Genomic DNA, 72,089 nt, shown 5'->3' with positions numbered 1-72,089 from the left:
GTATTTTAAACCAATTTCAATGGTTGCTAGAAGATAGCGCAGCATGTAGAATCATACTAACATAATCATTAGACTTTAAACAAACAAAAAATACCTATTTTGGGGGGGCAATGCCGTGAATCATCTTTGGTACAGCACGGGTGCTGAAGGTTGTGGTGAAGTTTCATCTAAATTGTGTGTGTAGTTTCAGAGGAAAAAGCAAATTCCTATTTTGGGGGGTCAAACCCAGACCCACTTTGCCCCCCGTAAATCCCCTTAGACTTCGATTTTCTCAGTGCCGTAAACAAACTTTGGTATAGCACGGGTGATGAAGGTTGTGGTCAAGTTTATCAAAATATTGTGTGTAGTTTCAGAGGAAAAAGCAAATTCCTATTTTGGGAGTCAAACCTGGATCCATTTTGACCCCCTGTCGACCCCCTTAGACCCCGAATTTTTTGAATGGCATTAACAAACGTTAGTCACAACACAACAAATATAATTTGTGCCAAATTTGGTCGCAATCCCATCAGCGGTTTCGGAGAAGAAGTTGCAAGTGTTTATGGACAGACTGACGGACGGACAACGCGCCATCGCATAAGCTCACCTGAACTTCGTTCCAGGTGAGCTAATGATAACTGCTTGGCAATACATGTCCATTTACGATGTGATATTTACGAAGTCCAAAAAGGACACAACTGTGAAAAATTGATGAAACGAACCTGAAACTCGAATTTGTTCTGTAACTTATCATAATAAAGCCATGCACCAAGTTTCAGTTGAATAAATTCAGTTGTCAGAAAACTAAATAAATAATCTTCTCCACTACATCTATCACATTGCCTCATTATCTCAAAAAGCCTGGTGTGGGTTAAACGGTTAAAGGGGCTGACTTGAGATCTTCGTGTCCTGAGTTTGAGCCACCTGTCATGCCGTTGATTTAACACCAGGTGGGGTGACTCAGCTTGTTATCCTTCCGAGGTCGGCAAAATAAGAACCAGTTTACTGGAAAAGGGGCACTGCATCCCAGCATTGATGGACTTGTGGTCCATCAATGTGTATAGTTTCAGAAAGCCACAGGCAACATGACATCAGCAGACATGACATCAACATCAGCCACTGTGACATCAGCAGCCACAGGCAACATGCGAAACAACATTATCCCAAAGCCTTTCGTTGGACCATCTAATGTTCCCATCTAATCTGCTCTGGCTCCCGACGGGGAAAACCGCGGTCCAAATCACACGTTTGTCCATTGGCTATTGTCCTTGCAATTCGTGTCTAAAAGTTGTCTTCGACTGCACGTGATATATGTTGAACAAGCTCGTCCATGAGCCTTGAATCAATGCTAAAAAGAAAACTCTTCCATTGACCTTCAAATTCATTTGGCAGCGAATGGGTGAGACCGACTGGAAGCGTGCACAGCAAACGTGGTTAAAATGATATCCAGGGGGAAAGGAAGGTGAAGAACACCCCCGACAATGCCTTGACCTGGACAAACGCCAGACATGAGTGTTAGTTACCGTGGACGTTTGGGCTTTTATATTGTGTGTGTATATATATATACTATTACATACAGTATATCTGCAAAATATTATATGTATATATATATATATATATATATATATATATATATATATATATATATATATATATATATATATATATATATATATATACATACAGTCGTGGCCAAAAATATTGGCACCCTTACACTTTTTTCAAATAACTCACAATTTTCTCTAAAAATAAGTTGAAATTGACAAAAGGGTCCCCATAATTCTAAATTTCACTGTTGATATTACAGAACCTTTGTTTTTGATTCAAAACATAATATAACCTTTTAAATCAGAAAATAAAAAGAAATGGCATTGACAAAATTATTGACACCCTAGACTTAATATTTGGTAGCACACCTTTGGACAAAATAACTGCAGTCAAGCGCTTCCTATAGCCATGAATGAGCTTCCTATAGCCATGAACGAGCTTCCTAGAGCCATGAATGAGCTTCCTATAGCCATGAATGAGCTTCCTATAGCCATGAATGAGCTTCCTCGAGCCATGAATGAGCTTCCTATAGCCATGAATGAGCTTCCTATAGCCATGAATGAGCTTCCTTTGGCCATGAATGAGCTTCCTATAGCCATGAATGAGCTTCCTATAGCCATGAATGAGCTTCCTATAGCCATGAACGAGCTTCCTATAGCCATGAATGAGCTTCCTATAGCCATGAATGAGTTTCCTATAGCCATGAATGAGCTTCCTATAGCCATGAATGAGCTTCCTATAGCCATGAATGAGCTTCCTATAGCCATGAATGAGCTTCCTATAGCCATGAATGAGCTTCCTATAGCCATGAATGAGCTTCCTTTGGCCATGAATGAGCTTCTTATAGCCATGAATGAGCTTCCTATAGCCATGAATGAGCTTCCTATAGCCATGAACGAGCTTCCTATAGCCATGAATGAGCTTCCTATAGCCATGAATGAGTTTCCTATAGCCATGAATGAGCTTTCTATAGCCATGAATGAGCTTCCTATAGCCATGAATGAGCTTCCTCGAGCCATGAATGAGCTTCCTATAGCCATGAATGAGCTTCCTTTGGCCATGAATGAGCTTCCTATAGCCATGAATGAGCTTCCTATAGCCATGAATGAGCTTCCTATAGCCATGAACGAGCTTCCTATAGCCATGAATGAGCTTCCTATAGCCATGAATGAGTTTCCTATAGCCATGAATGAGCTTCCTATAGCCATGAATGAGCTTCCTATAGCCATGAATGAGCTTCCTATAGCCATGAATGAGCTTCCTACAGCCATGAATGAGCTTCCTATAGCCATGAATGAGCTTCCTTTAGCCATGAATGAGCTTCCTATAGTCATGAATGAGCTTCCTTCACCTCTCTACTGGCAGTTTATCCCACTCTTCTTGTGCAAACTGCTCCAGTTCTCCCAGATTTGAAGGGTACCTTCTCCCAAGAGCTGTTTCATGTGTTCAATGGGAAGTAGATCTGGACTCATTGCTGGCCGCTTCAGAACAGTCCAGCGTTTTGTCTTGAACCATTCTTGTGTGCTTTTTGAAGTGTGTTTGGGGTCATTGTCCTGCTGCAAGACCCATGACCTTCGACGGAGACCCAGCTTTCTGACACTGGGTTGAACATTGCGCTCTAAAATCCCTTGGAAATCTCCTGATTTCATGATGCCATGCACACATTCCAGGCACTCAGTACCAGAGGCAGCACAGCAACCCCAAAACATCACTGAACCTCCTCCATGTTTGACTGCAGGGAAGATGTTCTTTTCTTTAAAAGCTTCATTTTGTTTTCTGTAAACATAGAGATGATGTGCTTTACGAAAAAGCTCTAATTTGGTGTCATCTGTCCACAGGACATTCTCCCAGAAGTATTTTGGCTTGTTCAAATGTGTTTTGGCAAACTCCAGTCGGGTTTTCTTATTCTCTCTGTTACGGAGTCCTCTACAATCTGGTGGTTGCGGTAACCTCCGAACCCCGAGAGGAATCCCGGCAGAAAAATATGTTACCCTGTGGTGAAAATCAATAGTGAAACCACACCAATGATTATAAATGAACAAACTTGTATTATAAATCACACACAGGTATAACGGTACAACAAATGGCCATTAAGAGTGCACTCTATATATCTCTTATATAAAGTCAGGTCACTCACGGCGCAGCCAGCGAGTGCAACGACACTCCTCAATGTCTCTCTAACTTTTCCCAAGGCGAATGGGATTCGCTCCAGCGGTCGATGGAACGAAATCCGGTCGAAGCCCGAATCTCGCTCTCCAGTCGATATCCGAAGCGTGTACAGTGGGCAAGGGTGCTCTTTCCGCCAAACTGTACAACGGCGCCCTCCAGAGGCGCACCTTCACCGCTCCCTCAGCAAACCGCAACGTAATTGGAGACGAAGCGGTCGCACACACACATCCCCGACAGACGGTAGGATGTTGGGGGTGAAGATGACACGAAGCAAACCTTCACAGGTGTCCGAAGCACGGGGTTCAAGATGGCCGACGGCTCTGGCTTGAGCCGATGCGACGAGGCGAGGATTCGTCAGAATCTCAGCGCCCCAAATCTGTCTATGCAGATTTCTCCACTCCAGCGAATATTCTTATCGCCGGATGTCCCTTCCAGGAACTCAAAATCCCCTCGCGGCTGTCGGTAAACCTTGCTCGTTATGGAGCGCTGACGTCACGCGTTCTCTCCGACTTTGCTCGCGCTGCTTCTCCCTCTTCACCTTCTCGTCTTTCCAGTTCGGTGTCCTGTATCATTTAAAGTTAGCCTTTTAAACTTTAAATAACCGTTCCTGAATAATAAGCCTTTTGAAGATAACAATAGTACATAATATCAGAACTATGTCAAGTGGGTGAAAACCACAATAACGGAAGTTACGAATCCGTAACATCTCTCTCAGTAGTGGGGTCCTCCTGGATCTCCTATCACAGAACCCCCTTTCATTGAGTTGGTGAAGGATGGTTCAAGTTGAAACTTTCGTACCTTGTGTCTGAAGGTCAGCTTGAATCTATTTGGCAGTTGATTGAGGTGCTTTCTCCACCATTCGAACAATCCTTCGCTGCAATCTTCGATCAAGTTTTCTCTTGCGGACACATCCAGGGAGGTTGGCTACAGTGCTATGGGCCTTAAACTTCCTGATAACATTGCGTACAGTGGACGCAGGAACATCAAGATCTCTGGAGATGGACTTGTAGCCTCGAGATTGTCCATGCTTGGCTACAATCTTGTGTCTGACCTCCTCAGACAATTCTCTGGGTTTTTTCCTTTTCTCCATGCTCATTGCCGGACACACGGTGACACAAAACAGCAGAATGACTCATTTTCTCTGTTCAAACTGGTTGAATGAGTGATTTTTATATTGCAGGCACCTGCAACTCACCACAGGTGAGTTCAATTCCAAAGTAAAGGAGAATCACCTGCTTGAAATATAATTATGAAAATTTTTTTAGGTGGTAATGGTGGCAAAAAAACAACTTTTAAAAGGTGGCGATATTTTCTGGGCCATTTTAGGATTTTTGTGTGTAATAAGCTAAGATTTAGTATTGTTTTCAGCTTTTTTTTTTGTTGCACTGCAAACCAAAGAAATACATGTGTGGATACCAAAATATTCTTTTATTTCAACAATTTTCTGGAAGAAATGGTGCATTATTTGAAAAAGTACAAGGGTGCCAATATTTTTGGCTACGACTGTATATATATATATGTGGATATTAAAGTTATCCTCTGTAAAGGATCAAAAAGCGCTGACATTTCAGGCCTCGTCCTTCATCGGGGCAAAGCAAGAAACATCAGCACTTTGTGATCTTTTACAAAGGATAGCTTTAAGCATTTTACTCTCTTGTGCCACCAACGCAGACCTCTCGTTCTTTGCTGAAATTAGCAATTATATTATTTTATTGCAGGTGGGTAAACCATGAGCCCTCTCAACCTCGTCGATACAGCAATCAGTGACACTGCCCCTGATTTGCTCTGCGAGGTCATAGATTGCATTCTCCTGCGAGGAAGGTGAAAAGGTAAACCGGACCCCCCCCCCCCCCCCCACCCTCCCAAACACAAGGGCACAATGTCTGCCTCTGCCTGGATCTCATGTAAAACGCACATCAGACATAAACTTTCACTCATGCTATTTCACATGCCTGGTGTTGGCTTAAACGGTTAAGGTGGCTGCCTTAACATCTTCGGGTCTTGAGTTTGAGCCCCCTGTTGTTACACAACACCAGATGGGTTAAGACTCAGTCTGTCATCCTTCCCAAGTCAGCACAATGACGACAACCTTACTGCATGGTAATAGGGGGCACCACATCAGCGGCACAGCTGTGCTCCCAGCAATGATGCAACCAGTAGCCACAGGCTGCATACAAAATAATAAAAGCAATCCTATTTAATGCCACAAGCCTGTTTTACACACAACTTAAGAAATTAGGTTAGGAGGGCTTGGGGGAGTCACGACGCTCTGTCCGCTCCTTTCTATGCAGGTAAATGGAGGCGCTCCAAAGGTTATTGCCGAGGAATGAACAGGTGTAGAAATGTGACACAAACAAGCGGCTCTCATAACTACACAGTCCATGCTCCTTCTGCTCCATCTTCATCCTCTCCTTGACATTGTTCACTTTCTATTTGAATCTGTATGTTGGGTGGAATAATCTGTTGCTCTTTGTACGACAGCACAACCACCCTCCCCCCCCCCCCCCCCCTTGATAAGGGGAGCGCCGACCCCCGAGATCCGTAACATTATACCACTTCATTTCGTCTCCTTAATTCACATTATTTATATGCAAAGGACAATTGAAATACCTGCAGTTTTGAAACACCAGTATATTGTTACGGTTTTTAGAACCTTCACTAGTAAATTTTAGTAAACGTTTCCCTTATAAATGTTCCCCTGTAAATATCCCCATCAATTTGTTTGTTAAAAGATCGCACCCTAGTTAGTCCATCAACAACACGTAGCGAACCATAGGACCTCTTCGTAGTTATTTCATTATTGTGTTTCAATTAAGGATCTGTTCCCAGTAGTTGAATCTGCGTTGCATTAATCAAATAAGATAGGCCCCAGTACTTCGTTTGCCAGCAGCGTTCGCTGCTCCTTGCCTCGATTCGGGTTGGCACCACGCCGCCATTAGCCATGCGGTCAAGCCGAGAAAGAAGGGGGCGGAGCCGCCAGATCACGGACGTGGCACGCCCACGCACCACCCGAGGCGGAGTCAGCAAGCTCCTACCGACCAATCAGGGCTGGCGAGGTACCATCGCGGGCGTGGCTCCATGAAGCGCGCATTGATTGGAACACGCGTAATATAAGGACGAGCGTGAAGCCTTTTTGGAGAAGGCAGAGAGAGTTGGAAGAAGAAGGCAGAGAGAGACGTGATCCAGAGTCGGAGAGAAGGCATGGTTGGGAGATGAACGAGGAATGAACAAGGGAGAGACGCGTAAGAAGATGGAGCATTCCAATCCCATCACTGTATGCAACGTCCGCTCGCGGTGAACGATACGCGCTCGCTGCCTGCCAGGGTTTCCCGCCACGACGCGAGTCGACTCCTGGAGCCGGACCTCGACGCCCACCGTCTGCCTGGGCCTTCTCATCCCTTCTTCCAGTCATTCCTGCCTGCTATTCCCTTTCGTGTAAGTCTGTTCGTCTGTCCTGTTTGTTGTCCTGGGGTAATATAAGACTGCTTAAGGCTGCCCTGCGTCTTCTTCTTCTGTATATTGCTTTCGTTTCTTATTTGGTTTTGTAAATAATTAATAAATGCCTGTTATTTCTTACCTTTGGTTCCCCCGATCGCTTTCGTCCCGTCTCCAATTGAGTACCTGTGGCACGATTTGGCCAACGCTCGGAATCGGCTTAGTCAATTGCTAACGGCTCGAGCCGCGGATTGCTAAATCGCTCGGCAAATACCATCTTGTCCCTGGTTTGAGCGGTACTTGTCTCCCTGTTTTGCGGAGGGATTGGTAAAGGTATTCGGGAAAAAACCTTGACCAATAACCCTGATCAATCCCACCCCGCAAAAGAGCGTGACAAGTACCAGCACCGGTCGGACGGCCAGCTTAACAGGCCAAGGGGATTAACCCCCCCCCCCCCCCTTGCTAAGGGGAGTGCCGTCTCTGAGATCCGTAACAATATATTTGTGGAGCATGAGCTTGAGTGGGTGGGAATACACATGGAAAAAGACTACGAGCAACACCATAGTGAGTTTTAACTGAGTGGTCTTTTCTTTTCTGACCTTTCTTTCTTTAATGAACACATGCACACCCCACAGGTTGTGCTTTCACACCTGGCTTTAGTGAATACAAAGGACTAGATGGTAAAAGCACTGAGCTTAGTTAATACACAAATAACCTTAAAGGTTAATCTTATTGATTACTAGCTGAATGCACCTGGCGTTTCCCAGGTTCTTTTTGAATGAATTTAATCTTCTGCACATAGGTCTGACGCGAGCCCAGTATCAGTTAGTGCTCAACGATTCTTTGTTCCTTCTTCTGTCGGGCCCCACCAGAGATAATTTTGAAAGCATGTGTTGCAATCAGTCAGATATTCCCATGAAGTGCATAAGTTGTACTGCAAGAGAATTTTGAAAGAGGAAGATTTATTGCGAAATGGGCCCAGCCCGGCCAAGGCTGCCTCACCACCTAGCCAATAACCTTCCCGGGGCCCGTCCCGACATTTTTTGTTTCAGAGGTTACCTCCTAACTTTCACCGTTCAGGATATTAGCGCATGCAGACAAACAAACAAACAAGCAAAAAAAAAAAAAAAAAAAATTTTTATTTTATATATATAGAAGACTAGCCGAAAGCAACCGGCGTTGCCCGGGTTCTTTTTGAATGAATTTACTACTATAATTCAGCTTTTACACGCGGCCGTAGAAGATTGACTACTATAATTCAGCTCAGCTTTCAATAGCGAAATAGGCCCATTCCGGCCGAGGTGGCCTCGACCGGCCTCGCCTATAACCTTCCTGGGACCCATCCCGACATTTTTAGTTCTTTTTGAATGAATTTACTACTATAATTCAGCTTTTACTCGCAACCGTAGAGGATTGACTACTATAATTCAGCTCAGCTTTCAATTGCGAAATGGGCCAAGCCTGGCCGAGGCGGCCTCGACCGGCCTCGCCTATAGCCTTCCCAGGGCCCATCCCGACATTTTTTTTTTTTTTTTTTAAGAGGTTTCCTCCTATCTTTCACCGTTCAGGAGATTAGCATGTGAAGACAAACAAACAAACAAACAAAAACAAAAACGTTATTTTATATACAGTATATAGAAGATAAAGGGCCATTGTGCAAAAAGAATAAATCAGTGAATCGTTGATCAAACACAGACCTCAGGGTTCTTCAGCAACAAAAAATGACAAAACCGTTTATTCAAGAATATTGATGTCACTATCGATAGCAGTGCTTTATCCCACATCACGAGCCTGGAGGTCAATACACAGGGAGACTATTATTGCCCATTATTGCCCGAAATGCAAACTTTGACATCTTTCAAAGGTGAGATGGCAGGATGATCAAGTCAATCTTTGGTCTTATTCTTCTAGACCTTCTCAGGAAGGGCAGCACAATCACATATGCGACAAGCCAAATCCAACTACCTAATTTTTTTTATCGCCTGGAATGAAAATGCATTAAGTCGGACTTTTTCCACCTTTATTTATGCATAATAACCCACAACTTCCACTTGAAAAACAAATTCTACAAATTTCAGAAAACTAAAAATAGAAAACCAGAATATCTTGGTTGGATGTGTCCACACCCCTTATAATAGCAATTGTAAATTAGCTCAAGTGTAACCAATCTCCTTCAAAATCACACACCAAGCTAATTGGCCTAGAACCATGTTATCTTGCAGCGATTGATTATTTCAGAATAAAATAAGCCATTCCTGTGGGTTTCCTCTGCTGGGTAGTGCATTTCACAGCAAAGACTACCATGAACACCAAGGAGCTTGCAAAAGACCTTGGGGATAAAGTTATGGAAAGGTACAGATCAGGGGATGGGTATAAAAATATTCCAAAGGCCTTGAATATCCCTTGGAGCACAGTCAAGACAATCATTAAGAAGTAGGTGTATGGTACCACCAAGATCCTGCCGAGAGCAGGCCGTCCCTCCAAACTGGATGACCAAGCAAGGAGGAGACTGATCAGAGAGACCATCAAGAAAACAATAGCAACTTTGAAGAAGCTGCAGGCCTTTATGGCAAAGACTGGTTACTGTGGGCATGTGACAACAATATCCCAAGCACTCCACAAGTTTGGCCTGTACGGTAAGGTGGCAAGAAGGAAGCAATTACTCAAAAAAGCCCACCCTGAGTCCCGTTTGAGGTATGCAAAAAAACAAAACAAAACCAAAACTCCTGAGATTCTGAAGCCATGTGGCAAAAAGTTTTATTTGTCTGACGAAACCAGGACGCAAGTTTTTGGCCTACATGCAAAACGTTATATTTGGCGCAAACCCAACACAGTACATGACCCAAAGAACACCATCCACTGTAAAGCATGGTGGTGGCAACACCAAGCTATGGGGATGTTTCTCATTAGCAGGGACTGGGGCACTTGTCAGGGTAAAAGAGAAAATGGATGGAGCAAAATACAGAAAAATCCTAATGGAAAACCTGCTGCCCTCCGCAAGAAAGCTGAAATTGGGACGGAAGTTCACATTTCAGCATGACGATGACCCAAAATACACAGCCAAAGCTACACTGGAGTGGCTAAGGAACAAAAAGATAAATGTCCTTGAGTGGCCTAGCCAGAGCCCCGACCTGTATCGAATCGGAAATCTGTGGCATCACTTGAAGATTGCTGTCCATCAACACTCCCCACACAACTTCACTGATTTGAACAGTTTTGTAAAGAGGAATGGGCAAATATTGCCCAATCAAGGTGTGTTAAGTTGGTAGAGACCTATCCCAACAGACTCACAGCTGTAATTGCTGTCAAAGGTGCTTCCACCAACTATTAACTCAGGGGGGCGGACACTTATCCAACCAAGAAAAATCTAGTTATGTATTTTTAATATATTTTTTGAAATTTGTAGAAATAGTTTTTCACTTGCAAGTTGTGGGTTACGATGTGCAATTAAAGGTGGGGAAAAAAGCTTGTTCTTATCATCTAGCCAACTCATCCAACTAATTTTGTCATAATCCGTCAACAACTTTTTGAAATATCATGCCATATATCGTTTTTATCCGGCTAACCTAACGCCCTAACCGGCCGGCTAACCCCCGCTCTAGTAGGGAAAATGGCCTTAAAATGCATGTTGTTGTTGTATGTATATCGTTTTTATCCGCATGCCTCAATGGTGAAGAATCACTTAAAAAACTAAATGCATAAAATACTTACCCTGCACAGTCAACTTGGTGCGAGCCAACTCTGTTTTTGAAGCGTTTTTGTTTATTTGATCCAAAATGGCTGCCACACCACGTGAGCGATTACATCATAAATTTATATTCTCAAATATAATTGTTGTGTGGATCACGCTCAATAAATTTCACATTGATCAGACGAAACGTTTTTACTGTCGAATTATGACATCATAATTAAGGCACCAATGACGTCATCGTTAACACCTATTGTTCTTTACAATGAGCCACGTTTCAATTTTTTCCATGGAACGGTTTCGGAGATATAGAGGTACAACGTTTGTGTTTTTCCAAGATGGGACCTGTACCATGTGATCTACGACGTCATTTTCACTTTATCACTAAAATTCTACAGGCGGGAGGCACTCACATGGTGAAAATTTTGTGTCAATCAGACCAGCAATTGAAGAGAAAAAAAAATTCATACTGATCGAATCAAGCATTGTACTTGTCAAATTATGATGTCATAATTAAGGTACCGATAACTTGTTTGGGGAAGGTGGGCGCGGCCTCCAGCCCACCAGTGACGGCAACACAAGCCTCCTCACAGTCACCACACAAAAACTCTCTCAAACAAAATGTCCTCTCAAATAGTCAAAATGTCCTCAAAACAAAAAGCTTCCTCTCCGACGAGCTCGCCTCTGCCCACGTCATCCAGACGCGTCACTCGGGGGCACATCACTCAGCTTCAAAAAAACCACAACAAAACAATCCATTTTCATTTCCAAGTGCAAAGCAAACTGAATACGCTCAAGCAAGCGCTGGCCCTGTTTCCCGCCCATAGGACCACTGTAGCTCCGCATCTCCTGGGCGGGTCTTCACTGCATCGTGTTCATGGAGCGTGAATACCAGCCGGCTGATATCACACTTGGCCGGCTGATGCAAAAAATGTTAGGAATGGTCACAGAGGGTATCACGAACAGGGGAAAACTAACCTCAACTCCTATTACTAATTAACACGGCATCATCCCTCATTTGATGCACATTAAAACACAACCTCAAGCTACATTTTTCCTACTTGTTACATTGAAATGCTCCTACACATCACACAGTCCATACTATTTCCGATTCAATCCCACCTTTCCTATGGTATTCTCTTACCTACCCCCATAAACGCAATAATATATATGGCTATGGCAGAAAAATAAGCTTGGGGGTTACCACATGCATTTCAGCACGACAGACTGCTTGAGAATTACCATGAGCTAATGACTCGTTAAAGGCATGAGTTACTAGGAGCTCTTACCGTGCTAATCTGATGTCATTCAATCACACGTCATTCATCATATTGTTTCATAAAAGTTAGAAGTCATCCATTATGTTGAATTAAACACAATCTGAAATGGCTCTCTCCATAGAATGGCAAAACACTGCTTTTGAGTTCACTTAATTTCCAGTCCTGAGCTGCTGGAGTTCATTTTGGGGGTGTGGGTTATACATACAAGCTGGTATTTTCCTGAGAATGTTACCTGAAAAGTGCCCTGCGTATTATACAAGACAATGGATTATGCACGAGTGATTACAGTATTCATTCCCAGGGTGCATAACCCCTTTGTCAAGTGAGAGTAACACAGACATCAGATTAATATGAATACGCATTGCGTAGAGTGAGAGCTTCGTCGACAGTGGTCAGTCGATCGAGTACACAGCCCTCGCAAACATCTGTAGGCCTAGGCCGAGCTAGGCTAGGTTGTTTGATCTTGGGCTTAGAATTAAAATTCAAATTAATTTATTGAATGGATAGATTGAGATCGAATGCAGGACTTACCTACTGTAGGCTATAGGTATACTTGGTACGTGACAAAAAAATTCAAAAACAAGGAACTCCTTTGCAACTGGTACCATTGGAAAGAGCATGAATATACCATTAAAATGATACCCAGATCATTGTCCTAGGTCTAATATTAAGAGAGTTAAAGCATTTTGACATTTAACAATTACACGCAATTTTGGTCCTTTGTAATCAATGGAAACAAAGGAAAAATGTGTGACCTTTTTTCATTATGGTCAAACACAAGATTTCGGTGCTCAAATTAACTAAATATTAAAACTAGATGTGGATAAATATATTAACTAATACATTAAATTGGTTTCATAACGATATAAACTTGCCTTCAATTAACAAACAATTGTGGGAGGAGTGAGGTGTGGTTAGGCAGTGGGGGAGGGAAGTGAGGCGTGGTTAGGCAGTGGGGGGGGTGAGGAGTGGTTAGGCAGTGGGGTGGGGGGGGGAGTGAGGAGTGGGTGGGTGGGGGGAGTGAGGAGTGGGTGGGTGGGGGGAGGGAGGAGTGAGTGGGTGGGGGGGAGGGAGTGAGGGGTGGGAGAGGGGGGTGGGTGGGTGGGGGAGGAGTGAGCCTGGGGAGTGAGGGGTGGGTGGTTGGGGGAGGAGAGTGAGAGCCAATTAACAACACAAACGTGTGATTGCATGCATGTCATGACATGCATGAGCTGTGAGCACACGATGCACCGCGACGACATATTTTGGAATTTCCATCCACGACACGGTAATTATTATCGTCAAAAACAAGGTTTCGGTGCTCAAATTAACTAAATATTAAAACTAGATGTGGATAAACATATAAACTAACACAATAAATTGGTTTCATAACGATATAAACTTACCTTCGTCAAAATCAGTGAATGGTTTTGACAACCCAAACTTGCGGCAATAAATTCACCTACTTCTCGAAGTCGGAAAATAAAGGTTGGAAGACGAGGTCAAAGGGGAAAATCTGAACGACGTCATAAGTATTTCCGGTTCATCTAAGAAAAACAAATACGATCTCTGCAGCGATAGTAATGTAGGGCTGTGCAGACAGCCGAGATCGCTGGCACACCAGGTATTGGTGCCACAGCGACACGCTACTCAGCATCCGATAGTCACGTACCTACTATATTATATAGTCTAGACTTCTAGTCGACTGGACCAGGTACGCAGGTCCGACTGGCAGGGATGTACTGAAATCGGTGTAGCTGGCGGAAAACTGAAGTCGGTGTCGATGGCGGAAAACTGAAATCGGTGTACCTGGCTTAAATGAAGTCTGTGTACCTGGCGTAAATGAGCGGTTTCGAAATCAAAATCCGTTCTGTACAGTACTGGATTGTAATTTATTGATTTTAATCACCAGGTGAAAATAATTTATCAGTTGCACCAGACCAAAGCAAGATCATGTGAGCAAGATGGTGGATCATGGAAGGGACAAGATGGCGGATCATGGAAGGGACATTTCAAATGACAACATGAAATTTTGTTCCCAAGGGAATGGGGATTTATTATTATTATTTTTTGTGAAATTTGAAATGAAAGTGAAATTTTGAATGGATTTACATATACATGCAATTGGCATAGAAGTTCGCTTACGAAGCCCTCCATTACAAAACAGCAGGGCATACCCAGCATTGCCGCACTGTCCTGGGAGAGGGGGGAGTGGGTGATGGATACCTGGTGCTGCCAGCTGGGTGACATTTTCCTGGCGCTGGTTTTGGGACGTATTGGACATCGAAAAGCAATGGAGTTATTGGCCCCATGGTAGTTACGTTTTTCGTGTGGGCCGACAGCAGCACAGGCCGACTTCACATCCCAATATACGCATTATAGCGGCCTTTAGTGGCCCCAAAACGGACACCAAGGCCAACATGTGGTAGCTTAAAACCTTGCTCAGATTCTGTGAAGTGCCTACACCCAAAAGTTGAGGCCACGAGGTACTACAGTCCGACCGTGAAAGGATAACGTGCAAACGCACAAATACTTGAAAATATTTTCAAGATAAACAAAAACACCTCATTGTCCTGGATATTCAGTCACCCCATTGGTTCACTCCCTTGAGGCTCCAGAAAAAAAAAAAAAACCATAGGTCATCCAACAATGTTGAGAGAAAGAAAAAAAAATCTTTATTTTTAGATGGACAAATGTGAGACAAGAGCCACCAGCAAGACAGCAAGCTCAGAAGAAAAATGTCCTGGGGATTCTGCTGGCAAAACGGGGTGCATGTTGCTTCCGCAGAACACGGCAGGGCAGTGGGAATTTAATCTTGGAATTCTGCAGCAGGGGCAAGAAGAAAGACGAGCAAGTAAGAAAGCCATTCGATTCAACTGGTAATCACATTGAAAATGCCAAGTCAATTGATACGTTTGCCAATACAAATAACATTTTTATTTGGCGCTCCATCTTTGTTCCTGTAAGCATTGGTGAGGATACAACTCCAAAAAAAAAAAACCACATCAAAATAATCCATTTTCATTTCCAAATGAAAAGCAAACTGAATACGCTCAAGCAAGTGTTAAAGCTGGACAAACAATCGCTAAAAAGCAGCTACTTCCTACATTCAGATTCTGATGTACCAGACTCTGTCAAAGAGCGTCGGTGCTGCCGAAGCAGTTTATTGGCATGGGTTGTACTGGGTGGTTTGCCATTGCCTTCCCATTAGTAGTTTGGGCAGCAATTTGTAATGTGTTCAGGGTGCAGACAAAAGCTTGCCTTCACCTACTCTTCGCAAACAAAGTACACTGTGGGATATTTAATGTCCACCAACTAATACCGGCAGATGGGACGCCTCATGCATATTATTTAGCAATCTGACTTGATACGATCTGCCATTTCAACACGTCCTGCACTTCATCTGTATGCATCTTCACTCACCTTTGTTCCACTTAAGTCTTTCATACTTTTCCAAGACATAAAATTTAAACTCTGGGGAATTAAACATTTCTGTAAAAACCTGCACAACAGATAACCTGAAAAGTTTGTAAATGCACAGCACTGGCTTGTAAATTTGATTTGGCATGTGATGTAATTAAAGATAAACAGGCGTGATGAAGGCAGGAGGTGAACGGGTGGCGTTCAATGACCATTAAAAAGTAAAATGAGGCTCAGCCGCAAGGGCATCACACCTACAACGCACGGAAGCCCGTGCTGAACAGTGCCCGGAGCTGGCAGTGCAGGTATTAAATATTTATGGCAGCTTTTAGATGCAACGGCAATGGACTCCTACTTGGCAAGTACGTCTGCCAGCAGCTCAGCTCAAGCCTTTTTGAAAAATAAAATGCTGATCCGACAGAGGTGGACAAAGTGTAGAGCTTTTGCAAAGATATTAATACACATGGAGGTCACGTAACTTGCCCCTCATGCAGTTGAAATCAATATGGCAACATAATCCATGTTGTGCTTTTCTACAACTCAGCACTGAGCTCAACAGTACGTCTACAATGAAAGTTTTGGATTTGTCACAGGAAAGGTAATCTGACCAACCACCTCAATGATCTTTCTGCACGATTCTCAATGTTTCGGCAGGTAACCATGACCAAGCAAAGAGGGAAGTTGCAAGAATGACAAAATGACTTCCTCCCACCCCAAACTTTGTTGTAAAATTGCCACATTAGTCCCTCCACTTTCTCTCGCAAATGCAAGAATCAAAAAAGTTATTTAGTTATGGCATCACCGAGGCAAAACTATTCGGACGAAAACATTAATTTCCTCAAATAATAATTACTTTAGTGACAAAATAGATGCAACAAAACTAAGCATGAAACAACGTAGAGCGTTGTTGTGGTACATAAATGGCAGTCGATCTGAGAATGGTTAATTTATCTTAAAGTAGATCAGGCGGTTGCACGAGCACAAACATGGGCGGTGGTGCCAAATTATTGCTTTGTCATAAAGTAGTGTTGAAGTAAAGTAGGAGTACACAGTGTTATTTTTCTTCCATTCGCCAGTTCAATTTCTGCCGTGTCGATAGGTAATTTAACAGACTGCTCAACAGGTGGTATGTTGATGGGTAGATTGTAAAAAACACGAATGACTTACGTGGAACTGCTTGATTCCAAGACGACGACACTTCTTTGCTGGAATGGCCTGGACCTTCATGATCTGGATGGAGTGAGCACGTGCACGATGCTTTGAACCCATGTCCCTGTCTGCAAAACATAAACCATGCGTCAACCACTGAGCATATGCAAAATGTACCGAATGCAAAGCAAGTCTATGATACTGCAAGTCAGCAAAAACATAAATCATTAAACCAGGCAGTGAAAGGTAGTTATGGACCTTTATATTTCCAAGGCAACTTAGGCCATGTGCAGCAGGTGGAAAAGCAGCTAGAAATCGGTCTTCGTTCCACGACTGAAGTCCTACTAATTTCGCAAATGAATAGACAACTATATGGTGGACTCTGGGTAAAAAGTTCTCCATGAGACCAACACAGCGCTGTGGGGTGTTGAAGTTTGCTCCCAGGGTCCAAACAGTCGCTTTTTGGCAAATTGACTATTTCAAGCCACTTAATGGTGAAACTGATAAAGAAACACTGGTGGAAAACAGAGCTGTTATCCACAAGTCTTGTCATTTGAAGTACAATAACAGCAGGTAGCAACGGGCAAAATAGAGACACTCTGTGGAGACTCACAGTGACATTAAACCAAGCAGAAGATACACTCATCTGTCAACACCAACAGTGAAAGAGCCAAAACGAGTTTGTTTCATCTGTGGTAAAGGAGATGATGATGTTGACTCCTTACACGAAACACCTAGCTTTAAGTTGGATGCATGTGTCCGTCTGTGCTCAAAAACTTCAGGATGAACAACTGTTATCAAAGTTAAGGACACAAGACACAAAAGATACAAAATATCATTCAAAGTAGCACATGATACAAAATATCATGCAAAGTGTTTGGTGTCTCTTTTCAACCGAGCAGAGAGAAAACAGACCAAAGACTGTTTTGGGGTGATAAAGACAAGGTCATACATGGCATTGTATTAGCAGAACTTGTTGCCTATATCAAAGGACTGAGACAAAAGAGCGACAGTTCCCATCATGAAACTGTCTGAACTTTCCAAACTCCACACCAAATGTCTTGAGCAACATCAAATTACTACAATTGGCAATGTCCACAATACAAGACTAAAGGAACGAATATTAGATCATTTTCCTGACCAAGAGGCTCGATCTCAGGGCCGTGAGGTACGCCTCGCCTTCAATAACATTATCACGATGCTTAGGTTATTGAAGAAAACGCTGTTGACGATGGGATCCATTTGATAAAAGCTGCAAATGTGGCGAGGCGAAATGTTAAAATCAAAGTCCACATTTAGCGGCTCATTCACACACCGACGCTAGCAAGACTGTCACAGTCACTCTTGGCACTAGTGCAAATGATATTGGATGGCCCAAGTTTCATCGATCATTCTGAAAATGTAGAATCCAGCCAACCAGCATTATCTATCGCAGAGCTCTTGATTATCAAGTCATGCGTGAGCATTACTTCCTCGTTTTCAGTGATTGATTTTGCTTCATGTTTGCACGTTTTCTGGAACTGGGGCATTGAGACTTTTGCAGATATCCCAGTGGATTACTCGACATACTTTGTTGTGCCTTTGGGTGCACAGCTGCTCTGACGTGAGTTTTCTTTTTTACATCCTGATAGGAGCTGGCTCGTACTTTGTTTCTACCTTGCAATACGTACACTTTTCTGACTGACTCAATCCCACCATTTTCTTAAAGCCATTGGTGGTGTCCTTAGTCTTGGGCATTTATAATGATTTGTTCTCTATCCCTGTTGAGTTGACCTCTTCTTAGCCATTCCAAAGAACCTTCTTTGTTGTCTACTCCCAATCTCTCCAACTCTTTTTTTTTTATACCTTCCTGCTCTTTTATCGTTTTCCCAGTTGGTGGTGTATTTCTGTTGATACTTTGCTTTTTTATTTTTCTTTGCTCTTTTTTGCAATTGTTGGGGCTGTACTCGTTGTTAGGGTTTCTTGTTCCACATCTGCCATTAGCACCGGTCTTTGTGGAAATTTTCTGCTATTTGGGTTAGGGATACCTTCTCTGGTTTGTTGTCTTCATGTTTGCTTACAAATTGGATTTGGTAGTCTGTTGCACTTTTTACGTTTTAGGCCAATTCTACAGCGATGTGCTTGGTTGAGCTCCATCAGGCCACTACCTCCTCCTCATTTCAGCAGGTACATTCTCAGGATGCATCGATATTTGTAAAACATTTTGTGGATGGTGAGGAGTTTCCTTGTTTTGACATCCAGTTTATTATTCTGCAGCTGTATGAGCATACTGGTATTGTGAGTTGATTTATGGCTTTGATTTTGTTCCTTGGAGATAGGTATGTTTTCAGGATCAGCCTTATTCTACGCAGATATTCTTTCGAAATTGTTTTGCGCATTTGTTTGTGACATATCTGATGTCCCTCTTCGACGCCGAGATATTTGTATGATGCTTCGTTGTCTTGCTCCTGTCGTGTTGCATTTGTGTCACTTTTATTATTTATTTTTTTGTATACAAAGTCGAGGCCCGTGTGAGAGCTAACACATACAACATAACCAGAAAGAATAAAACATAATAAAGTGAGCGGGAGACATGGGGGGAGGGAGCGGGAGACAGGGGGAGGGAGGGAAAAAGGGGAGCACACAAGCAAAACAACAGTAGAAAACAGGGACATGGGTAGATCTGTGGAAGGAAGAAGACTGGGGGGAGGGGGAGGCGGAGGGTACACGGTATGAAATAAATGGGCACGACTAGGAATTTCAGGAATGAAGTCGGAGATTGAAAGAGGTGGATTTGGGATGTATTGACGGCGGTCGAAAAGGTCAAGGTTTTGAATGGGGGAAGAAAAGAGATTGTGGCGAACAGCTGTTTTAAAGACCTGGAGGGAGGAATGGGATTGAAGAGAGTGTGGGAGTTTGTTGCAAAGGTGGTCTTAGCGGTTAGGGTGCTTGTTGGCTTAGCGGTTAGGGTGCCGGCTTGGGATCCTAGGATCCTGGGTTCGAATCCCGGTCGATCGCTGAATTAACGCCAGGGGGGGGTGACTCAGCCTGTCATCCTTCCGGCAAATTGAGTACCAGCTTGCTGGGATGAATGATCATGGTGTGTACCCCGATTTAGAATAGGTATACCGTATCCCTGCGCATCGTAAGAGGCGACCAAGGGTGGGCGTCAGGAAGGGAAGTGGCGTTGATCACGGAATACAACAAATTACACACATGTGACAAAGAACAAAAACAGTATCTTTTGCGCGTCGTCGCCGATCACCGTCACCGATATCCAGACTGTAGTAGAAAGGCCCTCGCGCAATAATTCCTGTATGTATGTACTATGTATATTAGTTTACATCATGTACATGTAGTTTATTTACTGTCTTCTAAAGTTGTTATTGAATGTCAAATTTAGTCTCTGAATTTTAAACACAAGTATACAAAGTCGCACATTATACTTACAGTAATACTGACATGCAAGTAGTGATGCTTGAATTAAAGCGGTTTTGTCTTAAATATGACGTATTGTGTATAGACCAGTTAGTATAATTCGTAATACAGACACATGAGTTTATAGAGTATTATTAAACTGTATTTTTCCTGCAATATACCATGGCATAACACTAAATTGAAACGTTTTTTAATATTTTTTACTGTACCGTATCATATCATATCATATCTGTATCATATCCTCTCGACACGTTAAAATAGCGCCAAACGACAAAACTTTGAACCCCGGTAGCAACCTCTAAATATCAACCAATCTTTATGAAAATTCACATATGTCATTTTCTCATCACTGGTAACAATATTTTAGGGTGAGACATTAACATTTACAAAAAAAATTATTTTGGACCACCCTAGCATCCGGCCATAAAAACATTGCCTCAAACAGGGAACCATGATTGTCATGGGGCCCGCAAGGCTAACCCCCACTCTAGCGGGGAAAATGGCCTTAAAACGATCATCCATTCATTCATATACTGACTATATTCAAAATGACATGGAACTGAGATTTTGTGCATATACGCACATTTAACTGGCGGTGGTGGGATGGAAAGGTTATGAATGTGGGTAAATGAGCAACACTCACAGCAGGTGGTGACGGCGCCAGCTGTTGTAAGGTCACGGTATTCGCGGTACATGTTGTGTGTCCCACTGCGTGAGTCGTAGCGCAGCCAAATACCAAAGTTTTTCACTTTCTGTGGAGACTTCTCAGAAACCTGAAGGACAAGCAGCAGCCAAATCTGAATTATTATAACATAAAGAGAACAGCAATTCCGATGACTCAACTTGCGAGTCCATTACAATTCTATATGAAAATTCAGGTAAATTCTCCATTGAAGTACACATTCATTTATACCTTGTCCGCACCGCAAAGCAATCCATTCTATTCTATTCTATTTGAAGGGGCGCAACCCTTCGGCTGCATTTTGTGCTGTTAGACTGACTGATCATATTTACTTCCTCAACAACTGAGGCATGATTGTGTACCGTTTGACTGCATAACAAAAAGCACATCATTTGATATGCCCATACAATATGCTGTTGAGGGATATCAGTGAAGTTTTGTGAAAAACAAAGAAAATAATTTGACGTTTAAAGTACCACCCTACCAATTTTCCACTGATACTGACATCCCTCACCATTATTAATACACTACTTCTGCCATTTTGTTGGTTTAATAGCGGGCCGGATACATGATAATAGTGGGAGGGCTAAGAGTGTGATGACATTTGGTTAAAACTCGGTTAACTTTTTGTGGGAACACTTCGCTAACCTAGTTCAAGCTGGGGATTCCTTACGGAAGGTGGGATTTATGTGGAAAAGGCTGTGCTTAAGCTCTTCTGGGACGAGAATGCTATGCAATGTGAAGCATTTCAAATCCAACGTTGGGATTGACCTCAAGTCTGAAGGAGGCAAGGAGTTTGTCCCAGGTAGAGAAGTCGACGGAGCATAAAGATGGAGCACTACCAAAAAGGGGTAGTTTGTAATGGTCGCTTGAATTTTCCTAACCTTATCAAAAAAAAATCCAGGTATTCCAAGTATCTTGCACATAAAAAGGTTCAAAAACCTAATAATAGAGAGTGGATTATTAAATGCAGTCTACACTTTGACTTTTCAAATCTTCAAAATTTTAAAACAAGGTTACTACTGGTGAATAGGAGGAATACATAGTGCAGAAGCAAATATTACAATGGTACAAAAAGAAACTTTCAATAATTATGGAGATTTAGCCTTTGTCACAATCTTCCTCTTTACTCATATAGCGCACAAGGCTACATCATTGGCTGAAGGCATGGATGTACCCCTGATGCAATGCCCTCTGCTGGATTGGGCAGAAATTTTGAATTTGTTCATGGTGGGATCTTTAACGTCCACCAACAAATCCTGGCACACAAGATGCCCGTTCACGTCCATTCGTTGAACACACACACATTGACGACTCACCCTGCCCATGAAAAACCGGGATGACAGACTATAGGTGAGTTGGGATTCAAACCTGGGCTAGACAGATTAGAGGCAAGTGTGCGTACCTCTAGGCCATCCTGCTAGCCCACTCACAACAATAAGGTATCAGTAATGTAACCCTTCCAACTTTCCAATGAGCCGTTTGTTCATCATACTTATTCTGTTTGTGCTCTCGCATATTATAATGCTACAATTCCATTGCCTTTCCATGTCCTGCTAACAGCTTGGATTATTAAATCCAGTCTACACTTTGACTTCTCAAATCTGAGAAGAAAGGAAAAAGCATTACATGGGGATCAAAACTGAGAAGAAAGGAAAGATGAAGTAGTTTCTGAGAAGTCGTGTAGTGTCAAAGAAAGGAAAGACCTATTTGGGGGGTCAAACCTGGGCCCACTTTGACCCCCATAGACGCCATAGACCCTGATCTTCTTAATGCCATGAACAAACTTTGGTACATCACGGGTGATGAAGATTGTGAAGTTTCATCGAAAGTGTGTGCAGTTGTATTTTGGAGGGGTCAGACCTGGAACCACTTTAACCCCTGGTAGATCCCCTTAGACCCTGATTTCGGAGAAGAAACTGCAAATGTTTACAGACGGACTGACGACGCGCCATCCCATAAGCTCCCTTGAACTACGTCCCAGGTGAGCTAAAAATTAGGTGGGTAAACCTAAAATATGTGACAGCCAGTTGAGTCTGGGAAGCAGCCAAACTTGAATGCGAAGCCGTAGCAGCAAGTTTGCAGGCCGCACTTGCAGGGTCCATTTGCTGTTGCCGTTATGTGGACCAGTTTGTGCAGAACAAAAACATTATGGAAGACAGTGCTGTGAAGGATCTCTCTCGCTCCTGTGAGATCGATTTGTTGTGTTTTTTTTTTTTATACAAGATCGAGGCTCGTGTAAGAGCCAACATCAATCACAAAAACATAAACGGACACATAAAACGTATAATAAAGGGAGCAGGAGACAAGACGGGGAGAGTGAGAGAGGGAAGCACACAAGCACAACAACAGTAGTGAACAGGGACGTTGGGAGATCTGTGGGAGGGAGGGGGCAGGAGAACGGGGGAATGGGAGAGGTATAAAACAAATGGACACTGCTAGGACTTCCAGGAAAGAAGTCGGTATTTAAAAAAAAGGTGGATCTGGGGTGAATTAATGGAGGTAGAAAAGATCAACGTTTTGGATTGGGTAAGATAAGAGATGGTGGTGAACAGCTGTTTTAAAGACCTGGAGGGATGAATGGGATTGAAGTGTGGGAGTTTGTTCCAGAGGCAGGAGAAAAGAGGAACGAAAGTGTGAAGGTGAGCAGAGAGTCTCCATTTTGACAGTTTCACCAGAAGGGGGTTGCTGGCAGATCTTGTCCGACTTGAAGGAATATTTGAGGGACAGAGCACAGACACAGCTAGGGGAGCTAGGCCGGAGAGGACAGGCAGAGCTGGGCCGGAGAGGAGTGTGTAGAAGACAGAAAGACCACCAACCTGCCTGTGATGAGCGAGTGAAAGGACCTCAGAATCAGCTTCATCGCGGGAGATTGCAATGATTCTGAAAGCTTTGGTTTCAACAGCGTGAAGCCGAGCCAGGTGTGAGGCAGGAGCACCAGCCCAGAGGGGAGAACAGTATTCCATTGAGCTGCGGATGAAAGCCTGTATGTGGTGAGGAGCTCAGGTGTGCCAAGGAAGGACTTCGCACGACGGAGGATGCCCAGTCGGCGACTGGCTTTACATGCCAGCTTGGAAATGTGGTTTTCCCAGGAAAGATAATGGCAGATAGTGAGACCCAAAAGCTCAAGATCATTATCTTATGAGAATGCAAACTGCCCTCAGGGCATATGACAAACGAAGTCCCAATGAGCTACTGAGCAATAATAGACCTGAGGGAACTTCGTAAACTGATTAAATATTCCCAAATGCTGGTCGAGTTTATCGTGATCTACGGATTCAACACACACGCAGTGAACCAACATAGCTATTTCTGACAGACAACTAATTGATCAATCAGCGAAGCGAGAGGTCGGCTCTGCTGGTATTGTAGTAATAGATAACTACTTGAGGACTAGCTCTGAGCTTGGATCACATGGGCGTGGCTTCAAATCGGCAGGTAGCTCTCGCACATTAAATGTCGGTACAGCATCGTGTTTCAGGAATTTCCGAGGCTTGTTTCCCACGTGGTGAGCCTGTTGATCAAATACGAACGCTGGAGGATCGAGGTGATTTTTGCAAGCAAACGATATTTTGAATGGACATATGTTCACTCAAAATTTGAATTGCAAGCAACCGATCATGTTGAATTTGATTGTTCCAAGGTTTTTCAACCACAAAGCACACAATCGTTGACGATCTTTTAGTGGGTCAGGAATTTTAAAAAACGACTTCTGAGTTCTGTGGGAAAATTTCTGTGGCAAACTATTCGAACAGTTAAAAGCTTGGCACATCGGTATCTTGAACGCGAGAATAACCTGTGATGAAACGCAGATGTGACACGTCCGTCAATGAGCTGTGCTGCCATGATGTCACGCAAATCAATGGAAGTAACTCATTTGCATAACATAAGTGAAAATAGTCAGATTTAAAAACACAAATATCTTATTATTTATTATACACTTATTTTTCTCCCAATTTTTTTGCTAATGGGCTAGGGATATCATCCTCTACAACATATATCTTCAAAAAAATTTCATGATTATGTCACTTTAAATCTCATCAAAAAAAAGAAAAATGTGTGCATCATTCACTGCAATCAAAAGGAAGCACCCTCCACAGTAATCAAAGATTTCAGTAATACAGGGCTTTCAAAATGCATGATGGATGCTAAATGAGGCCTTTTGCACATAACCCGCCAGACGGGCAGATTTGGTTCGCGCAAAAGCACTGTAAAAGCGGGTCGCTGCCAAGCTCGCTCAGCTAATCTTGAGGGCAGATTTGCAGTGACCGTGTGTTCCGAGATGCCAATAACGGCCAAACTTACGGAGCGGACATGGAAATCTTTTCATTCCATACCCACCCCGGCTGAGTGACCGTCCTTGAAGACATGTGACCGTTACAATATAATGCATACAATACAGAATGATTACACAAGGAATGGAAATGTCCATTTACAGAAAATCCATTGTTGTTCGAGGGTGTATATGTGGCATCTTAACAATCCACTCTCGCAAACACATGGCGTCTGCGACAGGCGACAAGAAGTCTGCACTGTATGCACATTTGATAAAGGGCACAACGATGTGTTACGGATAGCCTTTTTGGGTTGTGTGCAAGTAGTACAATACCCAATACAAAGCAAAATATGAAAGTACCACCAAAATGCAACAAATATCCTTTTAATGACATCCATATGATAATCAGCCCACCTACATTCATTTTTCCCCTATTTTACCAAACGTGGAATCATCTCCCTGTGTGCGTTGCCTCGCCCTCCTCACTTGTCTTTGAAATACGCTGCCCATGATTACCTTGTGCACTTATCCATGCACCTCCATGTAATGATCCCTTTAACAAAAACGATTCTTTCCCATTCTGTTCCTCTCCGGGCCATTTTTGAATTTGCAACATTCCTTATTTTATATGCCGATTCCCTCCTCTAACCATCCAAATACCCCCAGGCAGCCTGTGGACCTGCTGCCCTTTGCCATAACAATCATTCATGAGCCCTTTATAGAAAATAAATAAATAAAAGACCCTCACATTTCTGCGGATACCACATCCCCCATCTCACTGTTACAGCAAAGTGGCCCTTTGCGACCGTACTTTTTCCCTGCCTTGTTTACAATACGGAACCTATTTTTATAGAATGTACAGGCCTTGTGGACCTTTCCATTTATACAAGGGGTTTGGGTAAATTTTAATGTTACTTTTATGAAGGTCACAACCTTATGGAAGCAACATAACTCTCATGAATAAATGGGTAATTTCTGGAATTTTACCTGTTATTTTGCGGATGGGTTTCATCAAAAGACAGCACATTGCACTCCACAAACATATTACATGTTTATCTGTGTCAATGACTGTCCATTAAAGTACCATTTTCTATCGCTGAGACCCACCTTCCCACAGTAGATGATCTCACCCGCAGACTTCTTGAGCTTCCGCAACTGGGAGACGAAGTACCAGAAACGCGACTTGGCCACGACATAGTTGGATGCAAAGATGCGCATGCGATACAGTGGTGGATGCGGCTGCTTTGGTGAAGGCAACCGTCGGCCAATCACCTTGAATTCTGTGAGCTGATGAGCACGAGGGTTATGGTCAGAAAGTGGCAAACAAAGCAAATCCACTCACCCATTGGTGGAGGGGGGGGGGGGGGGGGGGTAACGGGTAACATTTGATCACTTTGCACTTGCATCTAAATGCCAATGAACAATCCAATTAGCGACTCCGAGGGGGGCTTTATACATCTTTCCAGGTTGGTAAGCAACAATCATTGGTACCATATAATAGAATCCTAGGTCAATTCATTGTTTTTCGAGGGTGTATTTGTGACATCTTAAATTCCACTCTCGCAAACACATAGCGTCTGCAACAGGCGACAAGATGTGTCTCCTGTATGCACACATGAGAAGGACACACCGATGGGTCACGGTTAGCCCCTTTGGGTTGTGTGCAAGTACAAATCTTCACAATGGACGAAATATGAAAGTACCATCAAAAACGGGAAAAATCTTTTCAATTATCATTTTATATGCAGCCTGGTGATGCTGGTTGCATCGTTGCTGGAGTGCAGCTGTGCCGCTGATGCAGTTCCGCCTGCTTCCAGTAAGCTGGTACTCATTTTGCTGACCTCGGAAGGATTACAGGCCGAGTCAACCAAATTGATGTTATTTAACAAAACGACTGGGCTCAAACTCAAGATATAACTAGAACAATGCGACTGTGTCGCCAATATGCCTCCTCATAGTCCCACAACGGGAAGATGCCATCACTCTGCATATGTATGGGCAGGGGATCACGTTTGTGAAGTTAAGTGTTGATCGGACAAGGTTCGTTTTTCGTTACTATAAAAGTAACTTTAGTTTCGTTACTATAGTTTTATAGTTTATAGTTATAGTTTTTATAGACTTTAGTTTTATAGTTTCGTTACTATAAAACGACACAAAACAAGTCCGGTCGAGGGTATGAATCTTTGACTGCTCGTTCTTATTACCTCGGCCACCAAAGGTGGATGGAGGTTATGTTTTCACCCATGCTTGTCTGTCTGTCCGTTTGTGAATAAAATATCTCAAAAAGTTGTGTACGGATTCGGACGAAATTTGGCAGAGATGTAGCGTATGTGACAAGGACGAAATGATTAGATTTTGATGAAGATCCGGATTCGGATCCGGCTGCTATAATTTTTTTAAAGTGATTCTTCACCATTGCATTGGGAGATAGGGCCAAAAACGATACATAGCAGGATATCTCAAAAAGTTATGGACGGATTTGGACGAAACTTGGTGGACATGTTGTGTGCCTGACAAGGAAGAATCGATTCAATTTTGGTGAAGATCCGGATCCAACTAGTAGAATTTTAAAGTGATTCTTCTCCATTGAGTGATATGGCCAACCAGGTGGCGATGCCGTTGTCGTTTCTTTTGTATTGACGGTTAAATTTTGTTCGCATAATGAAGGCCACAAACCTTTGTAAGTTATATAATGAAGGCCACAAACATTTGTAAGTTATATAACTATCTTTATTATTTCTGCAATGAATAAATGTTCAATTTGTGAAATTCAACGAACGGAGAAACGTTTGTACCAAAATGCTGCAAATTAATTGTATTTTCTCCTGAACTTTGGACAAAACCTCTACTTTTGGAACTTATTTGAGAAATAGCGAGTCATACTCACTCATAGCCGGCGAAGCCGGTGTTGTGAATGAACGCGTACGTATTATGTTGAAAAGCCAGATTTTGCTGGATCCCTTGAGAATTTCGAAGCATTGACGCACCAAATCGCTCAATGGAGGCGGCCATCTTGCGGATGCGGAGGTATGCATAACAAATTGAAAAAAGTTCAACAGAGTTTGTTTCACCCGTCTTTGTTTGATTCACAATCTTATGCACCTCTAATTTGTAATTAAAATACTTTAAGACCAACCTCGTTCCCCAGGCCCTGGTTGTCTTCAACGAAAATCGTCACCAATTACCGGAACCAATGAGATTCGAGCATTTGAAAAAATATTTCAAAAAAGCTTTTTACCACATTTCGGACGCTGAAAACGGCGTCAAGTATTCTAAAATTGACGAAGAATTATTTTTTAGAAATCTCGCGGCCGTAGGGGATAGTTTTTCACGGTCGGAAATATCCGAAGTTGAGATGGAATTCACCGAATTAATCAAGAAGGAAAATTTATAAATTTTAATCTCATCCAGAATGCAAATGGTGTCATTTTGAACTAGGTACGGTACCTACTACACCTACCTACTACCAACTACCTAACCTACTGATGCCATAGTGATGGGTAAAATAGTGGCAAGAGGCTTTGGCTTCGCCGGCTCATTGTGGCTTTGCAGTCGGGTACTAGTAGTAAACATTTTTTAACGAATTCAACAGTTTTCTCCCTCAAAGTAAACTGTTCAATATTTATAAATAAAAACACTGAAATATAGAAAGCACACGTTCACTTATGACATTCCAAAAATGAAGTGAATTTTTTTTTAATAAAACCAATGCCCGGGCCCAGTGACCACATGGCATCCTACCACAGGACTTCATGCAAAGCGAGCGCAAATAACACCTCACACCCAAAACTCTCTTCTAACATCGAACCAGACCCTCTTTAACTCGTACAACAATCTGCGAATTCCACCTATTAATGATAAAAGCCGATTCAAATCAATAACTCATACGTACAACTCCCGACGCCTTCATGGCGTCGCCACAGCTCGCCTCAGAAAGAGAACGTCGAGCACTTCCGGATAGCTTTGTCTTCGTCGAATAAAAAGGTTAAAAATAAATTCATGCGTTTCAATGTAAGCCGTTTAGAGGGCTCTTCCATTTTATTGAACTTGTTGTTAAAAATAATCGTTGGTTGTAAAGCGCCGAACTGAACTTTCACCCGGATATGATCACGTGGTGACGTACTCATACATCGCCCAGTTTTTTGTGCGTGTTTCAATGAACAAGCTGCAACAAGCATTTAAATAACATTAATTATGGTCCACAAAATATGGGTGATGGATCTGTGAACAGCGACACACCCCAAATATCCTCGGACCAATGCTGTTTAACATTTATATTAATAATTATCGGCCGGAAGTTGTTCACTCGCCTCGAAGCTGTGCAGTCAGGGTTCGAATTCCGACACATGCTATGAACTGCCATCCTGGTGTTTCACAGGCAGGGTGCGTCATCAATGTGTGTGACGTCCCTTGCATTGATGTTAAAGGTGACCCTTTCCCAGGCCCTGCTGTGAGTGTGATGTTTGTGACTTGAACATGCACACTCACCTTGACTTGAGGAAAATGTATCACTCACTCCACCAGGATCAGGACATAGGGGAATGAACGCTGTCTGCGTCCATAACGTACCCCAAATATAACTAGATGGTATTCATAGAATACGTACCCTGCGCAATCAACTTGTTGCGAGCCAACTCTTCTGTTTTTGGACATTTTTTCCCTTTGATCCAATATGGCTGCCAGACCACGTGAGCGATGACATCATAAATATATATTCTCTAATTAGTCTAATGTAATTGTTGCATAGATCACGCTCAATACATTTCAAACTGATCAGACGAAGCGTTTTCCCTGTCGAATTATGACGTCATAATTATGGCACCAATGACGTCATCGTTAACAACACATATTCCCCATATGGAGTTTTCAATTTTTTCCATGCAACATTTTTCGTTTTTTCCAAGATGGCGCCTGTACCACGTGACCTATGACGTCATAATAATCATTAAAATATTCTAAAGGAGGAGGCGCTCCTATGGTGAAAATGTCATGTCAATCGGACCAACAGTTGCCGAGAAAAGGAGTTTTTAAAATGCAGACACGGCACGCACCCGTACGCACAGAATGCTTACCCCCGCTTTTCGCTTCGCGAGCGCAGGGTAAAAAGTCGAAGGTGGGGCAAAAGGAAGTTTGAATCTGGGAAGGATGACTCGCCACACTGTCGATCAAACCAGTGATGTGGGTTTTACAGGTATAAAAGGTCCTGGCAAAGTAAGACAGGGGGGAATGGAGCTGCAGACAAAATGGGCGCAAAGGGAACTGTATAGGACGAGGACAAACAGGTACACTGCAGTAGAAAAAGAAACATGGGCAATACACCTGGTGGTCACCTGGTAGAGTAAACAGTATACTGCACCGACTAAAGGTATTTTAAACCAATTTTAATGGTTGCTCGAAGACAGGGTAGCATGTAAAATCATACTAACATAATCATAAGACTTTAAACAAACAAACAAAAAAATACCTATTTTTGGGGGCAACCCCACCCCCACCCCTCCCACCCCATATACCTCCACAGACCCCAATTTTTCCAATGCCTTGAACAAACATTGGTACATCACAGATGATGAAGGTTGTGGTGACGTGTCATAAAAATTGTGTGTAGGTTCTGAGAAAAAACCAAATACCTATTTTGGGGGGCAAGCCCATAGACCACCTTGGACCCCGATTTTTTTAAATGCCAGGAACAAACTTTGGTACAACACAGGTGATTATGGTTGTGGTCGTTTCTGAGAAAACTTTCATCAGAATTGCAGGTTCAGTTTCTGAGGAAAAACCAAACACCTATTTTTGGGGGGAAACCCCGACGTAGACCCCTTTATATCCCCATTTTAAAAAAATACTGTGAACAAACCAAATATCATTTTAGCTGCTGAGGCGGTGGTGGGAGTGCTGCTGAGGCGGTGGTGGGAGTTCTGCTGAGGAGGTGGTGGGAGTGCTGCTGAGGAGGTGGTGGGAGTGCTGCTGAGGAGGTGGTGGGAGTGCTGCTGAGGCGGTGGTGGGAGTTCTGCTGAGGAGGTGGTGGGAGTGCTGCTGAGGAGGTGGTGGGAGTGCTGCTGAGGCGGTGGTGGGAGTGCTGCTGAGGAGGTGGTGGGAGTGCTGCTGAGGCGGTGGTGGGAGTGCTGCTGAGGCGGTGGAGGGAGTGCTGCTGAGGAGGTGGTGGGAGTGCTGCTGAGGCGGTGGTGGGAGTGCTGCTGAGGCGGTGGTGGGAGTGCTGCTGAGGCGGTGGTGGGAGTGCTGCTGAGGCGGTGGTGGGAGTGCTGCTGAGGCGGTGGTGGGAGTGCTGCTGAGGCGGTGGTGGGAGTGCTGCTGAGGCGGTGGTGGGAGTGCTGCTGAGGCGGTGGTGGGAGTGCTGCTGAGGCGGTGGTGGGAGTGCTGCTGAGGAGGTGGTGGGAGTGCTGCTGAGGCGGTGGTGGGAGTGCTGCTGAGGCGGTGGTGGGAGTGCTGCTGAGACGGTGGGAGCGAGTGCTGCTGAGACGGTGGTGGGAGTGCTGCTGAGATGGTGGAGCGAGTTCTGCTGAGGCGGTGGAGCGACTGCTGCTGAGCCGGTGGTGGGAGTGCTGCTGAGACGGTGGAGCGAGTCCTGCTGAGGTGGTGGTGGGAGTGCTGCTGAGACGGTGGTGGGAGTGCTGCTGAGGCGGTGGAGGGAGTCCTGCTGAGGCGGTGGTGGGAGTGCTGCTGAGACAGTGGAGGGAGTGCTGCTGAGGAGGTGGAGCGACTGTTGCTGAGACGGTGGAGGGAGTGCTGCTGAGGCGGTGGAGGCAGTCCTGCTGAGGCGGTGGTGGGAGTGCTGCTGAGACGGTGGAGGGAGTGCTGCTGAGGCGGTGGAGGGAGTCCTGCTGAGGCGGTGGTGGGAGTGCTGCTGAGACGGTGGAGGGAGTGCTGCTGAGACGGTGGAGGGAGTGCTGCTGAGACGGTGGAGGGAGTGCTGCTGAGACGGTGGAGGGAGTGCTGCTGAGACGGTGGTGCCTGCTGTTGACAGTTGTAGCAAGAAATTTGCAATTTGTTCAGGGTGACGGTACAAACTCACCTCCCCCACACAAGCCACAGCATGGGATCTTTGGCGCCCACCGACAAACTACATTGCGAGCCGATGCAGGTCCTCCAGTTTAACGTCTATCCGATGGATGATACACGCATTGATGCCTCTCTTTGCGTGCCAAACACCAGGGTGATAGTTTATCGCCAGGTTGAGATTCGAACCCAGGCTAAGCTGCTGGTTGCATCATTTATCTGGAAGCACGTTTGTGCCACTGATGCAGTGCCCCAATTACCAGTGAGCTGGTACTCAATTTGCCGACCTCAGAAGTATGACAAGCTGAGTCAACCCCCTTGGCGTTATAATTCAAAGATGGACTGGGATTACAAACTCAGGATCCTAGGCTCCCAAGCCGGCACCTTAACCGCTAAGCCAACACCAGGCTAATAAATAATTATAATAAATAAGTTATAATAAATAATTATAACTACGGGATATGAAATGGAATAAATGTGAATGGGCTTGAAAAGGGCTTGGAATCACACTGCGATGCACGTTCATTTTGCTGACACATCATGCTGCGCTACTCAAGAACCATCGCACAAGATGGCCACGGACAAATTGCCTCGGTGGATTGCTTGCTTTAAGCATCAGTCAGGAACATTTTTGTCTGCAGTCTTCAACGACAAGATAAATATGCAAAGCTTTTCAGCGACGTGTATATAATTTAACCCCAGATAAAATGAAGCCTTACAGGAAACAAAGCCTGACACAGCAGAGACATCACTCGCATCAAATTAGACCAACTACACAATGGCATCCATGATTCGGAGACGTCCCGGGAGAAGCTCCACTCACCCTCAGTCGACAGTCGTTACTTATTTTGTGAACATGCAGAAACATTTCCGTTGGTTTATCACAGTGACAAAGGTCAGAGGTTAAAACGAATTTTGAGACGGAGGCAATGGTAGGCCCATGAGCAACGACACGTCAGCAACAGGACATTACAATTGACACTTTAGAGAACAAAGATCTGCAATGGAAGGCAAAGTTTATGCTTTCTCCATGTACAAGTGATGAACCTTTATTTGAAGTGGATTCACTGGTTCACCTAAACCTGCACCAATAGCATCAGCGCCATTTGCATATGAATATATTTGACAGTTGTGAAAACAAACATCTTTTCATGGCCAGCATCCCACGGGAAATGCAAAATTTGCTTTTTAATACGTTTTCAATTGCTTCCTTCACCCTTTTTGATAATCCCATCTATTTATGAATTTATATTAAGCTCGTCTGCTTTGTCGCATTATTAAAACAAGTGTTTATCAGACATTTGCTGGACATAAGAACTGTAATGTTGGGTAGGCAAAGAGTAAATCACTCGACGTGTTCCTTGCCACAAGACGTATTCAGCAGCACCGACTCGACTCTACTCTACGAACCTGACTGGCAAAAGTCAATGAAGTTGCAAAATCCCCGGTTCTGGGTTGCAAGTGGGACCTTGGAGCCATTCGTGGCATAGTGCACAATTCATCCAGCAGCTATTTACAACAAGGTGAAGGTATATAATAATAAAAACAAGCAAAATGGGAAGGAAAAGGATGGTGGAGAAAGCAAAGGATGAGAGGAAGATGAATGAATAAGGAATGAAAAGCGCATTCAAGGAGGAAGGCAAAGGCAAAATTTTTCCATTTTTTGCACAAGTGCTACGACTCCCTATAAAACGTATAAGATGGAGGGAAGCACAAAAACAGTAGTTAATGTATGTTACCAATTAATGTATACAAGACTGTGTGTGTGTGTCTCTTTTTTTTTTTTTCTCTCTCTTTCTCTTTCTCTCTTTCTCTTTCTTTCTCTCTCTTTCTCTTTCTCTCTCTTTCTCTTTCTTTCTTTCTCTCTCTTTCTCTCTCTTTCTCTCTCTTTTTCTCTCTTTTTCTCATTCTCTCACTCTTTCTCTTTCTCTCTCTCTCTCTCGCCCCCTGCAGGCCGTTTGTGTTGGGCGTGGCATCATGGCGGCTGTGTGCGCTGAGCTGTGAGTACTGTGCTGTGTTGGCGTCTTTCCCATTCCCCTTTCACTCCATTTGTGTCCTTGTACGTGTTTGTGAAGTTTTCCCCGTGTTTCCTTTCTTTGTTGAGACAGGAGAGAGAAAGAGAGCGCGCACGGTAGGTGATTAGCAGGCCTGTTCAGGACCTCCTGGTTTGGGCCTGCTCTTCCATTTGCCGTGTTTATACGTTTAGCCTTTTCTTGGCTAAATACTTCATCCATATTATTACTTTTCCTTTTCCTCCACTTGCTAGTTTTGCTTGTGGCTGGTTTGTTTTTGATTTTTCAATTTACTTCATTTGTTAATTTTACACTGTGGCAAACATACGTTTGCACAATAGTGTGTACGAGGCACTTACTCCAAAGAACGGGGTCATAGTTTGTCCGCCGGACGGAGTTAGTGTTGATGACGTTGTAATGGGTTTCGGAGAACAAATTGGGCTCGAAAACATTCTCGCAGCGTCGAAAATGAATCAACGTGTCGTGCTCTTCCTGTCCGAAGAGCGATACGTTGCTCAGACAGTCGAAACTGGCTTGTCTGTCACGCCGGATCTTTTTCTTACTGTGTGTCCTTTGGACACACCTGCCGTTAAAATTATTATTTCGAATTTACCACCTTTTAGTGGGGGGGCCAATGTAGCAGATTGAAATGCCCGGTGAAATTGCTTGTTAATTTTTGGACACTGGTTGGGCTGTCTTTAGGGATGATATAAGTTCTAGAAAAAATATGTCTCCAATTGTTTCAAGTTCTTTATGGCGGCCATTTTGGATTTTCAAAATGGCGGATGGCGAAAACGTAAAATTCCATTATCTTGGCTTCTAAATGACCTAGAGTTTCGATTCTGGTGTCCAGTTGTACATTTTTGGGGATAGAGAATTGAATGAAACCTTCTTTAATAACCTACAAGGGATAAAAATAGGTTTTTATGGCACAGCCGAACCAGTGTCCAAAATCTAACTTAATGCACATCTATCTTAATTGTTATTTGTTATTTGTATGTTCCAGATTCGTGACCCTGAGCTATGATGGAGCCAAAAAGCAAGAAAATCAAGAAAGAAACTGATTTCACACTTTGCATTCAGTGCCAGGATCCCCAAGGTGCACTAGTGACTGAGCCAGCACTGGGCTCATATGCAAAGTTTCTCCAGTTCATCCAGGAGAGGGCACGATATGGTGATGCCGACTTCAAACAGATCAGCGAACGATTAAGCTGTTTCACTGCCACTGACTTGAGGAACAATAAAGCAAAGTGGCACCGGGCATGTTATGGATCTACATGCAACACTGCTCACCTGGAGCGTGCTAGAGTTCGCCACCAGAAAGCCTGCGAACATGGCGACACCCAGCATCTTCATAAGAGGTGTGGACGTCCTTCTTCTGCACCTGCCGCTGCAAGTACCTCAGGTTCTACGCAAGACGAGACTCTTCGCTTCACACGTTCATCATCAACTCCATTCAACAGAGACCTTTGTTTCTTCTGTCAAGAGGTCACTAAGGAAAGTGTACATGTTGTATGCACGTTCAACGCAGGTAAACAGCTGAAGAAAGCTGTTGAAGAAGGCAGCAACCACAAGTGGAAAGTTCAGCTGAGTGCTGCCATCAGTGCACATGATGCTCATGCGATCGACGTCAAGTATCATCTCCCATGCTGGGTGCAGAATGTCCAACGTGCTCCCAAGAGTGGGACATCAAGTGATGACAAAGAACACATACTGCAAGAAACTAATGTTATCAAAATAGCCGCAGACATTGAGTTTGTCAGCCTTGTTCGCTCTCTACTCCAAGCTGGTGAAATTCTCAACATGTCTGACCTGAAGTCGGTTTACTCCAGGATTCTTGACAATAATGGTGTGCACAATGTCCCATCACCTACTACCCAAGGCATGAAGGAGAAAATCAACTCTCACATTGATGACGTTCACTTCATGAAACCAAAACGTCGAAACGAGTCAGACTGTGTATTCTCCACTGCCGTGCGTGATGCAGCTGTCGAAGATGCAATGACGAAGACAAATGAAAAAAACATCGAACAACTGTTTGAGAGTGCCTCTGTTCTCCGCAGTGCCATTGCTTGTCAGAACAAGCACCCATGGCAATTTGAAGGAGAAATGAACACTGATGATGCTGAAAAGCATGTACCCAAAGTACTCTATGCTTTCCTCCGCTGGCTACTGGAAGGACCAGCCACGAGCATTGAGCCAGAGACTATGCGCTCAGCCACTATTCATCGAGATGTTATAACCATCAGTCAGAACATCATGTACGGCTACAAGTCAAAACGCCAAGTCACGTACAAGCCCAAAGAGCCAGATGCACCATTCCGCCATCGCTTAGAATGGCCACAGCAGCTTGCCGTTGCCATTGTAGTCCATCAGTCCACCAGAAACAAGAAGCTTCTGGATTTCCTGCATGGGTTCGGTCTGTCTGTTGATTATAGTCGGATCTTGCGGTTGGAGACACAGCTGGCCAACTCAGTCATAGAGTCTACGACAGAACAGGGTGTATACTTTCCAAGAACCATGCGCATAGGGACGTTTGTCTTCTTTGCAGTGGACAACAGTGACTTCAATGAAGACACACCTGATGGGAAGCGGACACTCCATGCTACAGCCTGGGCACTCTACCAACGACGGGAACATGCACCCTCCACAGATGAACATAGAACACTGACACTACATGACCGAAAGGCCAGACACCGCTCACTCAAGGTTCTGACTGCTCCAGACTTTGTTCCTTGCCAAGCACCAAACAAACAATCTGCCACAGGTACCACGTATAGCTTGAAGACACGGTCAAACCCAGATGTCACCAAGCCGTACTCTGCGACGGACACAGTGTGGCTACTTTCACGCACAATCATGCGAACAGCTGAAGCTGAGGACGTACAAGACGACATCATCCCACCAGATGACCAGCTGCAAGCTGCAGAACCCCAGCATGCTGACCCTGTTGGGTCACTCGTTCACGATCCAAAACAACCACCTGGCAGTAGGATCAAGCATCACGATATCCCAACTTGGACAGCCTACAACTCACTGCTCTCCTCTTCGAAGCCTCTGACAGAGGTCAACGCCCTGCCATTGGTAGCAGCACCAGCCCATGAATGGCAAACACTGATAACAGTCTTGAAACAGACACAGCAAATCAACTGCATGGTCATGGGTCCCGATAGGAAGACAGTGATCACCTTAGACATGGCCCTGTATGAGCGAGCCAAACAGCTGGAGATGACCAGAGATGACTGCAAAGGCAAGTGGGTACTGCGACTAGGGGAGATGCACACTGTGATGGCTGCACTGAGGGCTGCTGGGAATGCCATAGAGGACAGTGGTCTTGACGAGGCTTGGTCTGAGGCTGATATCTATGGCCCAACAACGACCAGACAAATACTGGAAGCCAAGCACATGAAGAGGGCTTTGGAGGCCCACATCACCACTGTCCAAGCCCTCTTCGACCTCTATGTGGACGAATTCTTCCAAGAGCATCCCCATCTGAGGGGCCCATGTACCCAGTCAGCACAACAGGTTGCCCAGAGCTGTCATCTACACAACCGAGAGGAGATGACAAGCGCGCAGAACAACATGCTAGCTGTCCTCGAGTCAAACGAAGTCCTGGAGGCCATGGCAAAGTTTGATGAGAGGAAAGAAGCCAAGAGTCCACTGTTCAAGTTTGTGCGACGCTACATGCGGATGATAATGCTGATATACACATTCATCCGTGCCACCCGTGATGGACAATTTGAGCTTCACCTGTCTTCACTGGATGAGATGTGCATATACTTCTTTGCACATGACAAACAGAAATATGCCAGGCTGACTCCCCGGTACCTTGCAGAGATGAAGGCCCTGAAGATGACAGATCCAGGGATCTACCAAGAGTTCATGGATGGGAACTTCAGTGTCCATAAGAATGAAATCCCCTTCTGTGCTGTAGGTGTGGACCATGCACTGGAGCACATCAACAGGATCATGAAGGTGACAGGGGGTATTGTGGGCATTACCCAGAATGCCAGTGCCCGCGAAAGGTTCTTTCTGACAGCACCAGAGCTGAGTAGGCTTGCTGAAGAAGCCCGTCAGATGGCTGGCTCACAATCAGCTACACGCAAGGAGCACCACGACCTATCAACCACAGTCTGGGCTCGGCAGGAAGACAGCATTCGTCGACTGAAGAATGTGATCAGAGAGTCCATGAATCCCATGACGCATGAGGGTGAAGACCTGACGACTATCATCACCAAGGTGGTGATGCCAGCTGAAGTACAGAAGGATGTGTTGGCATAAGTGCGTGAAAATCCAAGATGGCTGCCATAAGAACCCTTTTGATCATATGTAGGTGTATAAATGTGTGTTTATTGGATTAAGTATCCGCAAATATGTACATTTGGACACCAAAATTAACACTCTAGGTCATTTAGAAGCCAAGATAATGACAATTTCGGTTTTCAACAAACGCCATTTTGATAATCCAAAATGGCCGCTATAAAGAACTTGAAAAAAATGGAGACATATTTTTTCTACAACTTCTATCATCCCTAAAGACAACCCAACCAGTGTCCACAAATTAACATTTGAATTCAACGGGAAAACATTGGCCCCCCTACTATTTCTTTAAAAGCGAGGAGATTACCTGTGCTTTAAACCGTTTTGGGACGGTCGTGTCACGGATCTCAATGATCCCCTTACGTTTGCGTTCTGGCGCTTCGGTTAGACACATCATGTCTTTCCGGCGTCACTGTTATATTGTTTTAAAGAATAATGCACAATCGCTTAGTGCTGCTGTGACTTTGAAGCACAAAGATCGCAGCTACCAAATTTATATCGCTACTGAGGCAATGACGTGCTTTATTTGTGGCGAGCACGGACATTTAAAGAACGCTTGTCCGAAACCAAACATTCCCGGTGGCGAATCTCAACGTGTGGAACCTAACCGGGAATCTCAACACCTGGAGCCCAAACCAAGCACCAGTGGTACATCTAGAGCCGCGGAGCCCAAGCCAGGCACGAGTGGCACATCTAGAGCGGAGGAGTGTACAGACACCTCCCATAATCAGCCCCGCGGTGCGAGTGTGGAACTAAAGGGACCTCAAGCGGATGACGAGGGTTTTATCACCATTCAATCTCGGAGAAACAAGCGCCCAAACGTCAATGGTCATGATGTAACGGTGAGCGTTCCGAAAAAACTGGCGGCGTCAGGAAAATTAAATGGCTCCCATTTGGATGCAGCTGCCCCGTTTGCAGCCGTGGAAACGGAAAATAGATTTGCCGTGTTAGCTACGGAGGATAAAAATAACGCTCCTGATAACGAGCAAGACAAACACGAGCACGAACAAGGAGGTGGTGTCGTGCCCCAAGAGGAACAAGGAGGTGGTGTTGTGCCCCAAGAGGTACAAGGAGGTAGCGTCGTGTTCCAAGAGGTACAAGGAGGTAGCGTCGTGTTCCAAGAGGTAGCTGTGACTACCCCTGTGGTTTCCGATACTACAACCATGGACGTCAGTAATGAACCTGTTTTGGTCCCTCTCCCTGCTAAAGGTGAAGTGTCTGAGATGTCTGCGCCACAGACAACCCCGGACATGATGGAAGCAGAGCGTGTATGTTCTGCTTCGGAAATAGTTTTTCCCCTCCCAGCGGAAATGGAAATACCTGCTCCACTGGGGGAGCACGGTATTAATGTAGATCCCCAATCAAACTACGATTCTGATGGCGCGTCGTCGCTTGCCTCTGGTGGTAGCACCGAGGTCTGGAATGATCCAGGCTTATCCCAGGAACCGGAGAGTGGTCCGACTGTGCCCCTCCAGGAGATCCTAAAGTTTCTACATCACACTTTCCGTAAGAGAAATGTTAAAATTCAGGATTCCTTCCCTGATCTGCACAGTTTTATCATCTCCGCAAAGCGACTGCTCCTTCAGTCCGAGCAGTTTGCTATGACTGAACCACAAATGTTTCGTCTCAGGAAATGGGTTCTGAAAGCAAGGAAGCAGCTGCAGGCATATCATGACCCAATTGACAGATACCTTTCCCCAAATTCCACTCCATGGCTTTTTCTATAGCCACTTTAAACATAAACGGAGGACGCTCGTATTTACGAAAAGCTGAAGTTAAGGAGCTTGTTTTGAAGAACCACATTGATATCTTACTCTTACAAGAAACCAGATGTAGTTCCTCCTGTATGAGTGAATGGGAAAGAATAATGAAAGGAAGGTGGTTCTTCAGTAGCTTAGAGTGTCCTAGGGCTGGGGTAGCCATTTATTTACATCCTTCTCTCCGTAATCTCATTGTTGATTTTAATGAAATAATTAAAGGGTACTTAATCTCTCTCACTTTCACTCTTAATGGTTTTAAACACACGATACTGAACGTCTATGCAACCAGTGACAGCACGGATAGATTTGCTTTTTTCACACAGTTAGAAACATCTCTTGCACATTTTTATTTTAATGGATTTGTTTGTTTAGGAGGGGATTTTAACTGTACGATGGACTCTACCATTGATCGCAATGGGAATGAGCCTCATCCAGCAAGTATTGTGCCTCTGACTAGGACTTTGACAACCTTCTCCCTTGTTGACATCTGGAGAACTCGAAATCCATCCACACGCCAGTATACATGGTGTCGGTGTTTAAATGGCCGTCTGTCCCTCGCAAGGTTAGACCGGTTTTATATTAATAGTGATTTTTTAAAATATTGTGACCCATACTGGTATTGTCCCGAGTGGTTTCTCAGATCACCACATGGTTGTGCTTCGCACTTTCTCCCCGATTTGTAATCGTGGTGCTGTTTATTGGACATTCAATGTTAGTCTTCTGGAAGACAAATGTTTCATTGATGCTTTTAAAATCTTCTGGGAGACCTTACTCCTGCGGAAAGCTTCCTTCCCTCTCCTCGGACAGTGGTGGGGCAATTGCCAAAGTCCAGATTAAAATGTTTTGCCAGCAGTACGGATCCTTTCATACCAAGAATGATGTTGCTCTTCAATCCCTGCTTACAAAGGAGATTCTAACTTTACAATCCAACCTTTCAGCTTCTAATGCTGAACGGACTAACCATTTGTTGGCTAAGAAAAAGGCCGTTCTTGCTGAATTGTGTGTAAAGCGAGCTAGAGGAGCTTTGGTCCGGCTCCGAATGGAAAATTTGTGTTTTCTAGATACCTCCTCTAAGTTCTTCTTTGGATTGGAAACATGAACCAAACGAAGCCAGCAACTAACCTCGCTTCGGACAAAAGAAGGGGGAGTGACATACGATCAAAAATGTATCAGAGGTTCCGCCAAGGAATATTTCTCTGACTTGTACCGTGCCAAGAACATTGATCACGGAATGATTGACTCTCTGGTTGCCTCTTTGCCCACCTTGTCTGAAACGGCACGCCAACAGTTGGATGTGGAAGTTACTTTGGAAGAACTTTTTTCCGCATTGCAAACTTTACCTACTGGCAAGGCGTCAGTCTTAGATGGGATCCCAATGGAACTCTACCGGGCCTTTTGGAATCTTTTGGGTCCTGAACTACTTGGTCTTTTAAACGACAGCTTGCGATCTGGCTCGCTACCCCTCAGTTGTCGCAGGGCTGTACTTGCCCTCATTCCCAAGAAAGGAGACCTTCAGAACTTGAAACACTGGCGTCCAATCTCGTTACTTTGTACAGACTATAAAATATTTTCCAAAGCTCTTGCAAACCGCCTCAAGCCGGTGATTGGGGAGATTGTACACCCCGACCAATCCTACTGCATTCCCAAAAGGACGATACATGATAGTATTTTTATCGTTCGCGACATTATCGATATTTGAATCGCTGATTCAAATTCAATCGCTATTTGAATCGCTGAACAAAGGAATGTTGGTTTGGTTTTCCTCGACCAGGAAAAAGTTTTGATGCAATTGATCATTTTTATCTCTTTTCTGTTTTACGGGGCTTTGGTATCAGGGAAATTTTTTATCTCTTACACTAAATTATTGTACAATAATACTTTTAGTTTGTTAAAAGTAAATAATATTTTATGCCAGCCTTTCTCTGTTTGTAGAGGAATTCGCCAAAGGTGCCCCTTGTCTGGTCTTTTGTACTCCCTTTCAGTTGAGCCTTTGCTTATTCGATTGCGTGCGTGCCTTCTTGGTTTCGACCCCCTTCCAGCAGTAAACCCGGTCAAGACAATTGCCTACGCAGATGACCTGTGCGTAATTGTTCGCTCTGATGAAGATGTTTCTTCCTTGGTTCATTGTGTCCAGGAGTTTAGCTCAGCAAGCTCTGCAAAAATCAACTGGCTCAAGAGCAATGCTCTCTACTTGGGTCCGCAAAGTGACGCCCCTCCTCCAACCTTGCCCGGCCAGCTTGTGTGGGCACGAGACGGGATACACTATCTCGGAGTCTCTCTTGGCACTCCGGACTTCGTCTCGAAGAACTGGGAAACACTCATAACTAAAACTGAGCAGCGGCTTCTACAATGGAAAGGTTTACGAAATCAGCTCTCTTATCGGGGTCGCACCCTGATAATAAACAATCTTGCGGCATCAATGCTGTGGCATAAGCTTAAGGCACTACAAGCCCCAGCTTTTATTCTTTAAAAAACTCTCAAGTGTTTTTATTGACTTTTTTTGGGGGGGAAACACTGGCTCCGGTCAGGCGTGCTAAGCCTGCCCGTTGCTGAAGGTGGACAGGGGTTGGTCAATGTCAACAATAAGGTGATGGCTTTTCGCCTCTCACTACGCCGGCTTCTGTACACGGATGTCCCGTGGAAAGCTTTTGCTCACTGCCTACTTAGGCAAGCCGGGAAACTTGGTTTTGACCAGCAACTCTTCCTCATCAACATCAAGAGCGTTGACTTAACTTTGGTCCCCCTGTTCTACAGGAGCATGCTGGAAGCATGGCAGGCGATTCAGTTTCAGCGTGATACATGTGATTATTCCCTCCCAATGTTTTTAAATGAGCCAGTCTTTTTAAACCCAGTTTTTAAAGGGGTCTGTAGTGACCGATCCTTTATGCAAAAATTCATTGATATTGATTGCACTAAGGTCAAAAACTTTCGAGACCCTTTTCTCCATAAATGGAAGTCAGCAGCTGACGTTGCTGTGGCTACTGGTGTTCGTTCTATCAGAGTCATTGGGAGGTTCTTCTCTCTGATTTTACGTCTTTTAAAACAAACCGGGCTAAAATGGGACCCACTGGTGGAAGCTAACCGTCCTTTGTCCCAATGCCCCTTTCCAAAACTTTTAATTTCTTTCCAAGGTCTTATTCCTTTTAATACAATGGAGAAATCCTCTGTCTATTCCATGTGTGTTGGAATTCTTGTTCCCTGTAAACCGACAGAACCACAAACACACTGGAGACCTCTGCTCCAAATTGGCGCTGCCGCAACAATCAAATGGCTCACCATGTATAGGGCACCCATTGTCAAACGCACTGGGGACCTGCAATGGCGACTGGCACATTCTATTTTATCTTCAAACGTTTTATCTCACCGCATATGCCCTGACAACTCGGAAATGTGTCCCTTCTGTGATGTCCCTGAAACTGTTTTTCATGCTTTTATTGAATGTACGAGGTTGGGTCCTCTTTTTTCAGTTTTATCACGTGTGATTGAAGGGCTAGGCTTGGTTTTCACACATTGTGTTTATATATTTGGCTTTAATATTTCTTACCGGTGCAAAGAAGAATGTATTTTAGCCAACTATCTGTTTGTGGAGGCAAAACTTGCTATTTATTTATCAAGAAAGCACAAAATGCAAACCATTCGTGCACTACTTTTATCTGATGATGATGTTTTTATGATTTTCAAAGGTCTAGTTACGTCTCGTTTACATCTGGAGCTTGAATTCATTGAATGTACACTCTTCTCACAGCGATGGTGCGTGTAGGAATCCCTTTGCAGCTTGGTTGATGGTGTCCTCCAAGTTCATTTGTAAATTCTAGTCCTTGCTCTCATGTAACCCCAATCCTTATTTATATGAAATGTGTCATATGACTTTTCATCATGTACACTGACATCCCAGTAATAAAGAGGAACGAAATGTCTCTGTTTCTCTGTCTCTTTCTTTCTTTCTCTCTCTTTCTCTGTCTCTTTCTTTCTTTCTCTCTCTCTTTCACTCTCTCTCTCTTTCTTTCTCTTTCTCTCTCTTTCTCTCTCTCTCTTTCTCTTTCTTTCTCTTTCTCTCTCTTTCTCTCTCTCTCTTTCTTTCTCTTTCTCTCTCTTTCTCTTTCTTTCTTTCTTTCTTTCTCTCTTCTCTCTCTCTTTCTCTCTCTCTCTCTTCTCTCTTTCTTTCTCTTTCTCTCTCTTTCTTTCTTTCTCTTTCTCTCTCTTTCTCTGTCTCTTTCTTTCTTTCTCTCTTCTCTCTCTCTCTTTCACTCTCTCTCTCTCTCTTTCTTTCTCTTTCTCTCTCTCTTTCTCTCTTTCTTTCTCTCTCTCTCTCTCTCTTTCACTCTCTCTCTCTTTCTTTCACTCTCTCTCTCTTTCTCTCTCTGTCTTTCTCTTTCTTTCTCCCTCTCTCTCCTTCACTCTCTCTCTCTTTCTCATTCTCTCACTCTCTCTTTCTCTCTCTTTCTCTCTCTCTCTCTTTTCACAGAGTGGTGGTGCAGCCAAACCAGCGTCCTGAGCAAGGGCGATGCTGGGTGGTTTGCCATTGCCTTCTCAACAGTAGTTAGGGTAGGAATTTGGCCATGATTCCAGTAATAACTCACCCACACTTTGCGAAGGACACCGTGAATGCTGATAGACGGGACGTCCGTTTAATGTCCATTCGAGGGACGGCACACACTGATGAATCACTCTGCATGTGAAACATCGGGATTCGAACCCAGGCTAGACGGCTTAGAGCCAAGTGTGCGTACCTCTCGCACCTCTAGGCCATACTTCCTGTATACAAGACTACAGTGACCAATGCTTCCACATCCAGTACTGGAGCAGAGCAAGAATAAATTGAAAAGGAGCAAAACTGCATGCCAATTGCAGTCCTCGCTCCTCAAGCACTTATTTACGCCTCGTACCCTCAAACCACTTCTTTCCCCAGTCATACATGAGAAAATTGTTTGTACATTTTAAAGTTTCTCTCCCACCCATCCACTGAAAAAAAATGATCATGCCGACAATTCAAAAGTCGTTCCCAGCTTTATGGCTTCCAGCTCTTGTAAATATTTACAATAAAGACCACCTGCTACCACTCAACATCGCTCTTGTATGTCACTACTTTGCCAAATAAGCTGTGGTTTAAAAAGTGAAAGCATGCAGGCTGAAAAAATGTTTTTCAAGAGAAAACACCCACTGCATCAGGCCTAGATGACGCTAATAATGCTACCTCATTTGGCAGTAGGGATGAGCGACGGAAAGCAATGTTTGAGCATGTGTGTCCACGATGGGTCTTTTGGTGTCGACGCAAATGGTGCTTGAGGCGAAACGTGGCACCGCAATTGTCACATGTGAAAGGTTTTTCACCTGTGTGTGTGCGCCGATGCCGTGACAGGTCACTTGACTGTGCAAACCGTTTTCCACATTCGCTGCACGCAAAAGGTCTTCCCCCAGGTCGCCGGCGCCCCTGTCTGCCATTTCCACAACCACACTCGGAATGACTTCCACATATCGTGCATGTTCCAGTGATACCATCCATTTCCAAGCGCACACCACCAAATCCCTCCTCACTGTTGCCATATGGAAGACTCTGTGGAAACCACATAAGATGGTTGGGACCCGGCAGGCTTTCGGGAGAAGGTTCATCAGGGGGAGTGGATGGTGGTGGGTACATTGTATATGCACTCTGATCTCCAGTTATCTTCTTGAAGATTTCCTGAAACAAGCAAGGAGTTACAAAAAACAAGAATAGCACTCTGCAGAGCACATACCTCTGCCAGCCTAAAATGTTTACTTTTTGTATCCCACTGATAAGCCGGATCTGGATCCGGATCTTCTTCAAAATCGAATCAGTTTGCCGAATCAGAGGGGAAAGGAAGTGGGAGGGGAGAGGAGAGTGGGAGGGTGAGGGGAGGGGCAGGGGGAGGGAGAAAGTGATGGGGAGAGGGAGGAGGGAAGGGAAAAGAGAGATATACTGTATATAAATTATTTTGAGGGGAGGGAAGGGGCTTTGACAGGCACCTCCATTTTGGCAGGCCTTTGATAGGCAAAATCTGGTGGAGATTGGTCAAGGGGTGTGGAATTGTATAGAAATCGAGGAGGAAAAAAAAAACAAAAATCTCTCTTTTTCTTTCTTTCTCTCTTTCTTTCTTTCTCTCTCTCTTTCTTTCTCTCTCTCTTTCTTTCTCTCTCTCTTTCTTTCTCTCTCTTTCTTTCTTTCTTTCTCTCTCTCTCTCTCTCTCTCTCTCTCTCTCTCTCTCTCTCTCTCTCTCTCTCTCTGAGAAAACATTCAGACCAACTCTTGCGACGTCAACTTGAATTCAAACATAACAGTCTAGCATGGGCAGATGTGAATTTACTTTCTTATTATGAAATCTTACTATGGCCATTTTCACACCAAAATTGTCTGCAATTAAATACCGGCATTGCCCCAATGCATTGCAATTGCATGCAATGCCAGCATTGGTTTTAGCGGACCAAACACATCAAAGCAATGCCATCAAATTAGTGGAAAGATGCCAAAATTTTGCTCGAGGTTATTGCAATGTCAATGGGGCCTGTGTTTGACTGACTTCCACAAAATCCGTTAAGCAAAAACAAAATCACCATATACAGTGAGCTGCAAAAGTATTCACCCCCTACCAATACATTTACATGAATTACAAATTATGTAGAAACAATTTTTCCAAATAAACTTTTTTATTCCCAACTGAAGAAATCAAACCAAGCACCGTTATAGTTGGAGATTAGATGTCAGGAATACCTGCAAAAAACATGTACAAATAAAAATTCACTTGTTGAAAAAGTATTCAGCCCCTTAGGTCAGGTACTTGGTGAAGCACCTTTTGCAGCAATGACTGCAATGCATCTTTTTGGATAGGTCTCTATGAGCTTTGCACAGTGAGATGATGAAATCTTTGCCCATTCTTTCCGTGAAAATTGCTTTAGTTCTGCCAAGTTTGATGGGGATCGTTGATGGACAGAAATCTTCAAGTCTCACCATAAATGCTCAATTGGGTTCAAGTCAAGACTTTGACTGGGCCACTCAAGAACATTTATTTTCTTCTTATCCAGCCACTCAAGTGTGCCTTTAGCTTTCTGCTTCGGATCATTTTCCTGCTGAAATGTGAATCTCCTACCCTGTTTCAGATTCATGGCCGACTTGAGGAGGTTTTCATCAAGGATTCTCCTGTACTTTGCACCGTCCATTGTCCTTTCTATCCTGACAAGCTTTCCAGTCCCGGCTGATGATAAGCAGCTCCATAACATGATGCTGCCACCATCATGCCTGACGGTAGAGATGGTGTTGACTGTGTGATGTGCAGTGTAAGGCTTGCGCCAGACGGAATGCTTTGAATTTAGAGCAAAAAATTCAATTTTGGTCTCGTCTGATGACAAAATCCTTTCCCTACATGCGAAGATTTTTCGCAAACTCCACACGAGCCTTTAGATGTGTGTTTTTCAGTAATGGTTTCTTTCTTGCCACCTGCAGTATCATGAAGAAGATTTTTCGCAAACTCCACACGAGCCTTTAGATGCGTGTTTTTCAGTAATGGTTTCTTTTTTGCCACCTGTCCATAGAGGCCAGTTTTGTGAAGGGAACGGGATATTGTTGATTGATGAACACAGACCCCAATCTCGGATATAGAACCTTGCAGATCTTTCAAAGTCATTGTTGGATTTACAGTGACATCCAGAACCAGTTTCCTGCTTGCCCGACTGCTGAGTTTGGATGGGCGACCTGATCTGGGAAGAGTCTGGGTGGTATGATACGTCTTCTACTTCTTAATGATGGATTTCACCGTACTCAAAGGGATAATGAGTGACTTTGAAATCTTCTTATAACCCTCTCCTGAACGGTGCTTCTCCACCACTTTATGTCTGACTTCTTTGGAGAGCTCCTTGATCTGCATGTTTGCCTTGTTGGTTGACCAAGTGAATTGCACCTTAAAACTCCTCAGATAAGTGGGGAGTTTAATTTTTAAGATAAACCCCTGATACAGGTGGAACCTTTCACACTTATTTTTACACACCTATCAAACAAATAATAATTTGCTCCTGAAGTGATTTTGTGGTTAATTAGGCAAAGGGTTTGAATACTTATGCAAATGAGAATCATCTGATTTTCTCTATTAATCTAACTTATTCACATTTTATCTGCATTTTTTACCTTTATCACTTTGGAGTTATTTATGAAGACTCTATATATACATGCAAGTTTGATTTGAAAGCATCATGAAATAAGCCAGTTGGCATCGAAATGTAAAAACTTTGGAGGGGGGTGAATACTTTTGCAGGCCACTGTATATGAGACATGATATAGTCAAAGCATGCCATGCATATTTGCATGATCACATTTTCATCTCCTAATTGTCACGTTTCAAACTTTGTTTCAGGTCAATTATGATACACATCATTTTGGGTTGAGTTGGCCCACAGTGTAGAAAACACATGAATACATTCGTGGCCAAAAATGATGGCACCCTTGCACTTTTTTCAAATAACTCACAATTTTCTCTAAAAATAAGTTGAAATTGACAAAAGTATTTGGTCTCCACAATTCTTTACTTCACTGTTAATATTACAGAACCTTTGTTTTTGATTCAGAACTTAATATATCCTTTTAAATCAGAAAATAAAAAGAAATGGTATTGACAAAATTATTGACACCCTCGACTTAATATTTGGTCAAAGCCTTTGGACAAAATAACTGCAGTCAAGCGCTTCCTTTAGCCATGAATGAGCTTCCTACACCTCTATACTGGCTGTTTGGCCCTCTCTTCTTGTGCAAACTGCTCCAGTTCTCCCAGATTTGCAGGGTGCCAACTCCCAACTGCTGTTTTCAGATCTCCCCACAGGTGTTCAATGGAATTTCGATCTGCGCTCATTGCTGGCCACTTCAGAACAGTCCAGCATTTTGTCTTGAACCATTCTTGGGTGCTTTTTGAAGTGTGTTTGGGGACATTGTCCTGTTGCAAGACCCATGACCTTTGACGGAGACCCACCTTTCTCACACTGGGTTGAACATTGCGCTCCACAATGCCTTGGTAATCTACTGATTTCATGATACCATGCACACATTCAAGGCACCCAGTGCCAAAGGCAGCACAGGAACCCCAAAACATCACTGAACCTCCTCCATGTTTGACTGTAGGGAAGATGTGTTCTTTTCTTTGAAGGTTTCATTTTGTTTACTGGAAACATAGAGATGATGTGCTTTACCTAAAAGCTCTAATTTGGTATTATCTGTTCACAGAAGGATTTTGGCTTGTTCAGGTGTGTTTTGGCAAACTCCAGTCGGGCTTTCTTTTGTCTCTCTCTCTCAGCAGTGGGGTCCTCCTGGGTCTCCTACGATAGAACCCCCTTTCATCGAGTTGGTGATGGATGGTGCGAGTTGAAACTGTCAGACCTTGTGTCTGAAGGTCAGCTTGAATCTGTTTGGCAGTCGATCAAGGTGCTTTCTCCACCATTCGAACAATCCTTCGCTGCAATCTTCAATCACGTTTTCTCTTGCGGCCACATCCAGGGAGGTTGGCTGCAGTGCCATGGGCCTTAAACTTCCTGATAACATTGCATACGGTGGACACAGGAACATCAAGGTCTCTGGAGATGGACTTCTTGCCTTGAGATTGTCCGTGCATGGCTACAATCTTGTGTCTGACCTCCACAGACAATTCCCTTGTTATCTTTCTTTTCTCCATGCTCATTGCGGTACACATAGTGACGCAAAACAGCAGAATGACTCCTTTTCTCTATTCAAAATGGTTGAATGAGTGATTTTGATATTGCAGGCACCTGCAACTCACCAAAGGTGACTTCAACACCAAAGTAAAGGGGAATCACCTGCTTGAAATCTAATTATTTCTGACAACTTCTAAAAGGTGCCAATAATATTGTCCAGGCCATTTTAGGATTTCTGTGTGGAATAAGCTAAGTTTAGTATTTTTTCAGCTTTTTTTGTTTTGTTCCACTGCAACCTAAAGAAATACATATGTGGATACCAAAATATTTTTTAAATTTCAACAATTTTCTGGAATAAATGGTGCATTATTTGAAAAAAGTGCAAGGGTGCCAATACATTTGGCCACGACTGTATTCTCAAGTAATGGTCAACACATCAGCAAGAAATATCTCTACGTCCTTACGTTGGTCTTCTTGCTGAGGTTCTTGTTCTGCCGTCTGCCAGGCAACGCCTCTGTTTGTTTTATCGACACACGTGTCAGATCCTTCTGTTGGAGAACAACAAGGGAGTGTCGTTTAGTATCAATACCTTCTTTCCAAATTGGTACAAACACAAAAGCGAGATTTGACTGTCCCATTCTTAGGCACAATCCAGAACCTTAACTCTATCTCCCATCCAAATGAATAACACATGGTTTTACAATCAAATCATGAAAGGTACCCGACACAAAGTTACACGACCCTTCACTCCACAATGGCAATAAGACAAACAGACATTTTTTTTGCCACATATGTTCCTCACAAATCTAAAAGTGATAGCATCTACTCTGTCAATCCTTCTTAATTACTTGTATTTTATCACCAAGGAAACGCTTTTCCAATTCAAAAGCTAAATACAACAACAACAACAACATGCATTTTAAGGCCATTTTCCCTGCTAGAGCGGGGGTTACCTTGCGGTCCCAATGACAATCTTCTCCATTTTTCCCTATTTTCTGCATCTCTCCTTGTTAACCACCTTGCCCGCATTTCTTCTTCCACCATCTTTAGCCAAGTCTTTCTCGGTCTTCCCCGTCCTCTACTTCCTTCAACATTCATTTCCATCACTCTTCTCAACCAGTCACTTTCATCCTTCCTCAACACATGACCAAACCATCTCAACCTGTTCCTCTTCACAGCATCAATCACAGGCTCTATTCCCATCATCTTTCACAATTCATCATTTGTCTTCCTCTCTCTCAACGATACTCCACACATCCACCGAACCATTCGCATTTCCACCCTTTCCAGCCTTCGTTGCTGCTCTACGTTCATTACCCATGTCTCGCTCCCATAAATCATAACACTTCTCACACATGCAGCATACACCTTTCCCTTCAGCTTCAACGACACTCCCCTCCTCATCAGCACGCCACTCAGTTCCCGAAACTTCTTCCATGCACATCTCACTCTAGCAACCGTTACCAAGTCTGATCCACCTTCTCCATTCAGCATGTCCCCAAGGTAGCAAAATGTTTTCACACCTTCCAGCTTCACCCCGTCTCCAAGATCCAACTCAACATTTCCTCCATCTGCAGCTCCCTCTGTGCACACCTTACATTTGAATGTAGCTGCCACACTGGTTAATGACCCTCTCAGACCACAACATTTTTGATGAACCCAATCAGCGCACATTGTACATTGAATGGAGTTCATTCCGACACCCTTCCTGCACACAGCACATGGCCACTTCTCAGTTCTTTCCACCTCACCACATGCTTTACCACTTGCCATCACCTTCGTCTTTCCGATATTCACCTTCAGACCTTTTGCCTCCATACATTCCTTCCACTTGTTCATCTTTTCCTTCAGTCCATCCATACTTTCGGCAATCAACACCAGATCATCTGCATACAACAACTCACACGGTAAACCCTCCTTTACGTTCTGAGCCAGCACCTCCATCACAGCTACAAATAGTAGTGGACTTAGTACCGACCCCTGATGCACTCCCACCTTCACCTCAAACTCACCACTGTTCCCGTCGTTCGTCCTTACAGCTGTGCGCGCTCTTTTGTACATTGCCATCACTACTCCGATCAACCATTCCTCCACTCCTAACTTCCTCAATGCCCATGTCAATACTTTGCGTGGAACCCTATCGAATGCTTTCTCCAGATCAACAAACCCAAGAAACAACTTCTTCCTCTTCTCCATGTACTTCTCCTGCAACTGCCTCACAATAAAGAGCGCGTCTGTCGTTTCTCTTCCTGGCATCAATCCAAACTGCATTTCGTCGATCTTCACCTTCTTCCTTATCCTCCTCTCCAACACCCTTTCCAATACCTTCATTCCATGCTCCAATAACTTTATCGCTCGGTACGAGCCACACTCCAGAGGGTCACCTTTCCCCTTGTATAGAGGGACGAGGGTACTCAGTTCCCAATCCACTGGAATGCGGCCTTCTTTCACTACTAGATTACAGATCTCTGTCATTCTCTTCACACCCCAACTTCCTGCTGCCTTCAACATATCTCCCACAACTCCCGTCGGCCCTCCCGCTTTTCTACTCTTCATTGCTTTTATCGCTTCCTCAACTTCCTTCTCAGTTATCTTTTCTGCCGGTCCTAAAACTGGGTTACTCTCTATGTTGCCATCCCATTCATTCTCTGTATTCAACAGCATTTCCATATATCTTGATCTCCCTGTCATTGTCCCTACATTCCATGTCCCAAACCTCAGAAACCGATCTCCACTTCGGGCTGTACCCTACCCATATGTAGTTGTAATTGTCATGGTTCTCTTTTTGAGGCAATGTTTTTATGGCTGGATGCCCTTCCTGACGCCAACCCTCTTAGTCGCCTCCTACGACACGCAGCGATACGGTGTACCTATTCTAAACCAGGGTACACACCGGGATCAAAAATACGCAATAATACGCAATACGATCAAAAGCTAAATATGCAATACATATAACAAGGAGTTGATATTCCTGAGGTCCCTTGCCTTTTGGGTGGTATGAGGAATATATCTGTTTGATATGAAAGCCAAATCTGGAACGTTTTTGGAAATATCATGAACACAAGCCAAGTTACCGAGATGGTTGCCATGGCAACATAATTCGACCAATCACGGCCGTGATCTCATCAGGGTGAGACAGTGTCATGAGGATTACATTCAAGACCCATTACACCAGGTATCAATGCAGCTGCACTTATTTTAATTGTCTCTAATGTAGCAATATTCTTCACAAGCAAATACCACCCATCGCAAATACCACCAAATACCACAAGCAATACCACCAAATACCACAAGCAATACCACCAAATACCACAAGCAATACCACCAAATACCACAAGCAATACCACCAAATACCACAAGTAATATTAAAAGAAGAGGGGCAGGGGTGAGAGAAGAGGGGAGAGGAGAGAAGTGGAGAGTGGAGGGGGGGGGGGGGGGGGGGGGAGTAGATGAGATAAAATGGGAACAAATCAGAATTATAATGAGAGCAGATCGCACAAAAATGTGAAACAATGCAATCTCGTGTTTTAAAAAAAATTCACATTTTCAGCAGGCGGTCTGAATAACACCAAGGCATCGCATGACACCGCAAGGCCGCACCACAGGCATGTGCAGTCTGAAGGTTGTACTTTGATCCATCGACCAGTTATTACAAAGGAGAATGGGATGTAATTTTCGTTGTGTTTAGCAGAGTGACAGTGCATGCCGCCTACAGGTACACTTAACTGTGAATTAACATTGTACACAGTGCGGGGTAGAGCAGGTGACTGAGCTCTGTACATAATACCTCGTCTTTCACTTCACCTTACCACGTCGCTCATTTGACACTGCCGCGTCTTGTCGTAAAAAGACGTGTGTGAACACCGTGGGCTGCACTGCAGATCTCTCAAAATACCAACTGTCACCAGCAAATCCCGCCGGTCACTTCGCTGATGGGAATACCGGGAGAGCGGGAAGCGAGGAAGGAGGGCAGGGTGGAAGGGGAGGTGTTCTCGACTTGTGTTTGGTAGGAGAACTTGAAGGGGAAAGGGGGGAAGGGGATGCGGGTTCTACCACCTTACACCTCATGGAGGTATACAAGTGAGAGGGTGACTTGAGGGAGATGGGTTAGTTTACTCTCTTCGCCTCTCTGCATCAGCTGTGGTACCAACTGTGCCTCTCTGTGTCACCAACTGTAAACTGCATTTCAATGTGTGATAACTGTCGATATGGCCTTGTGCCAGGCTGTGCGAGCTCCATTAGTGAGGCTAATTCCGGCTTCCTCAATACAGATTCGCCACACCTACACATTCTCATGGCTTGAGCTGCCAAGCTGTCATGTGTGCTTTATAAAGACATGTAAACAGAGGAAAATAAGATTAAAAACGTACAGCCTTTGGTTTGAAGAGGGGAGGACAAAACAGTAGGGTAAGAAAAAAAAATCTCACTGTACATACACAACGCATATCTATTGCATAAATAGTATGCCACGCTTATATAAACAAATGCTAAGAAATAACAAGCATTCTAATAAACAGTTTTATTCACCTCTAAAGACCATTCCCACAACAATATTATCCATGCTGTGTAGGCATGCCCCATCCTTTTAATATCAGTGGTGTCTTTCACAAAGAATAATGTCTGTAGCATTTCCAAGTAACAAACAGCCTGGTGTTGGCTTAGCGGTTAGGGTGCCGGCTTGGGATCCTAGGATCCTGGGTTTGAATCCCGGTCGATCGCTGAATTAACGCCAGGGGGGTTGACTAAGCCTGTCATCCTTCCGAGGTCGGCAAATTGAGTACCAGCTTGCTGGGATGAATGATCACGGTGTGTACCCCGATTTAGAATAGGTACACCGTATCCCTGCGCATCGTAAGAGCGTGACCAAGGGTTGGCGTCAGGAAGGGCATCCGGCCATAAAAACATTGCCTCAAACAAGGAACCATGATTGTCATGGGGCCCGCAAGGCTAACCCCTGCTCTAGCGGGGAAAAATGGCCTTAAAACGATCATTCATTCATTCATTCAAACAAGAAGCACTCCATCAGTTCATGTTTGGAGATAGTGCACCAGATGACACCTGGACATAAAGCAGCATTTCACAGATCTCAAAGTTTTAAATTTCCCCAAATCTCATATTTAGATTCTTGACATTACTCACAATACATCAAGAACGGACATTGCTCACCATCCATCGATTCAAAATTCAGCCTCCATTTACTCAAAAAAAAAAATCTCTGACCGAAGATTCGTTGTTCACTTTACCAACAGCTGTTAATCACGATGTAACAAATGTATGGAAATGTGCTCAAGTCCTTATCCAAGTTTTTGATTTTGACACACATGCCTGCATTGACAGAAGATGCAAGTTATTTTGGGGACCTTAAATCATCCGACAGCGAATATCCCACATGTTTTCATTGGTGCGCAAAGGTCAGTTGGTGATGACGTTTGCTTCGTCCAAACACACCGACTGTCTTCCGAAATTGCTGAACAAACCGATGAATGGACTTGCCGTTTGGGGCCAATGGGAGATTGAACTACTTCCTGAACTTCCTTTGTAGTCACCAATGATTTTGTCTCAATGAACTCAACAAATTTGTTTTCTCCTGCACAGTCAGCCCCCCCCCCCCCCCCCCACGTCTTTCCCTTCCTCTCATTCCTCCCCATGACCCCCCTCCTGTCCCTCCAAGTATCTCTCTATTTTGTCCCGCCACCCTGCTCTGTTAGTGCATTCCCCTTCCACACCGACCTTTTCTTTCTTTTTTTCCACACGAAGTTGAGGCTCGTATAAGAGCTAACATAGACCATATCATAAAGGCAGCAAGAGACAAGAGGGATGAGAGAGGGAAGCACAACAACAGTAGGTAACAGGGACATCAGGATACCTGTGGAAGAGAGAGTGATGGGGAAAGGTACACGGGATAAACAAGATGGATACTCCAGGGACTTTCAAGAAAGAAAAACAGAGGATTTGAAAAAGGAGGGTTTGGGGTGGATTAACGGAGGTAGAAAGGATCATGGTTTTGGATGGTTGAAGATATGAGATGGTGGTGAACAGCTGTTTTAAAGACATGGAGGGAAGAGTGGGATTGCAGAGAGTGTGTGAGTTTGTTCCAGAGGTGGGGAAAAAAGAGGAATGAAAGATAGAAAGATAGAAAGACCTGGAGATAGAAAGATGGAGATAGAAAGACCACCAACCTGCCTGCGGTGAGAGAGTGAAAGGCCCTCAGAGTCAGCTTCATCATAGGACAGACCAATGATCCTAAAAGCCTTGGTTTTTAGGAAGGGAGAGCAGTATTCCATCAAGCTGCAGATGAAAGCTTTGTAAGTGGTTAGGAGGTCAGTTGTGCCAAGGAAGGACTTTGCACGACGGAGGATGCCCATTCGACGACTGGTTTTGGAGGCCCATTTACAGCTTACAGCTGCTTTCTACGGTTCTTTCACATCCGAGTCCGTTCTGTGTTCTAAGTCATCCACAAACCCATACGATGTATGCAAATAAAAATAAACAAAATTCATACATAACGTCTCCCCCATTATGAAAGTTATGCTGTTACCAATTATTCCTCCCAATGTCTATACTGGCCCAACCAGTCCAAAGGGTGTCACAATATTCACTTCATGCCTCGCCTCACTCATGCCGGTAATGAAAGGAGTCCATTCCTAGTGGTATGCGTGGCCTCGGTTCAACAACCAACCAATTATGAAAAATAGTGACAGAAAGCATGCTGTGCTGAAAAAAAGCTCGAAATAGGGAGACAGGTGGGCACTTGTATATCTATCTGGAGACATTCTGGAGTCATATCTGTCTATCTGTGTTATATAAAGTTATATCTGTGTTATATCTGTCTGGAGTCTGGAGACACTTGTCATTTTGACATTACTTATATCTGTCTGGAGGGAAGCATCCAAATCTATAACTAGAAAGGATCTGAAAATGCAAAGCCCGTCCGCATCAGTTTGTATTCAGACTTATTCTTATTCTTCCGTATGCTTAAAATAACGAAAACGGTTAAAAAAAAAAATACAAAATGAAAATAGATTTTATGCAGCCTTGACCGTTGAGCTTTAGATCGAAAAAAGAATTCGCTTCTAGCTTTTGATTCGTGAAGCAATTCAGTGACCCAATGTGCAAATTCTGAAAATTTCAGGTCATTCGGATGAAAATTGATGATTTTGTGACGCTGACCTTTGACTTTTTGACCAAATTATTAATTTGCCTTCTCCATATTCCCATAACAAAGCTTTGTTGAAAATTTGATGACAAAACTGAAATGGTAAATTGAAATTTCAGGTCAATTGGATGAAAATTGATGATTTTTTGTGACCTTGACCTTTGACAAATTTATTAATTTGCCTTCTGCGTACTATCATAATGTTACGTTTGTGGGGGTAGATGATGACATACCATAGTGGAGATAGAACTGTGTAGGGTAGCATGGACCGTGTGCGAGTAGGAAGCCAATCTCAATGTATGAGTATTTAAATAGAAAAACTGAGCTCAAGATCGTTTACGTGTCACCACATGGGGGTGGTGTTATTTTAACTAGGTAGGGTTAAGATTAGTTTCCCGGTATGTGATTGCCTCCTGTGATTTTCTCTATGTTCTTACAATTATAACAAGCCGGCCATAAAAACGAGCGCTCCATGAAACCACAATAACCGACATGCATGCCGACAGAAACCCGAACATTCCCGATCAGAGCCAAACGTTCTCGATAGACAAGTAAACCCCACCCCACCAACCAACTAAGGAAAAAGGCCACGCCCCGAAGTTCGTCATAGGTCGAGCCCGACCATGGGGCGATTCAGTGGAACTCGGCGATTGGTTGGGGTGACATCAGGGCAATAAGGTTCGAGCAGAAGAGGAAGAATCACTCTCTCTCTCATGCTGGCTTCGGAATGGGCGGTCTCTCTGTTTTTTTGTCTCCGGCTCTCGGCTGATTCTGGGTCATGTGGAGTTTTGAGGAGAGCTTTCGGAGCTTTGTGGAGCCTTTGCCACGTTGAAGGAGGGGGTGTTGTTTGACTCTGTGCTCTTAGGAGACGGAGGAGGTCACAAGCAAGGTGAAGGAGGCTATCCTGTTGGCTTGCTTCATGCCGGTGGCTGCTACGGGCATGGCTCCGCACCATTGTTGGGCGTTTCCTGCACGAGCAGCTCAGGCTGCCTTGTGCTGCCAACTGGATTCGGCGATCTCATTGGAACAAAGCTGAGTGTCGGCTGGCTTTGAACAATTGATTTTCATTTATTTTATCTTTCCCCTTGTCTGTTTTTGAGTCCGAGTGTGGAGGTACCTCAATTAGAATTATAGGTTTACCTCAGCATTTATTTTTATTCTGTGCATGACTTTCATGAAATCATTATTGTGGCATTATTTATTTGTTGAGTCGTGTTTCTGTGTTTGTGGGTTCAAGTATAAGCCCCATGAGCTCCGTGCAGGTAAGCACTTTGGTTCCGTCACCCGCGCCCGATGGACCACCCTCCAGTTTCGGCTACGCGCCTCAGACTTGAGAACCGTTGCAGCCTTCCATCATCCGGCGGGGGTTAATCGCTGGTGACACGACAATAATAAAGCTTTGGTGAAAATTTGATGAAAATAGCTCAAATTATTCCACAAGCTGTCTTACTGGTGTTCTGTTACTTTTCAGTTTCATGTATATCATCTGTATAATGCATTACAGCAACTCGCCAATCTTGCTTCAACAACTCCAATCCCTATGACCTGTACTATCAAGAATGACAAGAGCGGCATCTTGCTGGGAGTCCACACAAGCTTCACGTTAAACTAAGTCGCACAACATTGTGATGCGGATTTATATTAGCATCACTTGATCATAGGTGCATTAAAATCCTGGAATAGCCTACAATGATAAAATAAGAGGTGAGTCATTAATACAGAGACTGCAGTGTAAAGAGAAAGCCAATAACCACCTCCTCAGGCAACTTGGGATGTACACCAAATGCTGCCTAAAAGCACAGCTGCTTACATCAAAAAGTAAATAAAGTACTCACATAGGAAACAAACACCAGGTAAACTGTAAGCATAAATGCTAGAATATTGCAGCGAAGAACAGTTTTCAGGGTGCCAACGATGATTTTCCCATTAATATTTGCCACTGCCCCCACTGCCATGCACCTTGTGGGTTCCACTCTGTCTTCACCCGAATGTTCTCATGGATCTGCACTCCAGAGCCAGCCGCTGGGGAACCTGAGATGTTATCAGGTATGTCATATTGCTCATCAATTCCTAAGAGGAGTGACAGGCAAGACAGGCAAATAAGCTACTACGGAGTTGCACCATTACAAAGCAGACATTATCTTTCTAAAGCAATTATATAATACATGATCACACTTGGACTCATCACTTCCATCAATCATACTAAAATACGCAATTTGGCGTCTGTCTGATGACTTTTTGACCACAATACATTCGATCATTACTTATCCGGTCTCAACCAAACTTGACAGGATGACTAAGGGTTACACAATGAAGGTTGTAGCACATTCATTTGCCCCCCCTCCCCAATGGGGTTTTCTCCACTGAGCGGGTTTTCCCTGCCATTGCCGTCAATGGGGTTGTGTGTTGAGGTATATATCCATGTTAAGTTGGCGTTATCGTGGCGTTTTTCCAAGGCCGCTTGGAATAACAAAACGAATGATAATAGCATAATATTAATGTTATTACAAAACAATATTAATTCTAATAATGTCCCACTTCCCCAAGGGGTTTTTCCTGCAGTGATAACGTGTATAAATATCTTATAATGGCGTTTCCATGGAAGCAACGGCTTCTACAGGAAGTAAAAATATTGTAAACCACAAGCACGTTTGATTACCTTTTTAAATGGTCGATAATACTGCTTAACAAAGAACTGAAATAAATTTGGGAAAAAAATAAAATAAAATAATCGGACATAAGTCCATGCTTATCACGTCGACGATCGCTCCTGATCATAGATCTACAGCAGTCTATATACCCCACAAGGGTTAATAACATGACCCTTCCTGCCGTTTCTGTGGAGTTCTTCCAAGGCGTTTTGCTTTTTCCAAAGTTGATTCTCAGTACAAACGTAATAACAACACTTATAATAAGAGCATAATATTAATGATATTATGAAACAATTTTCCCACTCCTCAAGGGGTTTTGTGGATTGCGATATTGCCCCCGCCACCACCCTGACATCCTCAGTGAAGTAAATGTTACTATCAGGAATTTAAAATGGTGTGGCATGGTCTGATCCTTTCATTCACCTGATCTAACATGTTATAATATGCATGTTCTGATCCTTTCATACACCTGATCTAACATGTTATAATATAATGTATGGTCTGATCCTTTGAATGACCTGATCCAACATGTTATGTTGTCATGCATAAGCTGATCCTTTCAATGACCTGATCTAACATGTTATAATATCATGCCTGTTCTGCTCCTTTCAATGACCTGCTCTAATATGTTGTAATATCATGCATGTTCTGATCCTTCCAATGACCTGATCTATCATGTTATAATATCATGCATGTTCTGATCCTTTTAATGACCTGATATAACATGTTATATTGCCATGCATGGTCTGATCCTTTCAATGACCTAAGCTAACAAAAGTAATAGTAATAATAATTGGCAATAATAATAATAAAATTACTCCCCCCTGATGCTACCGGAGTGAGTGGGTGACGGTGTACGAGTCTATGTAAATGCAAATAAGACTGTTTGTTTGTGGACCTACTCCTCTGAGCTCCCAACGTTAATGTGACGAAACTTTATAGGATTACATTTTTTTTAAACATGATGCACCTTAATAGAGGTTCTAAAACAGTCATTTTCTCACAGTTCATAACTTAAACACATGACCTACCACCTGTCACCATCTCCAAGGGCACATCCATATATACAATGCTTTATAAAAAGCCCAATTATTTTTCGGATTTCTACCTGCATACCGATATAATTGGTGAGATGGTGAACTCCAATCATCAAATATGGTATCAAATGTGAAAATAACTGTTAGTTATGACATTACAAACGATCGGTAAGATTGGTGAATGAGTCATGTGACCTCTCAAATGCGCTAATCGCGAATTATTCAAAAACCGAAAATAGTACAAACACAGCCTTTACATAGATTCCAAGGTAATTTTACTGCTCATCAAACGACACAACTCTCAAGAACGAAAGAAGAGTTTGTATAAACAAGGTGACCACCATAGCCAACTTCTCCAAATATATACCCTGTGAAAATGCCTGGAAATGCTGGGTACCTTTGCTAGTACTATATATAATTTGGCTTGTTCATATTCGGGGTTCATATTCCAAACAAAATTCATACTCGCGGGGGTTCTGGAGGAGATGATGCAAATTATCTAAGTAAATGAGTATTGTGCAGTGCCACAACCGGTGGGAGAGTGCATTACAAGTCCCAGCGTTTTATAATATTATAATAGTACCAGTCATGAGCCTGGTGTTGGCTTAGCGGTTAGGGTGCCGGCTTGGGATCCCAGGATCCTGGGTTCGAATCCCAGTCAATCGCTGAATTAACACCAGGGGGGGTTGACTCAGCCTGTCATCCTTCCGAGGTCGGCAAATTGAGTACCAGCTTGCTGGGATGAATGATCCCGGTGTGTACCCAGGTTTAGAATAGGTACACCGTATCCCTGCGCATCGTAAGAGGCGACTAAGGGTTGGCGCCAGGAAGGGCATCCGGCCATAAAAACATTGCCTCAAACAGGGAACCATGATTGTCATGGGGGCCGCAAGGCTAACCCCCGCTCTAGCGGGGAAAATGGCCTTAAAACGATCATTCATTCATTCATTCAGTAGTACCAGGCATGTTTACCCATCACTTTGCTGACAGGTTAAATCAATAGAAAACATGTACTTCACAAATAGCTATATTCACTCGATCATTTGCCCGATGTCATCTTCCATATGCTTGGAAGTCAGCAAACACCACCTTCATGAACCAACGTCATTCCTTGTATATTGCACAAGAAAAAAAAAAATCACTTCCGCTTCATTGCAAAGCTTAGTGTTGTTTGTTTTGGTTTGAACCTCCGCTTAACATGAGTGAAATGAACCATTTTGAAAATTTTGACTTATTCTCACTCGGATTTCAACATCACCATAATATACATATAGTCACGTGAAAAGGTAAGTACACCCCATGTAAAGTTTTGACTTTTTCAACATATTTCAACATATAGCTATTTGATCTTCATTTCAACAATATTGATAGATAAAGGGGATATAATATAACAAATATCATGAAACATTTACATTTTGTAGTCCATTGTATAATTTAAATAAACATAAATGCAAATTTCGCATATGGAAAAAGTAAGTACACCCTTGGCTCTAATAGGTGGTATTGCCCCCTTTGACAGAAACAACCTCAAGTAGGTGTTTATTATAACTGTCTACCAGTCTCTGACATAGACTGGGAGAAATTTTTGCCCACTCCTTCATGCAGAATTCTTTCAGCTGTGCGATGTTTGAGGGGTTTCTTGCATGCACAGCTCGTTTCAAATCCCCCCACAACATCTCGATGGGATTTAAATCCAGGCTTTGACTTGGCCATTCCAGAACCCTCCATTTCTTTCTTTTCAGCCATTCCTTGGTGGATTTACTGGTATGTTTCGGGTCATTGTCATGTTGCAAGGTCCACCTTCCATTGAGCTTCAACTTTCCGACAGATGGCCTCACATTATCCTCAAGCACCCTCCGGTACAATGAATAATTCATATTGGATTCTATGATGGTGAGCTGCCCAGGCCCTGATGCACCAAACCTGCCCCAAACCATAATATTTCCACCACCATGCTTTGCAGTTGGTATCAGGTTCTTGTGGTCAAATGCTGTCTTTGGTTTTCGCCAAACATGTCTTCTGGTACTGTGGCCAAATAGCTCTACCGTTGACTCATCTGTCCAGAGCACATTGTTCCAGAAGTGCTGGTCTTTGCCTCGGTGTTCATTGGCAAACTTTCGTCTTGCCCTGATGTTCTTTCTGGACAGCAAAGGTTTCCTCCTGGCATACCTCCCATGTGGATCAAATTTGTGCAGCCTCTTTCTAATGGTAGACTCGTGCACTTTGACATCAACAGTGGCAAGAGCTTCCTGTAGGTCCTGTGATGACATTCTGGGGTTCTTATAGACTTCTTTCAGAATCTTGCGGTCTGCTCTCGGGCTGAACTTGCTGGGGCGGCCAGGCCTGAACAAGTTGGCAGTTGTTTGGAATCTTCTCCACTTGTAGATGATCTACCCAGACAGTCGAATGATTGATTTCAAATTGTTATGGAGATTTTTTAAAATCCCTTCCCAGACTCGTAGGCATCTATAACCTTCTTTCTGAAGGCCTCAGAGAGCTCTTTTGATCTAGGCATGGTGATGCCGCACACTTCAACAACAAAGAGCAAACCAAACTAAATGTCTGAGGTTTAAATAAGACAGGTCCCTCCAAGATCCTCTCTAACGATGTTCTAATCATTTGCACCTGAGCTGGTGCACCTGATTCTAATTTTAGGTATTTGAAGTAGTGATAAATGTAGGGGTGTCCTTACTTTTTCCACATGCGAAATTTGCATTTATGTTTATTTAAATTATACAATGGACTACAAAATGTAAATGTTTCATGATATTTGTTATATTATATCACCGTTATCTATCAATATTGTTGAAATGAAGATCAAATAGCTGTATGTTGAAATATGTTGCAAAAGTCAAAACTTTACATGGGGTGTACTTACTTTTTCACGTGACTGTATATAGACAGATACATATACACTTAGGCAGCCTGCAAGATCTGGTTTTTACTTTTATGCAAAAGTGTGGAATTATCAAACCTGCTAATGCACTCATGCACTATTACACAGAATAACTTTACAATTGCATGTTTGTTTGTTTGTTTGTTTTTTGTTTTTTTTTGTATACTGAATCGAGGCTTGTGAAAGAGCTAACATTTACTTCACAAACAAATCAACCAGACAAACAAAATATATTAAAAGAGGGAGCGGAAGACAAGATGGGGAGAGAAGGGGAAGCACACAAACACAACATTTGAGAGCAGGGAGATGTGTGGGAGGGAGAGGGCTTGGGGGGAGGAGGCGTGGGAGGGGGGGGGGGGGGGGTGGGAGAAGTATAAAACACAAGGACACCAAGGACTTCCAGGACAGAAGTTGGTATTTCAAAAAAGTGGATTTGGGGTGAAATTAGCGGGGGTAGAAAAGATCAAGGTTTTGGATGGGGGAAGGTAAGAGATGGTGGTGAACAGCTGTTTTAAAGACCTGGAGGGTGGAGTGGGATTGAAGAGAGTGAGGGAGTTTGTTCCAGAGGCGGGAGAAAAGAGGAATGAAGGAGTGGAGGTGAGCAGAGTCTTGATTTTGGCAGTTTAACCATAAGAGGGTTGCAGGCAGATCTTGTGCGACCTGTAGGAATATTTGGGGGACAGAGCCCAGAGAGAGCTGGGGGGGCAAGGCCAGAGAGGAGTCGGTAGAAGACGGGGTGTAGAAGACAGGTCACAAAAAGAAGACCAATCGTAACGGTGTAGCTGGGCTTGGATCTCCTGAGTGGAGGCTCTGTCATGTGACCAGATCCTCAGCTCTGATTGGTGGACGTTTGCGATGGACATACATACTGTCGCGTCACCAGCAATTAACACCACAAGATGACGGATAGCTGGTCGGTCTTACTCAGAGGCGGAGAAGCCAAAATTTGGCGGTACTTTTTGGCGCACAGGACGGAACCAAAGTGCTTACCTGCACGGACGAAAGCCACACAGGTTTATCCTTGGACCCAACACCATTCAAACAAGACACCACAAATAAAATATGCCACCACAAGGATTTTATTGAAAATAAATTAAGACGAAATAAAGTTTGGAGTAAAATAGTTGAAATTCTTATTTGAGGGACCCTCCATGCAGTTACAAAAACAGACAAGAGGAAAGACAACGAAAATAAAATGATATTCTTTTTATATCGGCCAGCCCTCAGCTTGCTCAACGAGATCGTTAAATGTGGTGTCGGCAGCACAAGGCGGCCCGAAGCCGCCCACGTGGGAAACGTCCAACAATGGTGCGGAGTTCCTCTTCACTGCGCCATGAACGTGAGGCAATTAGTGCGGCTGGTCCTGCTTCGATCTCCACTCCCTTCGCTTCGCTCTCCACGGTGATGGTGGGGCGGGGTTTAGCCCGACCGGGAATGTTCGGGTTTCTGTTGGCATTTATGCCAGTAGTTGTTCTTGTTGTCATTGGTTAACGACGTGGATTTTTATGGCCGGCTTGTTATAATTGTAAGAACATAGGGGGAATTACAGGAGGCAATCACATACTGGGGAGATTAATCTTAAACCCTAGAGCTAATTAGCATGTCTTCACACCCCCTCCCTCCCCCGTATGAAGAACACATAAACAACCTTAAGCTCACAGTTTTTCTACTTACATACATCGAGATTGACTTCCTACTTGCATGCGGTCCATCCTACCCTACACAGTCCTATCTCCACTCTGGAATGTCATCACCTACCCCCACAAACATAACAATACATAAACCGTGCGGACAGACAAACGCTGTTCCAGACAGCATTTGCCCTACAGGCTACGCCGTAAAAACTCTCGAAAGTTGATTAAATCGTTCTAAAAATATGCTAATTTTCTGTTATATTAGAATGAAAACTATAGTCATCATGGATGTGGAGAGGGGGAATGTGATGAAACATACGTGTCTGTTTGCTTATGGGACGAAATGCGTCAAAACCTGGTAATTGTACACAGGGTAACATGGTAACATTTTACCAAGTTGCGATGGCGACCTCCAACTTAAAGATAGTAATTCATGACAGTCTGGAGCACAGAGTGGAACAAATATAATTTATTTGAGACAAGCTCTGCCACAAGCTTTCGTCTTCAAACAAACAAAATAACTTTATATACAAAGTAGAAGGCAGAAGCAGGGAAATTGATATTAAGAGGCCTTCGCATCAACTCACTTGACAGTAAGACTTATGAGAACACTGGGGAAAAATGTAAAATAAAATAAAAACCCATCACTAATTATTAAGCAATTAAAGTAAACGAAAAGTGACAAAAATCAAGCAAACTGACCAAGAGAGATACCCAGAAACTGAATAACCAATTCCAAAACTTTAGGAAATAGTTATAAAACTGTTCTTACGTTGGCAAGCAACATCACTTGCATAACCTTGCCAAGCAGTCTCCATTGAAGCTGGGGTCTCCTCCAGGTGAGGCTCGTCAGGCACAGACTCAAGGTTCTCATAATTATCATCATTAGATTGCTCTGCACACACACACAAAGTAAAATATGCCACAAACTTACTTGCAATCTCAATAAAACCATTTGTGTTTTGCATGTTTATAGCAAAATAAAGAAAAGTCGAAGTGGGAGACATGTTAAAAATGTGTGAAGAATGGAAAAAAACGAGAAGCACTTTTTCTAATAAACTTTCTTTTTCAAACATTGTGCATCACAGAACTAGAAGAGACATGTGAGCCACACCTTCATAGTATGGATCGCATGCATGCACGTGCATGCACGCACGATATATATATCCACGATATCCATTTTTCCGTTCTCCAACCTATAGCTTTGTCTTTAAAAAACTCAACGTTTCGGCCAGCAACCCAGCGTGCGCTGAGCCTCCACTAGCCTTCATCAAGAGAAGTTCCCTTGTTCACCTCCTCCCAGATATACCTGGGGGGAGGGGTGGGCCTATTCTATCAACCAATCACAAAGCTGTGTTGCGAGACCTCGTGACCATAGACCCATGCTCGGCTTATGTTGCAAGTGTTTTGTGTGTCTTTGAGCGGTGTATTGTGTTTTGTTGTCCGTGTTGCCTGTGTCGGCTATGTCCCACTTTGTCTTTGTCCTCCTCCCAGCATCGGTGTCTCTCTGATGTATTTATGCATGAGAGGTCCGTATGCCTGTGGTAACGCCACAGTCTCCTCTGTCAATGGTGCCCTCGTTTGGCCAGTGTGCCAGGCCTCCAGTATTCGCCTCCTGGCCCGGTTCGGGGATGCCGCCAGCAGCCCAGCACGTTCACATTGTCCCATAGAGGAACATGGCCCGCCCTTATTCCATGCTTGGCGATAGCAGATCTTTCTGGGTGATTACACTCAAAGGCCTTGTGCTGTTCATTAATGCGCTGGCCTAAGGTTCTTCCAGTCTCGCCTATGTATTCTCCACCACAGTCACATGGAATGGTGTATACCACACCTGTGCAATCATTCTTTAGTCTTTTGTATTTGACCTTGGTCAGTGCACGTCTCAAGGTGTATATAGGTTGATAGTTAACCCTCACCCCGACCGGTCTCAAAATCCTGCCAATCCTTTGAGATACCCGTGGCACAAATGGTAGCACGCAGAAGCCCTTAGGTGGTTCCTGTGGCACGTCCTGGATTCTTGGAGCTGCCAGTACCATTTCATTTTTTGGGCAGAGGTGGTCTGGGTAGCCATTGGCTTTCAATACCCATTTGAGATGCTTGATCTCTCTCCTTTTGCCCTTCAAGGTGGACGGTATATTCCTTGCCCTTTTTACGAGTGTATTCACCACAGCTCTTTTATGGTGCAGTGGATGGCAAGACGTGAAAGAGGTAACGCTCGGTCTGGGTGGGTTTCCTATACACTGCGGTACTTAAGCTTCCATCGAGGTTCCTCCTCACCAGGACGTCCAAAAATGGAAGCGACCCATCCTGTTCTTCCTCACAGGTGAATTTGATGGAAGGAAACATTCCACCGATGCCCTCCTGGATTGCATTAACAGCCGTGCTGGGGCAGATGACAAAAGTGTCATCGACATAGCGGTACCAGACACGTGGCTGTGTTGGGAGGGATGGGATGGTGCGTGTTTCCAGCTCTTCCATCACCATATTGGCAACCACCGCAGACACCGGAGAGCCCATCGCAGTGCCGAACACCTGTTTGTAAAATGTGCTGTCAAAGACGAAATAGGTGGAAGACAGACAAGTGCTGAGAAGGTCACATACGTCATCAACATTCAACTTGTCGGCGGCCTGTTTCCAGCAATCATCCTCCATTAGCCTCTGTCTCGCCACATCAACCGCCAGGGTTGTGGGCACGTTTGTGAATAGCGAAATGACGTCAAATGACACCATGGATTCGTGTGGATGGATCGTGGTGTGTGTTATTTTATCCACAAACTCGGAGCTGTTGCGCAATCCTCGGTCGGTTTTTCCCACGAGGTACTTTAGTATATCGGCCACGAACTTTGACAATGCATAAGATGGTCCATTGATACACGACACGATGACCCGTAATGGAACGTCTTCTTTGTGGATTTTTTTTTGGTAACCCATACACTCTGGGAGCGAAGCCGTTGCTGCTGTACAATCGCTGGTAGTTTGTGCTCGATAGTCTTCCTGTTCTTTTTAACCTTGCAAGCAGCGAGTTTAACGTGCGTTCTTCCTTCTTAGTTGGATCCTTCGTTATACGTTCATAGGTGTTCGTATCATTCAATAACTCATGCATTTTGTCCTTGTATGTCGAGCGGTCCAATGAAACTGTCGCACGACCTTTGTCCGCCGGTACAACCACAATCTCGTCCATCCTGCGCAGCTCTTGCAACGCTCGTCGTTCCACTGAATCCAGGTTGTAATCATTTCGATTGAAGAGAGGTGTGATATATATTTTTAGTCCTAAAATTCTTAGTCCGAATTCTTAGTCCTAAAACCCTATTTCGCGCTTTCCGGGAAGGACGTCATAGGTCCCAGGTCCCGTCGTTCAGTCAAAGACAAGGGGACTAATCCCCCTTTGGTAAGGGGAAAAGGCCGGCGCTGAGATCCGCAACAACATATATATATATACAGGGTGGGCCAAAAGTAACCATACATAGGGAAAATAAACACTTTTATGAAATTACTCCAATAACGTAAGTTTTGCCGATTAACCTCTCCATTGATGTAAAAATTGGCTTCATCGGTAAACAAGATCCCAGATGAGAAGTTTGCGTCATCGTTCAATTTGCTTAATACCCATTCACAAAATTCCATCAGTCTATCCGGGTCGTCTTCACTCAGATGCTGCGCCATATGCAATTTGTATGGATGCCATTTGTTTGCTTTCAAAATGCACCTGATACTCGATCTGCTGACACCGCTTTCTGCAGACAACCGTCGTGTACTTTTTAGGGGACTCCGTGTAAGCTTTGTTAGTATTCTATTCTGTCCGTTGTATCTTCATCTGTGGCTGTACGGCTGCGACCACTTTAAAAAACCCTATGTATGGCTACTTATGGCCCACCCTGTATATATATAACAACCACTCACAACAATCACTTCAGGATTCTGTAAAGCGTGATCCTATCACTTCAGGATTCGGTATATATATATATACAGTGGGGAGAACAAGTATTTGATACACTGCCGATGTTGCAGGTTTTCCCACTTACAAAGCACGTAAAGGTCTGTAATGTTTATCATAGGTACACTTCAACTGTGAAAGACGGAATCTAAAACAAAAATCCTGAAAATCACATTGTATGATTTTTAAGTAATTAATTTGCATTTTATTGCATGAAATAAGTATTTGATACATCAGAAAAACAGAACTTAATATTTGGTACAGAAACCATTGTTTGCAATTACAGAGATCAGACGTTTCCTGTAGTTCTTAACCAGGTTTGCACACACTGCAGCAGGGATTTTGGCCCACTCCTCCATACAGATCTTCACCAGATCCGTCAGGTTTCGGGGCTGTCGCTGCGCAACACAGACTTTCAGCTCCCTCCAAAGATTTTCTATTGGGTTCAGGTCTGGAGACTGGCTAGGCCACTCCAGGACCTTGAGATGCTTCTTACGGAGCCACTCCTTAGTTGCCCTGGCTGTGTGTTTCGGGTCGTTGTCATGCTGGAAGACCCAGCCACGCCCCATCTTCAATGCTCTTATTGAGGGCAGGAGATTGTTGGCCAAGATCTCGCGATACATGGCCCCATCCATCCTCCCCTCAATACGGTGCAGTCGTCCTGTCCCCTTTGCAGACATGCATCCCCAAAGAATGATGTTTCCACCTCCATGCTTCACGGTTGGGATGGTGTTCTTGGGGTTGTACTCATCCTCCTCCTTCCTCCAAACACGGCGAGTGGAGGTTAAACCAAAAAGCTCTATTTTGGTCTCATCAGACCACATGACCTTCTCCCATTCCTCCTCTGGATCATCCAGATGGTCATTGGCAAACTTCAGACGGGCCTGGACATGCGCTGGCTTGAGCAGAGGGACCTTGCGTGCGCTGCAGGATTTTAATCCATGACGGCGTAGTGTGTTACTTATGGTTTTCTTTGATACTGTGGTCCCAGCTCTCTTCAGGTCATTGACCAGGTCCTGCCGTGTAGTGCTGGGCTGATCCCTCACCTTTCTCATGTTCATTGAGGCTCCACGAGGTGAGATCTTGCATGGAGCCCCAGACCGAGGGAGATTGACTGTCATCCTGAACTTCTTCCATTTTCTAATAATTGCGCCAACAGTTGTTGCCTTCTCACCAAGCTGCTTGCCTATTGTCCTGTAGCCCATCCCAGCCTTGTGCAAGTCTACAAATTTGTCCCTGATGTCCTTAGACAGCTCTCTGGTCTTGCCCATTGTGGAGAGGTTGGAGTCTGATTGAGTGTGGACAGGTCTGGAGACGGCTTTGCGGTCGGTCTTTGCGGTCTTTGTGGTCGGAGACGGTCTGGAGACGTCTTTTATGCAGATAACGAGTTCAAACAGGTGCAGTTAATACAGGTAATGAGTGGAGAATGGGAGGGCTTCTTAAAGCAAAAACTAACAGGTCTGTGAGAGCCGGAATTCTTACTGGTTGGTAGGTGATCAAATACTTATTTCATGCAATAAAATGCAAATTAATTACTTAAAAATCATACAATGTGATTTTCAGGATTTTTGTTTTAGATTCCGTCTTTCACAGTTGAAGTGTACCTATGATAAAAATTACAGACCTTTACGTGCTTTGTAAGTGGGAAAACCTGCAACATCGGCAGTGTATCAAATACTTGTTCTCCCCACTGTACATCACAACAATCACTTCAGGATTCTGTAAAGCGTGATCCTATCACTTCAGGATTCTGTAAAGCATGATCAAATCACTTCAGGATTCGGTATATATATATATATCACAACAATCACTTCAGGATTCTGTAAAGCGTGATCCTATCACTTCTGGATTCTGTAAAGCGTGATCCTATCACTTCAGGATTCTGTAAAGCGTGATCAAATCACTTCAGGATTCGGTATGTGTGTGTGTGTGTGTGTGTGTGTGTGTGTGTGTGTGTGTGTGTGTGTGTGTGTGTGTGTGTGTGTGTATATATATATCATATACCTTGCATACCATAACACCAATCTCAGACAACACCCAGCTCAACAAACTGATCATATGTACAGAGCCTGTGGTTGTGGGGTTGTGAATTACCCGGAAGGCCGTGCTCGTGCTCGGATCGTTCATGAAGCCAAGACTTGGTGTCGGATCCGACGTTGTTTTCCAGCCGACTGAACGTCGTGGCGGCCTGCAGCAGCTCCCCGCTCAGGCCGCGCAAAAGCGTCACCAGAGCGGCAATCAGTGAGCCCAGGCTCGGCGGGAGTTGCGCCTCGGACTGGTCATGGCACTGATGCCCGGCGGCGGGCTCGGTCACGCTGTCGGCCAGACGTCGCAGCATGGCGTACGCAGCGAACGGCAAGCGTTGGCGACCCAGCTGCAGCAGCTCCTGAAGAAGCGTCGGGTGCGCGGCGCACGCCAGCAACTCCTCGAACGTCTCGATCCCGAGCTCAGCACTCAGAGCCGCTGCCACGACGGGCCGCACACCTTGTGTCGCTAACCACCCGGGGAAGTTCCTCCGTGGGTCTAAAGACGCTTCAGAAACCATGTTATTGCAGGTTCGAAGCCAGACCGTTCGAGAACTTGTTTAATAGTATGCAGGGCAGATGGAAAACAAACACTAAAGCTACAACCAGCGGCTTGTTGCGCAGTTACGATCGAATTGATGCATTGACCAAGATCAGCCTGAAAAAATGTCTTCCTTCTTCCGGTAAATACCGATTACCGGATCTTAACAGATTTACTAATACTGATATTATTTGTATCCTTAATTTTGTAATTCACGTCTGTACAATGCTCGTAAAAGAAAAAAAATGAGTTTATAGGAAATATACGAGTTCACAAGGAATGTGAGAGGAAAAACGATTCCATCCTTTCTTGTATAACTCCTTGATACACCTCCAAAACAAGCTCCACTGGCTGTGATTGAAAAAAAAAAAAGTGCAAATGTTTTTATTGTGTTTTTAAACAATAACAAGCAGCATTATTTCGCTATTCTTCGCTTTTTGTACAGG

General features: G+C 43.9%; 2 protein-coding genes and 2 non-coding genes across 7 annotated transcripts; all 4 read right to left on the bottom strand.

The window, feature by feature from the left end:
* Positions 1-14,727: 14,727 nt before the first annotated feature.
* On the bottom strand, positions 14,728-29,117 carry RPL18A (ribosomal protein L18a). The gene is made up of 5 exons (XM_068130948.2): positions 28,912-29,117; positions 26,127-26,306; positions 20,705-20,834; positions 16,663-16,772; positions 14,728-14,898 (listed from the first exon to the last, which is right to left on the bottom strand). Exons 1-5 carry the CDS (start codon positions 28,927-28,929, stop codon positions 14,803-14,805), a joined length of 534 nt encoding a protein of 177 aa, XP_067987049.1. The 5' UTR covers positions 28,930-29,117; the 3' UTR covers positions 14,728-14,802.
* LOC144888342 (small nucleolar RNA SNORA68) lies at positions 25,207-25,341 on the bottom strand. The gene has a single exon (XR_013620936.1). It is a non-coding gene; the product is annotated as a small nucleolar RNA SNORA68 (small nucleolar RNA).
* LOC137437136 (small nucleolar RNA SNORA68) lies at positions 26,555-26,687 on the bottom strand. Its single transcript, XR_010986435.2, has one exon. It is a non-coding gene; the product is annotated as a small nucleolar RNA SNORA68 (small nucleolar RNA).
* A 15,614-nt stretch (positions 29,118-44,731) lies between the features above and the next one.
* LOC137436816 (uncharacterized) lies at positions 44,732-71,794 on the bottom strand. Of its 4 annotated transcripts, none has more exons than XM_068130949.2 (5): positions 71,173-71,794; positions 65,917-66,039; positions 58,886-58,996; positions 50,235-50,318; positions 44,732-45,805 (listed from the first exon to the last, which is right to left on the bottom strand). In XM_068130949.2, the coding sequence occupies exons 1-5, from the start codon at positions 71,621-71,623 to the stop codon at positions 45,735-45,737; spliced, it is 840 nt and encodes a 279-aa protein (XP_067987050.2). In that variant the 5' UTR covers positions 71,624-71,794; the 3' UTR covers positions 44,732-45,734. The 4 variants fall into 4 exon arrangements, with proteins under 4 accessions (XP_067987050.2, XP_067987053.1, XP_067987052.2 ...); XM_068130952.2 differs by having other exon boundaries at positions 44,732-45,679; XM_068130951.2 differs by having other exon boundaries at positions 50,235-50,315; positions 71,173-71,783.
* Between the last annotated feature and the right edge of the window lie 295 nt (positions 71,795-72,089).

This window comes from Myxine glutinosa, chromosome 11 (assembly GCF_964187855.1).
Source record: "Myxine glutinosa chromosome 11, kmMyxGlut1.1, whole genome shotgun sequence".
Taxonomy (NCBI): domain Eukaryota; kingdom Metazoa; phylum Chordata; class Myxini; order Myxiniformes; family Myxinidae; genus Myxine; species Myxine glutinosa.
Note: the sequence above shows the minus strand (reverse complement) of the source record. Positions and strands in the feature narration are given on the sequence as shown.

Coding starts and splice junctions, on each gene's coding strand:
- RPL18A (XM_068130948.2), bottom strand. Junction 20,835..26,126: donor AGATCATCTACTGTGGGAAG/GTGGGTCTCAGC, acceptor CTTGTCCTTCAG/GTTTCTGAGAAGTCTCCACA. Junction 14,899..16,662: donor TTGGAATCAAGCAGTTCCAC/GTAAGTCATTCG, acceptor CCCCTGCTGCAG/AATTCCAAGATTAAATTCCC.
- LOC137436816 (XM_068130949.2), bottom strand. CDS start 71,623: ATGGTTTCTGAAGCGTCTTTAGACCCACGGAGGAACTTCCCCGGGTGG. Junction 58,997..65,916: donor AAGTGATGTTGCTTGCCAAC/GTAAGAACAGTT, acceptor CACTCCTCTTAG/GAATTGATGAGCAATATGAC. Junction 45,806..50,234: donor ACCTCAGCAAGAAGACCAAC/GTAAGGACGTAG, acceptor TGCTTGTTTCAG/GAAATCTTCAAGAAGATAAC.